We start from the raw sequence: 72,089 nt of genomic DNA, 5'->3' as shown, positions 1-72,089 counted from the left end.
GATGAGGTTACTAGGATTAGAGAGGTTAAGTGTTTTGCCCAAAGCCACACAGCAAGTGATGGGCAGAGAGGGGACGCAAATCCAGGAATGTCTAACTCCAGAGCTAGGGCTCCAACCCAGTGTGTGCAGCGTTACAGCCTCAGGGTCCTAATCTGTAAAAGACAGAGATGGGATTAAATGATCACTAAGGGTTTTTTTAAAAACTCTGTGATTTCCATGACAGTTGTGTGTTGAGCTCTAAAAAGAACAGAATTGCAGCCTCTAGCTATTATGATGATTATCTACTAGAATCTTACCCAACTTCTCATCCCTCTTTATAGAATGATGACATGCTTCACCATCTGTTAGAAAGCCCCCGTGGTGTAAATCATTAAACTCACTACAATTCTATCCAGTTTACAAATTTTAACTGGCATCACCAGTGACTTTACTATCTCTCCTAAAAACTCCTCCTTATCTCCTTTGGCAGAGAATTTGGCATTTGGGGGACCAAACGGAAAGTCAGCAGATCATTATTCACATAATATTAGCTCTGTGATCCGTAGGCCCTTTGCACTGGCAAAGAGAGTGTGGTGTCATGGTTATTTTCCTCGCTTTGTCAGCTCAAAGGCCCTAGAAGAAATGACATCCCTGTAACAATGAACACAACCCATGGCTGGATCTTGGTTTCTAAATACCATTCTCCACTCAAATGAGCACATGGCTGTATTTATGGTCTTGATAAGTGGTGTCCACTCCTGAGTGTGTGGGAAAGGCACTGTGATCCAGTGGACAGAGGGCCCTGGGCACGGAGTTAGCAGACTAATTTCATGACTCACCAGCTCAGTGAACCTGAGCACGTCAGATTATTTATGAGAGGGGGTCAGTATTTTTTATTGTGAAATAAGAGGGTTGGACTTGCTTCTTGCAATCCCTTCTCTACTCTGTAGCCAGAGCAATCTTTTTGAAACGTGAATTTGATCACATCGCTTCTTTGTTTCCACCTATCGACTGGCTCCACATCGCTCCCAGGCTAATGCACCCTCTGTAACGTGACGTAAAATGGTCCCTGCTCAACATTTTTGAGCAGCGTTTCTTCTGCTCTTGACCTGCTCCGACTGTATATACCTTATGCTGTATGATGCAAACTTATGGACTAACTTGAAGGTCCTGTCTGTGTTGTGTTTTCTCACCTCCACATCATAGCTCATGCTATTCCTTATAAATGGCACAGTTTTTCCTCCTCTTCTTTTCACCTATCTATCTCTTATCTGAGCTGGATGTAGCTTCCTCCAGAATGCTTTCCTTGAGCCCCCAAACTGAATTAAATGCTTCCTATATGTGTCTCTTTAGCCTATACACTGTGTTATAATTTCCTGTACCGTCCTGGTCTGTTCCACTAGTCTCTGAGCAGTTAGAAACTATACCCTAGTCAGTGCAAATCACTAGGGCCTAACACAAGCCCAGCACCTCATAATGGACTCAAATATTTGTTAAATGAATTAATGATCATTCTCTTCTTTTCTGAACCTCAGCTTCCTCACCCTTTACGTGAAAATAATATGTATCTTCTAGATTGCTATGAGGATTGCCTGAGGCACGGTGTGAAAAAACGCTTTGCTAGTAGGAATCCTTATACCTGTGTAAGATGGGATGGGAAGACTTGTCTTCTTTCTGGTACATACACAGTCTCCTCTAAAGCAGATTGGCACACTGTGATCCACAGGCCAACTCCAGCCCACCTCGTGTTTTTGTATTACCCACAAGAATGGTTTTTAAATTTTTAAGTGGTTAGATAAAATCAAAAGAAGAATATGTCATGACATGGGGAAGTTGTATGAAATGCAAATTTCAGGGTCCATGAATAGTTTTATTGAGACGTAGCCATGCTCATTTGCTATGTGCTGTGGCTGTGTTTGCGTTGCAATGGCAGAGCTGAGTAGCTGTGACAGAGACCTTGGCCCACAAAGCCTAAAATATTTACCCTCTAGCCTTTAATAGACCACATTTGCCAACTCCTGCCTTAAACTCCAAACTTCTTCTGTCCCCTTAATCCCAATGCCTGCTTTGGGATTGGGTTCTCCTTTGATGTCTTAGCCTTGGAGACATTTGGTATTTCCTCATGGATCTAGAGAGAAAGAGTTATTTCTTATTTATCCTGAGAAAAATGTATGAGTATCTATACAGAACACAGCAGGGCATTTCCCCAGAGATATTTCCTATTTGGGCATGTATAATGTGGCAAATTTAGGAACAAAATTGCTGAGTTCCCCAGCAAAATATTGCATTACTTGGGTTTTTTGTTAAGGGAAGGGCTCCTTCTGTTTTTTCTGATTAATATCTGAGTTTGAAATTTGTTGAGATGTGTATGATTTTTTTCTTGGCATGGGGCTTCCTTTTTATTTCATTTTTAAAGAGAAATTAATGGACAGAAACTACAAGCCAAAGCAGTTCCCACTTTAAGAATACCAGGGGGGCATTACAATTAGAGTAGATTCAATTACAAGGTTGGAAGTGAAGGGAGAGAGAAAAGAGAGAAAGAGAAAGAGGGAAAGAAGAGAGAGAGGAGAGAGAGAGAAAGACAGACAGACACAGACACAGAGGAGAGAAGAGAGAAGGGAGACAGGAGGAGAAAGCAGCTATGAAGCACAATGGTCATCTGATGAGAAGGCAGGCGAGCTAGAAATTCTCTCTAGGAAGCTGGGAGCCCAAGGAGATGAAAGGAGAATGCCTCAGGAGTCAGCATGGCTCTGTGAGGGAGAGGCCCAAGGACACTTTTGTGGTAGTTAGGTGGCTTCCTGTAGAATCTCTGTAACTGTTTCGTATCTGAGTCTCTCCTGTTCTATCTCCCCTGTCTGTGTGGTATAGCTGTGGTTTTACGTGAAAGAGAAAACTTAAGACACACTGTTACGCAGAGGAACATGGTGTACCACCTTCCAGAAAAGAATCCAGGGACTGCCTGGACCCTGAGCTGCATTCCTGAGCTCCTCTAAGGCTATAGTAGACAAGTTGCTGGGATCCAAAGATCCATGAAGAGAAGCTTCAACATTGTGAAAAATTTTTGACATCTTGGTTGCTCCATACGGCACCATACCATGCTTTGTGAGAAAACAATTGTTTTGACGACGTTAGAGGCTGGAACCACTAAACCCACCAACACCTTCCCTCTCTGCCTTCTAAAATAGCTCCAATAAAAAAAAAAACCCCAACTAACACAATATTCCAGGATGACGGAAAACCAAATACTGAAGTTTAGAAGGGATGTTATCAAGTCCATATGTGAGCTTTCAGTTTGACCAAGTTTATAACATGTGCTGTGTGTGTAAATTCACAGTTTGAACCTATAAACTGGAGACCTGGCATTCTGAGTGGGCTTTGGGAAATTGCATAGACTTACATGAGCCAATGCCTGCTACCAAGTATTTTTTTCCCCTAACTCTTTAATTTGAGGGTTTTTACTTAATTTTGAGGATTAGCTTAACCTGCCTTAGATAATCATTATTATTCTCCAACTTTTTTTGCAATGCTTTTCAAGAGACGTTTGAGTTATATCAACTAGAAACGTGCTTCAATTTGATCTGTGATTGGTATTTCTCTTTACACAGACACGGCAAGTTTTTGGTGTCTATAAACATTTTCCTTTTAGGGGAAGGGACTGGATTTATGGTGCAGAATTTCATCAATCTATATTGGGACAAAGTATCTGGGAGATGCCTTTTACACAGTGTACCTGTTCACTGGAAGAATTTCTTTATGTTTATGTGCCCAATTACAATGTAGTTTATAATAAAATAGTCTTCTTCCAGACATGAGCTTTCCAGAATCCACTTTTTTCTTCCTGTTAATGTAAGCAAAGCAGTGTATACTTGGCTTATTATTAATCAGCAATTTGTAGATGTTGCTTTTTTTCCCTCTAAACTAAGGATGAGCAACAATTTTTCTATGAAGAACCACAAGACCATAGAGGAAATATTAAATAAGGCCTCAAAAAAATATATAAATGTACAAAAAATAACAATCATTTGTATTTTCACTTCCCAGTGTTAAATATTTATCATTTTAGTATATTCTTATGCTTTAAAGAAATGCTGTTATTTTTGTAAAAAAAAAAAACGGTCTCATTACAAAGAATTAAGAAATGGAGATAAGTATAAAGATGAAGATGAAATAATTTACCCCAAATCCTACAACCTCCCCCCAAAATCATTAATATTAAACATCATTTTAGAGTCTATCTTTTTATATGTACATAGAGACAGATCAACTAGAAATATTTATTAAGATGAAATCTTATTATAGAAGACACTTTAATGAAAAAAGTATAATTTTCTTTGAATTTAATAAAAGAAAAACTGAAGGAGTTGTTGAACTTCAAATGAATGTTTCTTTAGACAAGATATATTATTTCCTAAGACTTCCCACTCAGATTAAAAAAATAAATTTAAAAAACAATAATCAGAATAATTTTTAAGCTACATGTTTCCATCTTAGACAGCATTCTCAAATTCTCCCATTGCCTCCCAAATTTTGTTTGTATTTTTATATTGTCTAGAAATATAACATTTGCGTTTTTTTTGGTAACCATAATTCTCTTTTCAAATTAGTTCAGTATTTAGCTCAATGTTTAAATGGATTTAATGCTTATCAGATTCTTAAAAATCTGGATGTTTTCATTTTATGCTCTTTATTTTGATTTGTACTTTAATATTTTTTCCCAAAGAAGTGCTTATGAATGTTGTATTCCCTGAATTCTGTCATGTTTGACGAAGTGTACCCATTGTGCTTCTAGTCAAACAGCATCTTGGCTGGGTACCATGTTCTTGGATCACACCTTCTTTTCTTCATAACATGTGAATATTACTCCATTGTCTCTGGCATTTACTACTGTTATGAAGAAGCCTGATGTTTCCCAGTGTACGTGATTTACTTTTCTGGCTAGCCACTTCAAGGATTTTTTCTTTATCCTTTAGTTTTAATGACATTAACTGGGCAGAGTGTTCTGTATCAAACTTTTCTGGAAAATAGAGAATGCTTTCAAGCTACAGATTTAGAGTTTTTTTCTCCCCTTAGTTTCAGGGAAGTTTTCCTGCATCATATCTTTGGCTTCATTTTCTCTTTATTTGTTGGCTTTGCTACTTCAAGGACACCAATTATCCTCGTGTTGGATCATGTTTGTCTGTCTTCCATATCAGTTCATCTTGAAATGTTTTTCTCTCTCTTTTTTTTAACTCTATTCATCATGATTAGCTCATCTTTCTTCTGTGTTAGTAATTTGATTTACAGCAATGACTACTGTGTTTCTTATTGTTTCTAAATTATCTATCAATTCCTTAATGCTGCTGTTTGGAGCCTCTATTTATTTCGTTAGGCCTACAGTCACTTTTTCCATCTTCATAGGCTGTTGTTATTATCAGGCCTTTGAATCCTTGTTTTATTTGGACCACGTACTTATTAAGTTATTCCATAGTGTGAAGCAATTTTCCTTCTGATCCTTGATGTTTTCTTATTACTTAGTTCTTTGCCTTTCCTTTACTTTCTTCCTTCTTTACCAGAAAATATTTATATAATTGCCATGCCATTTCTTTTTATCTTGTTCATGTTTGGGTGGTTTCGTCCAGACATTCTATTTGTTCCAATGTCCTGAGGATTACTTCTTGATTTTTTTTCACTTTATTTATAACCATTTGTTTTCTCCTCCCAGCTATAGGTTGATGGTTGAGTATCCTTGTGTTCTACACACTGTTCTATAACCCAAGAGAATGACAATAGAAGGAGAGAGTCCAGCTGGGATATTTCCCAGTCTTTGTTAGATAACCTAGGCCTGACTCATTGTTTTAGGATTTTGTTAATGGTCTTTTGTCAAGGTCTATTTGTTGGGTGTGCTCCTTTCCTGTGAGAATGTAGCCTTGGTCCTTGAACTGTACAGCTGTGGAGTTTTTTTTCTGTACAGCCAGTGCCTATTTCACTCCCTTTTCCCAACAGCTTTCCCCCACCCCAATTACTCAGTTTGAAAAGGGAAAAGATAATGACTGAGTTGGTTTCTTTCTAGGTTTGATTTAATCAACTCAGCAGTACGATTTCCGTGAGTGTGGGCGAGGATAAAAGCAAAGCTGTGTTTTCTCTCTATTTCTTTTTACAATCATCTGTATCTTTCCTTATTTGCCAGTTTTTGAAAGTTTATAACATTAACCTAACCCCCTTTCCTTGCTTTGTGGCTAATAGTAATTTCCCCCCTAGCTTTTAATTTTTGGGTTTTTTTCCCCTCTTATTTTGTTAGATACTGACAAGGGAAACACCACAACTCAGTTTTAATCTGCAACCTTCAAGCTAAGACAGGATACAGCAAAAATTATATCCAAGAAATACAACAGATGATTCCATATCATGAGCAGTTAAAATGGAGGAAGTTGGGAAGAGATATATGATGAGGATTTGAGAAACTGTAGCAGAGAAAATCCAAGAGAATGAAAGAACAATAGAAAAGAGAGGGGAGAAACAAAAGAAGAGGGAAATTCAGTTGGTTTTGATAACTGCAAAGTAGTGATAAATTGCTTTGGTGGGCAATATTGTCTTTTTGCGCTTAGAGCATTGGTGTTGTGAGTGAATTATCATTGTGCTTTGAAATTTTGCTAGGCTTTTCAACTTTTGAAAAATAGTCCTTCCTGTTCTGGGAAATAACTTAGCTGTTTTCATTCTCAAACTCTAAAGTTTATGTCTGAAATAAAGTCTCATTTTCCTGTGTAACCTTGAAATCTTAACAGATGTTTGAAGCAATGTCTTGGGTTTTAACATTTATTTTGTAATCTGAGAATTGTTGACCAATGTGCCAACTATCCTGAAAGTTCTTGTCATTCTGTGTCATAGACTGTAGCATTAGAGGGTACTAAGAAAGCAGAGAACATCTGAACATCGGGATGGAGAAAACGGTTAGAGTGATAATGGAGTCAGAGTTAGGGAGAGAAGAGAAGTGGACCCAGACACTGGGTGCAGGCAAGGGGTGGGGGCAGGGACCCAAAGTCCTTGCAAACATCTACCAAGCGATGTTGTGGCAACTGCATAAAGCAGGAAGTCAAGTGTCCACATAAAAATTAGCAAGCAGGAGAGCCCTAGAGAGCAGGAGCAAAGTGGGCAGGAAATCAGTGCCCTAACTAACTGGAGTAGAAACTGAGGTAGATTGTTTTCTATCATCTTTATTCTATCTTGACTGTGAGAAGAGCCAATTGTGAGATGGGAAACCTGCAATAATGAGAAATGATAATTCTGGCTGAGGGGAGAGAGAGAGAGAATGCATATCTTATCCTTTGACATCCCTAGACTGTTTAATTGACGTGTTTCTCTTCTCTGACATTGTAGGTCTGCTTCAACATTGCATTTATTTTGAGTCAGCATTTGTGACTATTTGATTTTTTAATTTTTCTTTTTCAAATTCAATTTTTGAAATTGAATTCAAAACTTGATTGAGGTAAACCTTACATACAATAAACTGCTCTTATTTAAAATACGCAATTTGATTAGTTTTGACAGCTGTTTATACCCGTGAAACTACCAACACAATCAAGATAGCGTGCATTGTTACCAAGGTATGCAACATTTCCACTCCCTTTGCATTCTCTCTCTCCCTCCACATCCTTTTCAATTCATTTTATTCAGCTTTACTGAGGTATAATTGACAAATAAAATTGTAAGATATTTAAAGTGCACAATGCGACGATTTCATACACATACACCTTGTGAAAGGATTCCCATCAATGAGTTAATTAACACATCCATCACCTTACATATTTGTCTCTTTTTTTGGTGAGAACACAATTTCTTCTCTTAGCAAATTTCAATTATACGATATAGTATTATCAACTAACGTCATCGTTATACATTAGATCTTCAGACCTTCTTCATCTTATCACTGAAAGTTTGTAAGCTTTACCAACCTCTCCCTATTTCCTCCACCCACCAGCCCCTGGCAACCGCCATTCTATTCTGCTTCTATGAGTTTGACTTTTTTTTTAGATTCCACATATAAGTGACACCATGCAGTATTTGCCTTTCTCTGTCCAGCTTATTTCACTTAGCATAATACCCTCCATGTTGTCACAAATGGCAGGATTTCCCTCTTTCTTAAGGCTGAATAACATTCCATTGTATGTAGAGACCACTTGTCTTCATCCATTTTTTCCATCAATGGAAACTTAGGTTATTTCCATACCCTGGCTATTGTGAATAATGCTGCAATGAACATGGGAATACAGATATTTCTTCTAGAAAATGATTTTGTTTTCTTTGAATATATACCCAGAATTGCGACTGTTGGATCATATGGTAGTTCTATTTTAAGTTTCTTGAGAAAATTCCGTCCTGTTTCCCATAGTGGCTGTACAAGTTTACATTTCCACCAACAGTGTACAGGGTTCTGTTCTCTCCACATTCTTGCCAGCATTTGTTATCTCATCTTTTTGATAACAGCCAACCCAACAGGTGTGAGGTGATATCTTCTTGTGGTTTTGACTTGAATTTCCCAAATAATTAGTGTTGTTGAGCACCTTTTCACCCACTTGTTGACCATTTGCTATGTCTTCTTTAGAAAAATGTCTATGCAGGTCCTTTGCCCACTTTTCAATTAGGTTATTTGTTTATTTGCTATTGAGTTGTATGAGTTCCTTGTATATTTTGGATATTAACCCCTTATCGGATATGTTGTTGCAAATATTTTCTCCCGTTCTATAGGTTGCCTTTTCATTTTGTTGGTGATTTCCTTTGCTCTGATTTCCTAGCTTTCAGAGCTAGGTGATTTGGGGGCCCATCCCTCAGGGGGCAGCCTTAAAAATTGGGGTGCTGTGTGATCTAAATCCTTCATTCCTCAGGGAGAAGCTGGGAGTTGGGGGTTCCCTCCCAATTGTATGGTGCTCTGTCACGGTGGGTTTTAGGGCGAGAGTATGTCTCAGCCTTTCCTATCCATTTTGATATAGGTATTTTCTCAGTCACCTGATGTGTAGGAGTCACTTAACTAGTTTCTGGATTTCTCTCAGAGGAATTGCTCTGTATTTAGCTGTATATTCAGTGTGTCTGTGGGAGAAGGAAAATTCAGGAGCCTCCTATGTTGTCATCTTGGTCCAGAGTCTCAATTCATTTTTTAAACTACCCCTATTCTTTTGGTGATACACATGCCAGGGATTTTTATTAAAGTGGAAAAAATGTTTGCTAATTTATACGTATTAATCACAGTTATATTAAAGTCTGTGCCTGATAACTCTAATATCCAGGTTACTGGTAGATCATTTCTATTGTCTTTTTCCCTCTGGTTTTTCAGTCATTTAGTCTGATCTTATGATTTATCTTGTAAGTTTTGATTGAATGTTAGACATTATATATAAAAAAATTATAGTGACAATTTGAGAACCTAGATAATGTTTTCTTCCTTCAGAGAGTGTTTAGAATAGAGGCATATCATCTTAATGTAGTCTGAGACTATTCTGATTTGAAGGTTTTGGTTTTGGTAAAGGCAAGTCTATTTCCAGTCAACTTTATTCCTAAGGTGCAGCCCTTCAGAGATCTTAAGCATAGGTTTATGGGTTTATCCGAGATCCTCTCTAGGTGAGCTCTGACTTTCATTTTTGTCTCCCTGTCCCTTTGAAATGCTGAAAGCTCTGCTTAACTTCTCAGCTTCTCTACTGACACTTGAAAATTGGCAAATGCCTCAGCAGAAGAGCATCACTAATTGTCTGGTTCACCTCAATGTTCCTCTTTTCTCTCCAGAATCTTGGCCCTTCAAGTCCTGGCTGTCTTGGTAGTAGCTCTCTGATTCCTTCAAACACACACACATGCACATATATATATATTTAATTATTTAATTATATATATATTTAATTATTTAATTATATATATATAATTGAACTGTTCCTTATCTTGTATTCTCTTAGTTTGTGGCTTCATTATTTCATTATTAACCTAATTATCCAAACTAGCAACCTGGGTGTCATCTTTATTTTCTCCTTCATTGCCTGCATACAATCAATCACCAAATTCTAATTTATCTTCTAAATATTTCTCTAATCTCTCCCCTCCCTTCGATCTCTACTACTAGCTTATTATTTCAATTTGGAGCTCAGAATTTACTTTCTTTGAGAAACAGTCTTCTAAACCATGGATAAATTCTCAGGCAAACCTACAGAAGACATATTCTGTTCAAAATGCCATGATAGCCTGAGCCACATGCTCCCCAACTCCAAGTTCTGAGGCTCTGGATCTCTGAGTTCTATATATTCTCTAAATCTAGAAACCTGAGCTCTAGCCCAAACCTGAACACCATGAGCCCAGTTGGGTGGATGCAGAAGGGCAAAGAGAGGGGTAGGAGCTTAACATAGGCCCCAGAGATAAGAGGGAAAAGCTGGCTGAGGGAAGGCAAAAAAAAAAAAAAAAAGGATAAGCACTCCATACTTAGATCTTCAGAGAGGGAGCTGGACTAGGGTTGCCAAATAAAATACATGCAATATTTGGGATATATTGATGCTAAAATTCAGAAATTCAGAAATAACTGAGTATCCTGTATTTTATTTGCTAAATGAATCAACCTTATGCTAGGCCAAAAGGGTTAAAGAACTTGAGTGTGGGATGTGTGGAGAGTATCTCTATAGACACAGATATAGATTTAGATACAGATATAGACATAGATAGTTGATAAGGGAAGAGTTTGTTACTTGGGAGTTGTATTTATAGACCAGTTTGATACATAGATATGACCCAAATTGGGTCTTCAGTTGCTATATTGTAATTTCAAATTTATGTGGGCATCTTGCCTCCCTTTTTTGTGAAGTAATTCTTTCATCTATTAAATTATCCCCCAAGTACTCTTTTTCAGGTTTATGCTAGGAAAGAACATTAGTGTGAGTTCAAAAAGCATTCAAGTGAAGTGATCTCTGCGAGCATAATCCGATGTGTGAAATTCATTTTATTGGCTCAAGAACCCTTCATGAAGACTAATGAATGAATAACTTGGACTAGATTTTCCCCAGCAAAATAAACTGTCACCTGAGTTGTTCTTTAATTGTGTCCAGTCTGTTTTGGTGACAGAGAGCTGAGCAAAGAGCTTAGTGATTTCTTATCACCACAGCTTTATGGACAGCGGAAGTAAAGGAACTCAGAGGGGAAGTGTTGATCAGAACTTAGAGTGAGAACCAACTGCTGTCTTGAAAGATGCTTCTGCCAATGTCAGGGGCTGCATAAGCTCTCATCATCACAAGGGCCCAGAGCTTAATTTATGAGTTAGTGCAAATCAGATATGATTTTTAAGTGCCCTTTCAAGAAAACTTGCAAGAATTCCTTTGTGAAACAGAGAGTCCTTTTGTAATGCAAACTATTCCAAATTTGGAGAATACAAGAGAGACCACTGATGGTCTGCCAAAATCGAGTTAGTAACTGAACCAGAAATAGTGTAGCTGACCCTTTAGTGATAAAACTGACTTGTTAAAAAAAATCAGTGCCCTAATAAAACATCTACTAGAAGGCAGCTTCTAGTATCAGCAGCTAATCTCTGGCCTGGGCTAACTTGATCAACATCATGTTTGAGTGAGGACCAGTGAAGCGCCCTGAGGACCCAGGCAATTGATCATCAGCAAACTAACGGCTTCTGTAAGAGAAAAGAATTTAAAGCAGTGATTTTTCAAACTGTTGCTGCACATTGGAATCACTTGTAGAATCTTTAAAAACCCAATGCCCAGGGATTTTTAAAGGTTGTGTCAATTAAATCAGAACATTGGAGGCTGGGACTCCAGGCATCAGTAGTTTTGAACATTCCCCAAGTGATTCTAATGTGCAGGCAACCTTGAGAACCAGTGGTTTCAAGCAAAGTAGGGACTCTCATCCCAGTTGCACATTAGCAATTACCTGGGGAATATTTGAAAAATCACTGATGATTAGGCTTCACTGACCAACTGAAGCAGAGTATCCAGGTGATAGAGCCCAGAAGGTTTTCAACTGCTGGCTTAGGGAGCATAAGCTGTGGTTCTCAAAACGTGGTTCCAGAACCAACAACATCAGCATCACCTGGGAACTTGTTATCAATGCAAATTCTCAGGATCCAGCCCACAACTACTGAATCAGTATCTCCAGGGGTGGGGGCCCAGTGCTATGCATTTTAACAAGCCCTCCAGGGGAATCTGACATGTGCTGAAGTTTGAGAACCAGTAGTGTAGTGGATACGAGCTAGTCCTAAGTGGTTTTTAAATGAGAACTCAGGGTGGAGAAGGGGAGGTGCTAATTCAGGTCACTGGGAGAAGCAGATCAGTTCTCACTGGCTTTCAGAGAAGGTGGAGGGAAATACTCTTCTCAGCAGCAGCTGAATCTCACGGAATTAGTAGATGGAACCACTTTTCATGCAAGCGTATTCCCGAGGATTCCCTTGAAGCATGTAAGAGAGCAGCTGGACTGAAACTGCATTTTTTTTTTTTTTTTTTTTTTTTTTTTGTGAGGAGATCAGCCCTGAGCTAACATCCGCCAATCCTCCTCCTTTTTTGCTGAGGAAGACAGCCCTGGGCTAACATCTGTGCCCATCTTCCTCCACTTTATATGGGACGCCGCCACAGCATGGCTTACCAAGCAGTGCATCGGTGCGCGCCCGGGATCCGAACCAGCGAACTCCGGGCCGCCGCAGCGGAGCGCGCGCACTTAACCGCTTGCGCCACCGGGCCGGCCCCTGAAACTGCATTTTTTTAGGGTCCTGAGGGAAATGTGAAATCTAGCAGTTATTCTGGAATTGATGGTTCTAAGGAAAGAGTGATTTGGCTGTGATGCTCTCTTTGTACTCTTAAGAAATACTCGAGAAGAGAAAAATTGACCACAAGCGCTCAACTGTCTCCCAGAGGGCTCCTGAGGATGAAAACTCTTTCTGGAGGCCCTCCATTAATCTGTTGAAAGAAGGGCTCATTATGGCACCCCCTTCCTTTACTAACTGGATTTTTCCCAAGCCTATTTTTCATGAATTTTAGATGCATTTCCCTATAAGTAGCAGTATCTCTTTCTGTATCACACTGTACTAACTGTCTCTTATAGAACCTAACCTCCATTTATAGCAAGAACCTGGAACTCATCACATATCTCTGCCCTTGCCTTCAGCCTCTAAATTTTTTTTAATGAAAATTACTCTTTCCTCCTTAAGGAGAAGGACCATGTTCTATGCATCTTTTGTATCCTTCATGGTTCTTAGAAAACAATGCATGGTTCTCAATAACTGGTTGCTTTTCTTGGTGTTTGTCTATGTGTCTTGGCTGCCAGGAAGCTCAGACTTAAATATGAGTTTAATTACAGTAACAATCTCTTTGCTGATATAATTCGGTCTGCATATCTTTTAATAGTTTCAGTTATCTTTATCTGTACTTCAGTTTTTAAAGAGCATAGGATATCAATTTATTAAAAAAATGGTTTTTTTCTAGTTCAATTGAAATCCCTCTTTTGTACCAAAGTATACCTATATATTTCTAAAACTTGCATGATTTAAAGCAGGGGTTCTTATTTTGGAATATATGTACGTAAGTTTCAAAGAAGTCTGTATACTTTATATATACACACACGCTTTTTATAAAATATATAGTATACAAATATAAACAATACTTTATATATAAAATACTGTCTATGTATATATATTCACACATATATATACACAGTTGTATATGTATTTATGTACCTATTTATATACATATACATTGTGTGTGTGTGCATTTTTGGAGGGAGAGTTCCTCTAGCTTTCATTAACTTATCCAAAGGATTTATGACTCTCCTCTTGCCCACTCCCCTCTCCTAAAGTTAAAAATTACTAATTAAAGGGACCTGGAAGTAAATATCCAGTAATATGAACCCACACAACTCTGCCCTCAATTCTTCCTCCCCAGTCAGTAAACATCATCATTCCTTTTGGCCTCTCCCAGGAATTGTTCTAACCAAGCAACTAGATGAATGGCTATTATGGATCCAGCTCAAAGCAAGGCACGACTGGCTGGTTTTAGATTCTGAAGGAGGGCCACATTTAGATTATGACCAGAGAGGGGTCAGGGCTGGCAGGCAAACCCTGCTTCTGAATGAGGCCGAGGCAGAGGGAGGGGGCTGGCCTCACCCCTTCCCTTCCTGGTTTCCTCAGGCAGAGAGATGTCTGCCGACTATGCCAGGTTGTGCATCGGAGCCGATGGACAGCAGGGGTGCTGGGCTGGAGGTGGCAGAGGGCACCCATAAACCTCAAGGAGCTGGGTGTCAAGCCACAGAAGCAGCGTGTTCTGTGTTCATGCAAAGCGGCCGTTACCTGGAGGCTCAGATGGTGTTTTCCAAAGGTGCTCAGTTGAATCTCCTGTGCTGGCTCTTCCACACTGTGGGGAGGGAGTAGAGTGTGCGTGCCATCACTTCCCTGGCCTCTTCCAGCAGAGGGGCCCAGCTCTGATCTGTTTAACAGTAAGACTTGTAGGGCTGCAGGTGCAGATGACTCACTGCTCCTCTTGGCTGTTCTACTACTTCTGCCCCCTCAGTCTCCTCCCCAGAGGAGGAGGGGTGACTTGTCTGATTGGGGAACTTGGGAACAACCCTGAGAATGAAGGGCTCAGCCCTCTCTGAGCCCCTCTAGCTCTGGAACCAGCATGCCTCGGAGACCATGTTCCCCATCAGCTCGGCTCCTCTGTGCTGGGGTTTACCAGGGCAGACTCCCTCATGGGAGACTTGAGGCCTTTCCAGTGCTGCCGTGGATAGGCTTAACCTGGGAGTGTGATGCTGGCATATTCATTTGCATCTAAGCCACAGTCTCCAACAGCTTTATTGGTAATAAAAGTGATGTTTTGGTCTCCATCTGCCTGACTCCCAAGTTTATCTCTTTCTATTGGTTCTGACCATGAGCAGGTAAGAGAGGGATGCTTGTATTAATTCTCTAAAATCCAGTAATTGCTTTTGAAGAAAGGCTTTAGGAAAGCTTGAAATCTTCTGATCTCAGGCACTGTGGGTGGTTAGCAATGCAGGGGGTCAATGGGGCTGGTGATGCTGGGGAAAGGAGGGAACAGAGGTGAGGCAGGCGAAGACCTGGTCACTCCATCCCGGCAATCACAGAAGTCATGGAACCTTGTCAACCTGGTCTTCCAGCTTGGGCTGCCCTTCCATTCTTCTCTCCCCGGCCAGCTAACTCTGAGAGAAGCTAACCAAAGATTGCCTGTACCAACAAGCGTCTAACCCATATATCAAACAAGTGGAGTCTGATCTGGTGTGATCATGAATATTTTTTCCATGACTGCTTCAGCAAACTCCATCTTGGCTCCTTTCTCCTGACTCCCACCTTTGGATACAGTCTCACATAGAAGTCATCATTTTTTTGGTTGTTATTGGATAGTAATTAAAAAGCCCTCGAATTATATCTAGCCACAAAAATACATCTCAATTGTAATTAAAATGTCCAGACAGTAGTGTAATAGTCACAACGAGAGCGGAAGCTCTGCCATCCTCTGCACAGGTCAGCTTTAGCCCGGGAACGTGTATGAAGTGGGGAGGAGAGGTTGCCTGCCTTCTTCTGTTTCCAACAGAGCTTGTCTACAATTCCCCTTTAACTCATTGGGCTGCCTTGAATGGCAGAAGAGGAAGAGGAAGAGGAGGGACCAGGACAGTTCTTGCTTGGTGAACTTCATGTGATCTGGCACTGTCTCCTTTGGTGGTGGCTTCTCAAGATATTCTCCGGCAAGGTCCCTCTAACTACAGCATCTAACCTTTTCTGCTGGGGTCACTATGCCCCTTCCAGAAAGCACTCCTTCCTGGGTAGGATCATTTTTAAAATGATCCAAGTTGACATTCCTACCATAAGTTCTACATCTGGGAGTCACATACCTGTAGCCTGGCTTTTAATCCAAAGAGGCTTCAGCTAATATCCTCTTATGACTGGTAGCAAAGGGTTGGTGGCCTGGGTGTGAATGCTGAGAGTGAAGCTGGCAGAGACTTTGCTGCCAGGGACTTGGAGGAGGAAGTGGGCAGAACCAAGGGCCCTGCCCTCGTTCAACCTGCAGTGGCCTCTCCTTCCTGCTTCTGCTACCTTGCCATTGGCTGACCACTCTTTTCTTTTGCTTCTCTTAGGCTTTTCCCCTGTCCTTTGCATGGTCACATCATCTGGCCCTTTTCATGGAGTCTTGGCTTCTTGGTGGCACCAGTCTTTCTGTAATTTTTGGTTTTCTGGCCCAGCTACATCTCCCTCTTTCACTTGCTATATTGAGAGTGTTTTGGGCAATTTTGTGAAATGAATAGAGCAAGGTTCCCTGGGCAATCTCTGCCTCTAAGGAAGTTGATTGGGCTTTCAGAAAGTTCATCTGAGCTGATCTGCAGACAAAAGAAGGGGTCCCCTTGGAGGAATGAGCAAGGGCAGGAGGACAGATGCCACCAAGCAGAGGGGAGGATGGAGGAACTGCCCCAGGAAAACACGGGGTCGGTCAAGAGTCCATGGGGTCCAGCAAACCGCCCAATTGTCATAAGATGAGAGGGAATTACACAGGGGGAGGACTCGCCACTATTAAATTCTAAGGCATTTAAGGATTCCGAGCAAGATAATAAGTGCTGTGGATATCAACTCAATAATCCCTTCTGGTTCCAGGATTCTGGGAAAACCCATTTCACCAATCCCCTACAAAAAGTTTCCAAATCACTCAGAAGTATGTCTTTCACCTGAAAAACATTCAGTCTTTCCTTATCAGCAGGCTGGTGCTGCCAGCAAAGGTAGTACTATGCTTTCCTCTAAAGATGTGCAGGGTTATGGGCCGTGGAACAGATGTTGGAGGTTTATGACTACCCCTGCTCAGGCATGAATTCTTTGAAAATAACGTCTCTTAGGTGCCTAATATGCGCTGACTGCATTTGCTAGAGGCCTCTCTCTCTCATTTAACACAGACTCTCCACTTCTTCCTGTTGGCTTGGTGCTTCCAGGAATGCTTGGATTTTTGTAAAATCTTGGCCTTTCGTTAGGGCTGAGACTGGGCTGCCTGCCCTAATGGTGTGTGGGGAGTTAAATCTCCCTGAACTGGGCCTTTTTTTTTTATTTTTACAGAAGGGCTATTTATGCCACTTTTTTTTTAATTAATTAATTAATTTTTCCCCCAAAGCCCCAGTAGATAGTTGTATGTCATAGCTGCACATCCTTCTAGTTGCTGTATGTGGGCCGCGGCCTCAGCATGGCCGGAGAAGCGGTGCGTCGGTGTGCGCCCGGGATCCGAACCCGGGCTGCCAGCAGCAGAGCGCATGCACTTAACTGCTAAGTCACAGGGCCAGCCCTGAACTTGGTCTTGATGTGTTTGCTCTGATGAACTCTTCTCATTTCTGGTAAAAAGGCGATGCATGTTCTTTCTTTCCTGGGTTAGATTCCCGGAGCTAGATCAGGTTGGCTGGGGTTAGCTTTGCCTCTTTTTCCCCGTGTAAAAGGAAAACAAGAACAGGTGGTTGCATAAAGGCCCTGGTGAATAAATCTAAAGCACCTGTGAACCCTCCAAGTCAATATTTTCTTTAAAGTAGAGGAAAAGAGAATGTACACAAATTGTAGGTCATTTAACTCAGCTGGCATAGCAGAGATGCCCTGGATATCAGTGGCTGGCTTCTTTAGCCGCTCAATGTGTTCTTAGGTCACAAAGTTGGGCAGTGCCCTCTGCCAACTCATTATTAATAAGATATCCCAGTATTTTGAACAAAATTGGTGTTTCTATTTCCACCTCAAGGAAAACAAAGATAATATCGCTTACACTTTTTAAATGCTAACTGTGTGCCTGGAGCTGAACTACATGTTTTATGTGGATTATCTTGATTAATTCTCGCAACAGCCCTATGAAGTAACTACTATTATTTTCACGCATAGGTGATAAAACTGAGGCTTAGAGATGAGAATTAATTTGCCCACAGTCATATCGTTTGTAATTGATTTAACCCATGGCAGTCCTGACTCCAAAGTCCATGCCGTGTTGTCCTCATCAGTTGAGTAAAACGCGTCTTCTAAATGTGTTTTCTTATTCCTTCGCATGTGTTTCCGTTATTTATCGACAATGATTTGTTATTTCTCACAATTCTATGGGTAGCTCTGCTCTCAGCGGTGGTGGCCACATTCGACGGGAGCTCAGCTGGGGCACCTCAGTTCTCCTCCACTTGGCCTCTCTCTGCACGTGGTGTCTCATTCTCCAGGGTGTCTCCACATGGCCTCTCCCCAGTGGGATAGCCTAGCCTTCCTCCTAACATGACAGCTTTCACATGAAAGCTCCAAGAGGGAGCTTTCCAAGAAAGCAAAACTCATTGTGTAAGTGCTGATCAAGTGTTTGTATCACATTTGCTAAAGCCTCATTGGCCAAATCAAGTCACAGGATCAAGCTCAGATTCAACGTGGGATGGGACTTTACAAGGGGGTGGATCCCAGGAGGTGTCATTCATTGGGCAGGCCACCATGTAACACTCTACCACACCAGTAATAATGGTAATAGTAACAATATCTGTCATTTATTGAACACTTATCATGTGCCAGTCAACGTGATTCTCTTTCCTCATCATAGTAACACAACCTATCAGCTTGGTGTCTTTATCTTCAGTTTACAGGAGAGGAAACTGAGGCCCAGAGACTCTAAGTAACCTGATAAGATGACAAGAGGGAATTCAAACACTGGTCATTCTATTTATAAGGTCCCAATGCAAGAGATAGAAGTGTGGTATGTAGAAAACTGAAAAAAAGTAAAAAAGAGTGTATTTTTAATGTAACAATAGGCCTTGGAATTTGGAAGGAAAAAGGAAAGGTACTAGTCAGTGGCCATTCATACTGGATGCTGTAGTGTGTGTGGGGCCTTCCTGTCCTAAGACACTTTCTTACATTTGTAGTCATCCTTTCTAATTCTGGCATTTTGAATGGAAAACACAGTCAGTAAACAAGATTGGGCATAATTAGGCTACTCAAAATGTGAAAGAATATAACGCAACTTTTCTTTTAATCACCCTCTTGTTTTAATCCTTGGCAAAAAGAGCCAGTCTTTCCTTTGGCTGTGTTTGCCACAAGTTCTCCCTTGAATAATTTGGGAAGCAGAGAGCTCGAGAAAGAACAGGAGTGGAGGGAGCTATACCCTATAATAATACCGATTTCAAAACATAGCTTAGATTTTTGGAAAATCCCTTCATGAGCATGAAAAGTGCAACAACTTATGTTCAGATGCTTTTGCCAGCTGAAAACCACCATGACACTTGAGCGTGGTTGCAAATGTTCCCTCCTTCCCCACCAGCACCCAGGGCTGTGTTCCAGGCGATGAACAGAGTGTTTGGCCTGTCTCAGGGCTCAGAGGGTATGAAGTGTGGGCATTGTTGAGTGAGCCTGGTTGGGAGGGCAGTTCTTAAAAGCATGGGAATCATGTGGAAAGATTAATGGAAATTTATATTAAAATATGATACCTCCAAAAATAATTTCTTGCAAGCAGTAAGAATTAATGCATTGTGAAACAAACAGAGCTTTCACTATTAACCTCAGGGAAGAAAAAAAAAAGGGGTGGCTGGCTCAGTGGAAAATATTGGCTGTGATTTTTTTTTTTCCTTTTCCATGCTAGATGGCACTAATTGATTGAAGGGCTTGGTTGTTTGGGGGGAGAGGGGGTGCCCAGAAGGGAAGGGATGAAATTAGACCGTGTGATTTTTGGTATATCATTGGGGGGGGGGTCCCAATTTTCACCTCTGTGTCTGTCTCATTATTTTACTATTGTTTTGGTCTTAGAAGTAATTTTTAATTTTAAGCAGATTTCTTGGTTTTTCTGAATGTAGACACTTAGAGGAAAAGTTGACTAATGGGTCTGCAAAATCACTGGGGTGGGTGTTGACAGATCTGACTGACATTTGCGTGGCATTTCCTTGTGTCCTCTTTCCCCACCCTGCACCCTAGTGACAGTAGTTTAACGGCACAAAGACCTTGGAAAATAGCATTTCTTAACCAATTTCTTTCAAAGTGAAGCCCATAGAGAAAGGAGTCATTTTATCTGAGCAAATAACAAATTCTTACAGAAGCTTGTGATCGCTGTCAACTCTCCCCCTCCACCCCTCAAAAATAGACATTGTGGTGGGAAATGAGGACAGTAAATGATTCATAAGTGAGTTTATAATTCATTTTAGAAATAAAGCTGAGTCTGTAAAGTACAGTCCAGGAAAAATAAGGGAGAATGAATAGCCTGAAGGGCACATCAGACTACTTGTGCCAAAATAAAAATATTTGGTATAACTTAAAATAAGTCTATATTTATTTTTTTGAAAGGTAATATGCAATTAACTTTTCCTCTGTCTGTTAAATAGTCACTTAAAAATAGTTTTGTAACATTCATATAGTGACTTCCAATTTATGGAGGGATTGTATGCTTTGAGCTCATCAACAGTTCTGTGAAGAAGTCTTCTCATGTAACGTCATTGATAGATGACAAAACAGAGGCTGAGAGATTTTGTCACTTTCCTAAGGTCACACAGGTCATAAGTGATAGAACCAGGACTTGAACTTGGATATTATGGCTCTAAAGCTCTTTCTCTTTCCATTAAATTGTACCACATATCACTCTACAAGCCTTCGTGACAGTGATAGCCATGGGCCTGCTCATCTAAGATCTGGGTCGTGGAGAGTTTTGGATTTAGAATTAGGAGAGCTAGCTAGATTAGAGTCTCACCGGACATTAGCTGAATGACTTGAAGTGCATCACTAAAACTCTCTAAGCCTCAAGTTTATCATCTGCAAATTGGGGAAAGATATCATTTATCTACAGGGTTGTTGTGAGACCAAAGATCATGAAGGTAAAAGTTCTTTGAAGATGATAAAGGGCTCTACAAATGTACACTATATTATTTATTAAGCACAGACTATATATCCAGTAATAGGCCAGGAGGTATGAGAAATTCAGAAGGCTTTTTTATAGTCTGTATTGACAACCTCTCTGTACTTCTTTTCCATCCATTCTACAAGCTCCATGACCTGGTCACACTGAACTTTTTAGTTTTCCGGACATAACTTGCCTCTTCCTACCTCTGTGCCTTTGCATATTTTAGTCTTCCTGTCTGAAATGCTCCTCCCCTAGGAACTCTTATGCATCCTGCAGAGGCCCTGTCTAACTCTCCTGGGTAGAGTTAATTTTTCCTCTTCTGGGCTCCCATACACTGTGTCCACATCTCTATGATAGCACTTCCCACAGTGTATTGTAATTCATTTGTTTATATATCTGCTTCTGCTCCTTCCTAAGCCATGAGCTCCTCAAGGGCAGGTGCTGCCATGTGTATTAAGTGCGCCTGGCACATTGGAGACACCCAAAGTCTTGTTTGCTGAATGAATGATTAGAGGTGTAAGAATTACTGTCCTGACTCACAGATACGTTACAACCTAATTCAGATGCAAGACAAACAGACATGAAACACTAACAAAGTACGCAGGACAGTGGATTATATGATATGGTACATACAGCTCCTTAGCAGTGTATAAATTCAGAGGAGGAGGAGATTATTGAAAGCTAAAGTAACCAGAAAAAGTTTCAGTAAGTGTGTAGAATTAGTTACTGATATAAAATGAGTGGGAAAAACACTAAATCCACCAGAATTCCTTTAGAGAGGGAATTCCATTGGTTTGGAAGCCCCACTGTGATAGACACTAAGTGCTGCTAAGTACTCAAAGGATCTGCCTTGGGACAGAACTGTTGTGCAAGAGGAAGGGGATTTATCTGATATCCCAGGGAGATAAAAGATGAGGAAGGGGAGAAGGGAGGTGGATTGAAGCCATTGGCTGAAGATCACATGCCCAACACACCTCAATGAAGTTGACTAAATCCTGAAGAACATGAACTGAATAGATGCTTTTTGGGATTTTCTTAATGGAAGCGATTGATGGACTTGAACCAGAGACATTCCACATGAATACTGGAGCACTGAAGGGCACATCAGACTACTTGTGCCAAAATAAAAATATTTGGTGAGGCAAAGAGAAAAGCAAAGCACAGGTATTCTTAGAGAGCATGAGAAGGGTTTCTAAGGGTCCAGAGACATGGATTTGGGGTTTGAGCCAGGTTTAACCAAGTCTCTAAGGAATGGAGCTGGGGACAGAGGGAGGGAGTATCTGATATCTGGATGACAGTATCAAAATGAATTGTTCCTCCAAAGCAAAGAATTGGCTGTGAGTCTTAAGGAACCATTCACGTTAAAGCAAAATGATACTTCAATCCTTTTTATAAACATTCCTGTAGCCACTGACCCTTAGACCCATAGTCCATAAATGTCAGTCCTCCAACCATGCTGATGACAGAGAAAAGTTTCCACTTGTCTCTGGCTAAGTGAGCAAAAATGGCAATGGTGTGAGTTGTTTGTAACACTAAATTCATTTAATTTAAAAAATTATCTTTTTTTGAAATCATGTTCTTGTGTATCTTTGTGGTATAAACGTCCTTTCTTTTATGAATTGATGGTTTCTTTTTGATGTCCTTATATGGCAAAATTAAAATGTGTCAAGTTTATGCCCATCTCCTAAATTTCTTGGAAATTCGCTGGTCCATAAAATCCCAAAGTCTAGGAACCACCTCTCTTAATGTGACCTACAGTAAAATTTCAATTTTTTAGTTTGTCCTGAATGAAATGGAAGGAATGAGACTGATTTTCAGCTCCTAAATCTACTATTGCTGGTCTTGGTTGGCCTTGTTTAAGGCAATGCCTTTTTGAGACACAGCACCTGTAGCCTCTTCAAATTAAAATCTGTGAATGGAAGAATTGCCCCAGGGCCGCTCTGAAGACTGTCCGCATATGACCAGGGATTTGGTTCTGTAATCAATATGCCATTCAGCAAAGTAAATCCTGCACCTAGTAAAAACAATACCTTGCATTGTATTATTACAAAGCAGTGTTTATGTAACAATTACGTATTTTCACATACATAATTATGAAATGCACAATTGTAATTATGCTGCACAGTAATTGACCACGAATGGCACACATTTCATATAAATGGCTGCAATTCCTGTGACTTTTTGTATCAAGGCCAGCTTCATGAGCATGCGACCTGTATAGTCCAACAGGGCTCCACGCTCTGGAGAGTCTGCTCTTGGTTTAAGGCTCTGTGGTTGCTGTCTTGAAATTCCTAATAATTTCTGAACAGGGGACCTCACATTTTCTCTTTACACTGAGTCTGCAAATTATGTAGCTCTCTGGTACTTGCCTCTCTCTGCCTTATTCTAGAGGCTGGGCTCAGCTGGTTTTAAGTCTTATTGAGGCTACCTAGTGGAAGGATGGGCAGAAGAATCTAGGCAGTCTGATGTTTTTGCAGAAAGATTAAGGCCCCAAATAGTTCCCCATGACCTGAAATCCCATCTGATAGAGACCATTTAAGTTCACGCAGACTAATCACCCTGGGAGGGTTGAGGAGAGGGGTGGGTGACTCCTCTTCAAGCCCTTCTTTGGTTTAACCCTTGTGCTAGAGGTGCCTGCAATGGGAGGTGGACTCTGCAGGAAGAGGAGCAGAGAGAATAATTCACAGTGATCAAGTGGCCAAGGAAGGGCCTTCCTAGAACAAAAGGAATTAATGGGGTAAATTGTTGCTGTGAGGTATGCAGTGTAACCTACTAGCTCTCCCTTACTCTTCCATAACATCTTCAGTAAAGGTGATACTGCTTGTATGGTTTTGGTAGTGGATTTCTTTGGGGAACTCAAAAAAAGTGCCAAGTTCTGAACCCAAGTTGGTTCAACATGAAAATAAAGATTATTCACATGGGCTCAGGAACCAGCGGACAGAAGCCAGCACTAGCTTCTGGGTAGTATGGCCTCAATGGGAATTTCCGTTTTGTCATGATCTTCCCCGTGAGGTCATAAGAATGGGTGTATGTGGCCCTGAATTTTGGTGCGGACGGTGGGCATTCTCCATAATAGTGAGCAGAGTGAAGCCTGTGTAAGCTGTGAAACTGTCAGCTTTGGGGATTAGTCATCTTTGTCCAGGCTCTTTATAAAGGTTTTGTAGGGGCTGGCCCGGTGGCGCAAGCGGTTAAGTGCGTGCGCTCCGCTGCGGCAGCCCGGGGTCCGCTGCGGCAGCCCGGGGTCCGCTGGTTCGGATCCTGGGTGCGCACTGACGCACTGCTTGGCAAGCCATGCTGTGGTGGCGTCCCGTATAAAGTGGAGGAAGATGGGCATGGATGTTAGCCCAGGGCCAGTCTTCCTCAGCAAAAAAAAGAGGAGGATTGGCAGATGTTAGCACAGGGCTGATCTCCTCTCACACACACACACGAAAATTTTATACTTGTTAGGTTGGTTTTGCTTAACTCATATAGTAGACTTCGTACTATGAAATAGTACTTTCATCGTTAGTTATGTTGCCTTTTTAATTTTTTTTCGAGTTTCTATTTTATTTTATTTTATTCTCTCTTTCTCTTTCTTTCTTCTTTTTATTCCTCCACACTACACATAAGTACACTTAAAGCTTTACCATTTCTTTGAGGTTAAGATATAGGGTATGTAGAGAGCTATAGGCCAGGACACTGGGCAGGCATGTGGGAAAGAAATATTTTGGCAGCAATATAGCTTGCGAAGCCAATATTTTTTACCATAAGGTTACAGTAAATATTTACAAATTCAGTTTCATGTGGGTGTTCAGATTTTTAATGAAAAGCAATCTCTTGCACTGATATTTACTTTGAATATGTTCTCCTCTTTTCAGTAACCATGACTAATTCCCCTTTTCACAGAGAATAGAGAGTAAGTTGGCTCTCAGTCTAGCAAAACGCACACACACACACAATTTACTATGCACATCTGGTAGCAGGCATACAGTAAAAATGCAGGAGTAAGAAAGCAAATTCAACTCCTAAAATCAGTATCAATTAATAAATGAACTCAACTAATGCGGCTGAATCACTATTCCACTGATTCTTACTCTGGCTTTTGCTAAGAAGGCAAAGAATCTGTAAACTCTGAGTGTGATGCAGCAAAGAACTAAATCCAATAAAGACATTTATTGAGTATTGTTGTTGATGCTGTGAGAGATGTGAGGATAATATAAAAAGATCCTTGTCTTCAAGGAACTTATTTGTGCAAAGAAAATACATCAACAATGTCAACTTAAGTAACCATAAAAGATGCGAAGGACACTTGAGGATAACAATACAGGAGAGGCAGAGATGACTGACTTATAAACGGAGTGTATGGAGTTGTGTCGGAGAGGCAAGAGATTATTTGGGGTTGGCAGGAAAGGAAATCTCTCTAGAGGAGGTAGATTTGAACTGAGTATTGAAAAAGGGCATTCCAGGCAGCAGAAGGCATGAGCAGAATCACAGAGGTGGTGGAAGATCCTTGTCCACGAGAATGGGAGAAAAAAGCCAGTCTGGCTAAAATGAAGTTTCAGAGGCTGAATAATTGGAGATAGTGCTGGAAGTAGTCAATGTGTTGGACTATGGAGAGCCCTGACTGTTGGGGATAGGAGGCTCACCACGCACCATGATGGCCTTGCTCTGAAATGGTAACCAGCTCTGAGTCCACTTTTCCTACTGAGTCATCTTGGCCTTCTTTCCTTTTCTGCTTTTACCTTGAAGCTGAGCGTCCATTCCCATTGGATAGGCCCATCCTTCCTGGCTCCATTGTTCCAAGTCTGACACAAATCTAGGCATTGCAGGTGAGTGTGCAAGGCCATGTGGGGACTCCTTAAAACTCATTACTTTTCCAACTTGGACAGGGCCAGTTTAGAAAATGGAGTGGCGAGGTCCTCTAGCCTAAGGATATGTGAAAACTCCTCAGTGCCCACAGTGGAAACAGAGAGGGCTTCTCAAATTCACTGCCCCCAGAACTCACTCACCTGGCCTCCAACCCAAAAGCCCAAGAAGTAGGTGTAAAACTGGGAATTTTCTCAAAGGACAACTATTACATAAAGATTCATTTCAACCCCTAAGCAATGAATACAGACCTGTTAATGCACTATTATATGAAAATGAAAAGCACGGACTTTGTGGGGGTGCCTGCAGAGCTAAGTAATTCTGGAGAGTAATTATGAAGCAGGAGAATGATTATACAAACTGCAGACTAAACATTTAAGCCCTGTGTGTGGGGCCAGCTGACAAGCGGAGGTAATTAATAGGCAGTTACAATGTGGAAGATTCCGGAAAATAGAGTTTTGTCATTTGAAATTCATAGTCTCTGACGGAAGAATATTAGTAAGATGAATGTAGTTGGATCAAGTAATCTTGAGAAGAAGGGCATTCTCAAATCACTTTTGGAAAGAATCTCTGGTGGTGTTTGCTTCCCTCTGTCCCTTTATGAAAGAATGTTCTTCTATGAGTGTTAACGGTTGGTGAGCGTGTGAGTAAAGGAGATGTCACAAGCAACTGCTACAGCTGTACAAGCAAGCCGCTAGGAGGATTAGACACTTGTTAGTTTTTATGAAGTTAGGTGTCTGGTCTCTGTTTCTTTGCCTTCTGAAGGCACTTCCTGGCAAAGAGTTACAACGCTGCCTCACAGAAAACCCCAGGTCGGCAGCATCTGCTCCATAGCTTGGCAGACTGCAGCTGGCCCTAAGCATGGCTTGCAAATTTTCTGGGTCAGATGTGGCTGTGGTGGTGATGGGTCTCAGCCAAATAGGACCCTCTAATCTCTGCTCCCCTTCTCCTGCCCCAGATGCACTATTAGAAGATGTGACAGGGATTCCTGTCTTCCTTTGTGTCACAGGGGGAAGGATGGGAGCATAACAGGATTTTTGAAGAGCCAGGAGCCCAGTCTCCATAGCTGAGTTTTAGAAAACCATGAAGCTGACTTTTGATGGCTTCCAACTTCTTTTTTTCCTATATCCTTTTGGGACCCTTTGCTCCAGACTACCCTTATCCTCGCTGCTGACAGATCCCTTTGTCCTACTCCCTACATGTCTGATTTAATCTTCTTTTGTAATACCATCCAAGTCTTCTTTCCTTTTACTGTGCATACCCCACCTTCCAAAATGATCCCTAGCCCCACCTATTCAGAATGTCTATTTCCTCATGGCTAATCTCCAAAGAAACAGATTGATTAATTCACACTAAAATGTGAATGATTGGTGCCTTTGGGGCATTTCAAAATTAAGGTGGTTATTCAGTATAGAAGATCTTTTAAAGCTGAGTGATTAACAACATTTCACATCTGTCCTTTCACATATATTATCCTGTTCATCCTTGTGAAGCAGATGATCTTACTACCTCAATTGTACAGAAGAGGAAGCTAAGGCTCAAAAAACTTAAGTGACCTACTTAAACAAATAGTCTAGGTAGGGCTCAAACCTGGATCTCTGGCACCAAGAGGCCTCACTTATTCCCTCATACTCTGGTGCCTGAACAACAGATGAAAATATGTTTGGAGAGTTGATTCTTCTCAACTTTTAGGACAACTAATAGCTTAATCTCTAAAAATCAGTAATCTGCTACGGGGATGCAATGGACTGAATTGTATCTCCACCAAGTTCATATGTTGAAGCTCTAACACCCAATGTGATGGTATTTAGAGATGGGGCCTTTGGGAGACAATTAGCTTTAAATGAGGTCATGAGGGTGGGGTGCTCATGATGGGTTAGTGCCGTTATAAGAAGAGATACCAGAGAGCTTGCTTTCTGTCTCTCTCCCGGCCACGTGAGGACACAGTGAGGAGGCAGGCCAGGAAGAGAGTCTCACTAGAACCCAACCATGCTGACCCCCTGATCTCAGACTTCCAGCCTCCAGAACTGTGAGAAAATTAATTTCTGTTGTTTAAGCCACCCAGTCTATGGTATTTAGTTACAGTAGCCCAAGCTGACTAAGACAGAACAGTATAGAGAGAACTGGGACCATTTTGCCAATGTGCAGCCATATCTGCCGTTTACTTACCAAATACCTAAATGGTGAATTCCAAGGAAGAACTAAGAAGAAAACAAAAAGCAAAAAGACTAAAAAAACCCAGGGAATTCTGGTCCTTTTTAAACTAGGTTTTCCTAAAATTATATTTTGCTACAAAACTGAGTACAGGCCACTTGTTACAAGATAATCCATAATGTCTCTTAGCCCAGTGATATCAGCTTGGGGTTTTCCTTTTCTTCTTTTCCCCTAATTAAGCACAATGTATTAACTATAAAAAATAAATGCAAAAACCATGCCGAGTCATTTAAAGTAATTCTTTTCTTGACCTAGTTGGTTCATCTGGTCTTCTAGATGAAAGAAGTACCCTTGAATGAGCTTTATTCTTTGGAAGTTACTTTCTGTGATGCCAAAACCACACATCTGGTGAACGGCAGATGGTAAAGTTTCCATGGAATAAGCCAAGTGGGGATGATTCACATCATCCAAGAGTAACTGAAACTTGCTTAGGCAAAGGGAGAATTTGTTGTCTCTCATAACCAAATCATGAGAGGACAGGGTTGTGGCTGGACTTTAGGGGTGATTGAGATGAGGACTCAATCATCATAAGCCTCTATCCCTCCAATCCTGGCCATCACACACACTTGTACACACACATCTACATACACACACTCTACACACACACACACCATACCATACAGGCATACAAACAACTGATGAACATAACGCTTTAATATATAGGCAGCATGTTTACATAGAATTTGTTCCTTGCTTTAGGAACTATGAAACTCATGAAATAAAGGGCCCTGTATTTGAAACAGGACAGAGAGTCCAGGATGACTTACCCTCATTCTCAGATCTAGCGTCTGGACATTCAGGTCATAGTATGCTAAGAATGCCAAGATGCCCAGGATGGCACAAGTGGAAATTCTTTTAGATGCTCTGTTGTGTGTTCCTGTCTGTGGTTAGAACTTGGCTCCATAAATCTTTACTTGCCCGTGGATCGAGTGTCCTGTGACTTATGACAGCTGCATTGTTGGATGAAATAATGGGGTGCTATTTGTAATTCATGGCTCTGTGTCTATATTTTCATTATAGAAAGCTATTGAACTAAAATCACATTTTATATCGTTTAAAAACATTTGGGTAGCCTAAGATCCATTTTCTTGTTTTCCACCAGGAGATAATACAGTCAATTTTTACACTTTGTTCCTCTTCGTTATTATGGATAATTCATAGGTCTTTATTCCTGACACTATTTGGCTGTCCTAAAAATAGCCAATGCCACCAATTAGGACATAAAATTCGTTGCTGCTGACTTCCTGTCTTATTATATGTTCATGCAGCAGGAGGGTAGGGCATTTGAAATGCATTTAATTTAGCACATTTAGATAATGTATGGTAAAGGTGACAGATTTTTTTTTCTTTTTTGCCAGCTTGTACATTAGTGTCTCTTAAGTGGCAGATTAAAAATTTCATAAAGCACTAACACTGATTAAAAATGTTTAGGCTTGTTCAGGACTCTAAGTGCCCTAAGGCTCCAGATCACATTCTTGTCCTTCTTTAAACCAACAACATTTTAAAAGCTTGCTTTAATGGCTCTATCTTATTGTAGCAAACAATAATAAATTTCTATAGGGCTATGTTCTTCTATAAGGTAAATAATGAAAATGTGTGAATATGGAAAAACAATCCAGATCCATGCAAACATTTGCAAGCATATTTTTTCAGAAAAAGATTTTAGTCCTATTTAGTCTCTACGTGCTTTTAATACATTAGAGACATGCATTATGCCTTGTTTTCTTTTTCTCAAAAATTCTTTTTGAGAATTTATGGCATTTCTTTCATCCAGTTAAGACTCCTGAGATGTCTTAACTTCCTGTGGACTTTATATCTTGTGGACTAATGGAAAAAATTCTTCTTTGGTGAGCGTTGATTTCAGTGTCTACTTTTTATCCTTTTATTCATTCTTTCATCTTTTCCTTCATTCAACAACAGCTACTGTGCCTGGCTGGGAGTCAGGTCTGAGGACGGTGCCATCAGCAGGATGGACTTAATGGTAATATCATGAAAGACGCATTGAATAGAGGACTGTGCAAAGTGTGATGGGGCCAAAAGGAACAACTGATTGTCGGGACTTCTAGTGCAGGCATCACAGAGGAGGCGTCAGTGGGTTGGGAACAGAGGAGGAGCTCCTGCAAAGACACAGAGGCTGTAAAGTTTGGTATTTGGGGAGTTTAGCAATAATCAAAGTGGCGGAAGCCAATGGTGTCAATGAGGCTGGATGCCTCATTTGGAGCCTGAAGGGGAAGGGCCTTGACTGCCACTTCGAAGTTTTGAACTTTGTCTCTTAGCTATCGGGACCTAGTGAGGATTTCAGTCAGGGCTGTAACGTAGAGTGGGCAAGATTGGAGTCAGCGGCTCTTGCAATAGTGTGAGACAAAATGAGGGCTGAAGTCAAAGACCTCATGTGATTATAGACAAATACATGTGATTATAGACAAATGTATTACGTAATATAAAAAGATTAATATATGAGTAATCATAGCCTCTCTTCCTCTCCCTTTCTACATCCCCCAGGAAAATTCTAGCAGAGCTATAGATTATGAATCAGATCTCCTTTGGTGTTTGAGAGAAGGCTTATATAATGTTGGGTGGCCCAGAGGTTACTGCCTACTTGGTGGCAGTTTGAAGACCTACTGGTTAGTCACATCTACAAAGAGAAGATAGGCAGGATCTTAAAACCGCATTCCTGTCCTATTCCCTGTTACCACTTAGAGTCCCCAGGAAAGGGACATGCTATTACCAGCCAGAGCTTTAGCTTTCACACCTTATGTGGGTGACTATTCTGGTCCACCCACCTGGACAAGCCTGGGTGAGCCGTAAGGACCCTTTGCCTCCTCTAATCCCAAGACCAGAAGAAGGTGAGATGACATCCTTAGCTACTCTCTCCTGGACTCGACTTGGTTCTACTTGGCTTTCTACTAGAGGGAAGAAAGAAAATGCTGCTTTACAATCATAAGGAGACCCCAGACCCATTTACCCCACCAGCTGCTAGGAAGGGAGGAGAGAGAAGTTATCTAAGTTTTAAGAAAGTTGAATTTTAAAGGAAGAAGTTCTGAATGAATACCCACCTAGAAGTGAGGATGTTTATCTTCTAAACTTAACCCTCAGCAGCATAAATCCAATTTCACCTCCTTGCATATGGATTAGGGTGTTGTGGGGGTAAGCATTAGATTTTGATTCATGAAATTTGGATTTTATGCCCAGGTTCTGATGCTAACACATTTTATGAGTTCATGGAGGTCTTTGCATGTCTGCCTGGGAGTTTGGGCTTTACATGGTAAGAGGGATTCTCTGAAGGTTGTTAACTTGGGACTTTACAGGTTTAGATATTCATTTAGAGAAGTTTAAAATATTTTTTTAAATATTAAAAAATATTTTAAAAACCCACCACCAACAAAACAAAACAAGAACATTGGCAAGGGTCATACTGAAGACAGGGAAATAGTTAGGAAGCTGTTGCTGTAATAGAAGCAAGGAATGATGAGCATCTGAACAAAGTTAGTGGCAGTGGGAATGGAGAAAAGAGGTTGGATATGAAAGATATCAAGGAGTTAAAGGGAGAGGGCTGTAGGGAGGGAGGAGTCACCTCCCAGGTTTTGTCTTGAGCATCTGGCTGGCTGGTGGAGTCATTCACTAGGATAGGAGAAAGAGGATGGAAGCATATTGTTGGTGATGGTGAGCTCAGTTTGGAATATGGCAAATTTGGGGTTTGTGCAGGACAAGCAAGTGGAGATGAGTAGTGCTCAGTTGGATACTCAGGTATGAAGCTCAAGTGTTGAGTCTAGACAGGAAATATGGATCTGGGAGTCATCAGTAGCTGGTAGTTGAAGCTATGCAACCAGAGGGACTGAGAGAAGGACAAGGATAACCCCCAGGTGCACAGTAGTGACAGGGCAGGTACAGGAAGAGGATCTAGAGTGGAGTGGTTAGGGAGGGAGAAGAGTTTGAGAGAACAAGCAGTGCCTGGTAGAGTCAAATTCTGCAGAGGGAAGGGAGCTGGGATAGGAAATGTCTGTGACTTTACGAACAACCATTGGTGACTTTGTTGAGTTCAGCTTCGTTAGAGTCGTGGTGGTGGAAGCCAGAGGACAGCGGCTTCAGAGAGCCTGAGGTGAGGAAATGGAGACATTGGTGTAAACTCGTCATTCAACATTGTGAGAGTAGATCACAGGTTGGAAGCGGGGCTGTTTGGTTTTCAGTGGGAGAGACTTGAGCATGTTCTCCACCCCACATTCTCCAGTAATCCATTGATGACGTTGATAGACTGTTTTAGCCATGGATAGTCAGAGACAAAGTCTCAGTTCTGCTACTCCTGTTAGACTGAAGACTTTTGCTATTTAGATCTCTTTCTAAACTCACTGGTAGCTCCTGGGCCTCCCGGGGTCCCTGTCCTGGGTTTGCTCCCTGTCCACTGTTCCAGGTGAAGGGTTTGCAGTGCCCCTGCTGCTGCCGCCACCACTGCCACAAGGCAGTCAGGCCTCACCTGGTGCGACGTTCGGTATCCCCTCTAGGGCCACACTTTCTCCTTCATCTTCTTGGGCCACGCACAGGTCACAGGACTCTGAGTCCTATGAAGAACTAAGGGTGGTCCCATAAACAGTGGGACTTCCCACAATGTAACTGTTGGGCGTCAAATGTGCTACAAGTGTGCTGAGGCATTGCACCTGTAGCACCTGTGGCAGGCAGGTGGGGCCTGCCTCAGATGTAACAGGCCTTTCATTTCCCAGGTGTCCTTCAAATGTCTCCATTTCCTTCGTGTGCCGTGATGTGGGAGGCACTGCCCCACAGGGCTCCCCCTCCAGCACACTGGCTGTGTCTTTGCCAGTCAGCTTCCTGAAGGGTATTTACAACACGACTCACATCACTCCTGGGTCTCAGTGAACTCTCCGGCCTCTTCTTTGATTTGCCCTCCGCATACTGGGAAGGCCTATTTAACTTTGCCTGGCATTTATGTGGGAAGGAACACCTCTGAGGCAAAGAGCTACTGAGGAATATCTCCCTAACAACAACTGAGCGCCCCTCTGCAGTCTTCTCTGCTTCCCTTTGTTGTTATCTGGATGACAGGAATAATCTGGCCCCTGCCCACATCAAATGCTGTCTGGGGCTGGAAACAAGCCTCAAAACATGTTTTAAATCATTTATTTCTCTCCATCTCCCACCATGCACACACTCGACTTGTGTTACACCAGCAGCAATCAATTGTGAGTGACAGTGACCCTCCTGAAGGTGGCCGACTTAGCCCCCACGGGCCAAGGCATCGCACCTGCATCTGATTAGACACTGTGTTACCCCATCTGAGCACGTGGCACATGAAAGCGGCTTTCTCTCATGCACTTGTAGTGGGATGCTTTCTGGAAGTGTTAATGCAGGGCTAGACTTGCTCCTGCTGATCTCCTGCCTGGAATGTTCTCCCCTTTCTCTCAACCAGCCAGAGCAACACTGAATCAGTGTAAACTCCTCGTCTTACTGTGGAGACTGAGGTCCAGGGAGGTGGGTCATCCTGACCTTGTCTCCATAAAGAACCTAACTTTTAACTGGGATCTTTTTTGTTAACTCTCTGTATTAGCCTGCTTGGGCTGCCATAGCAAAATACCACAGACTGGAAGACTGAAACAACAGAAATTTATTTGGTCGCAGTTCTGGAGGCTAGAAATCCAAGATCAGAATGCCAGTGGGGCTGGTTTCTCCTGAGGCCTCTCTCCTTGGCTTGCAGATGGCACCTTCTTGCTGTGTCCTCACATGGCCTTTCCTCTGTGTACATGTATGGAGAGCGAGAGAGGGAGAAAGCGGGGGAGTGGGGGGAGAGAGAGAGAGAGAGAGAGAGAAAGAGTGAGCACGGTCTCTCATCTTCTTCTTATAAGGCCACCAATCCTAGTGGATTAGGGTCTACCCTTATGACCTCATTGAACCGTAATTACCTTTTTAAAGGCCCTGTCTCCAAATACAGTCACACTGGGATTAAGTCTTCAACCCATTACTTTGGGGGAACACAATTCATTTCATAGCATTCTCTGTCCTTAACATACTCCGTTGTTCTGCATTCTCTCCAGTGCTTGGGTATTGTACTAGTTTCCTATGGCTGCTTTAACAAATTACTACAAATTTGGTGGCTTAAAACAGAAATTTATTCTCTCACCGTTCTAGAGGCCAGAAGTCCAAACTCAGTATCACTGGGCTGAAATCAGCCGTCAACAGGACTGAACTCCCTCCGGAAGCTCTAAGCTCTGAGGGAGAATCTGTCCCTCGCCTCTTCTAGCTTGGCACCTACCAGCATTCCTTGACTTGTGGCCACATCGCATGAATCTCTGCTTCTGTCGTCACATTGTTTCCTCCTCTTCTGTGTGTCAAATTTTCCTTTGCCTCTCTTTTATGAGAACAATTACGATTGCATTTAGGGACCACCTGGATAATCCAGGATAACTCCCTTCTCAACATCCTTAACTTAATCGTATCTGTAAAGATCCTATTTCCAAATATGGTAACATTTTCAGGTTCCAGGGATTAGGACCTGGGATCTTTGGGGGGCATTATTCAGCCTACCACAGGTATATTGCTCATACACTATCATTTGGTGTTTTTATAGTGGAGTCAGCTTACGAGAGGATCCCTTGTTGGAAGGACAAGAGACCCAAAGATTTTTTCTTGGGCATGTCCAGGCAGGATAACACCCTCCAAACCATCCTCTAGACAGCTGGCTCCATCCTCTCCTGTGGCCTTCTCCTAGGACCTGAAGGGCAGGGCTGAGGGCTGGGAAGCTGCGGAGTCTTCCTGGGCAGGAAATGCTTGGACGATTAGGGGGAGGAAGAAAGGAGACTGTCTTCTATGCATTCCTGTTTCAAGGCTTGTTGAAGGGGTGGGCACCTCACTCCTGGAAGCCATTTCACTTGTAATACTTTGTTCACTTCTGGTTAGAGCAATCTCCTGGGAGTGGGGTCTCTGGTAGAAAGACCCTGCTTCTCCTCCTCTTACAAGAGGGTCTGACTCTCTGCTGGGTTCTCCTTTCGTGACACTTATAACCTTTTCTCTCAATTACCTAAAGCACCTGATCAATTTTCAATGTGCTTATGAAGTCCAGAGAGCCAACTATGTTGAAATTTAGCGATTTTAATCAACAGTGAAGCCACCACTTTGTTTTTTTAAAAAAGAAGAGGTTACTGCAGAGTGAATCTTCACAAACAGTACTTTATTTGGCCACAGGAGCCCTGGTCTGCTACAAGGATGGCAGAACTTTATTGGGTGCTAATCTAACATCTAAGATTGCATTTGTCTGTTTTTCCTTCTTGCCATTTATGGTGAAAAATCTGAGGCAAGGGCACCACAAATGTTTTGCGTCTTGTTTCTAGTCCTATCCCAACTTCATTTTCATGCAACGAGAGTAGGGATTAGAAGATAATTAGCAATTTTGTTCTCTCACTTTTAACGATGTCTCTCCTCACTTTACGAGTTATGTTTGAACATTACTGCTTACTCTGAAAAATTCAATATGTAATTTTAATGTTGTTTCAGGCTTTTCAAAGTTTCATGTGTTCCTGGGGCATTGCTAATGGTTTACCTTAGAATGCATAAAAACTGTTATAAAGGAAACTTCAGGATAAAATCATAATCTCTTCAAGGAAACCATGTCACTAAGGTGCCATTGTTAAGGGGTGGGAGGGGAAAGGCAGAGGGAAGATTAGACAGTGATTTAGAAACATCAACATTTGGCGTCAAGGCATTAATCCCTTATGCCCTGTAGGGTGAGCAGAACCATGTCAGTCATTGAAAGCTTTGTATTAATCTTCTCCTGTACTATCTAATTTGTGTTGATTCAAAATTAGGTTTAATTCTAACAGTTGCATTTACTCCTCCAGCACCAGGGAGACCAGCCAACTGTAACTTATATTATCTCCTCTGGTGAAGGCCACATTTGGTGACAGGTAAATGTTTTGGAAAAGCCTGTCTCCTCACCCCTTCTTTTTTGGGTTCCAGGCAAAATTATGCATTAAGTGAACTCACTCTTCATGCTTTTCATGGTCTCACTTACTTGCTGTGTCTTCCTTGCCCCAGTCCAGTTGCTAGAGTCTTGTGCTCCTGGAATAGACATCTGATAAGTAAATTCACATCCCATTGTTGATGTTTTAAGTTGCTGATACCCTGGGAGTGTTCTAAGGGGACTCCACGCCTAGCATAATGCCTTATCGAAAGGAACCCATCTCTAACAGTGAATTTTCTGGCCCTGGGGCAGCTGCATACAGGAGAAATTGTTTTGAGCAGTTCATCTTTCCAGGGTCTCTTAGGTTCTGCCTGTTCCACTTATAAACAAGGCTGATCATGGGTATGGGGACAACATACTTTGGGGGTTTTAACGCATATTTCTTATGACTTGTATTAAAGATGGAATTTTCCATTGAAGCAGTACCTCAAGGGTCTCTTTGTTCAAGACTCAAATGTAATACAAGGATCTTTCCACTTCTCACTGTGGGCATTTGTGGTGTAAATGTTGGGGACTCTGTGCTGTGCTGAGACAACCCTTTTCCTGAAGTTCCTAGTAGGGAAAGAGGTAAGCCTGGGAGTGAATGTGGTCTTCCCTGAGGGTTGGACTTCTCAGAAGCCACCCCTGGGAAGAGGCAGGGTCCTCAGGAAACCAGAGTCTGGAAGTCCAGGACTTCATCTCTCTCTGGGCTTCAATTTTCTGAGTTTGGGATTCAAGGAGTTTGAGAGAACGTCAGGGGCTGTATGCTTCTACTCCACTGAGTTGGTTTTTCTACTCAGCTAAGACTCTTCAGTGACATTTGGACTTTCCTTTCTGTTTCCTGAGGTGCTTTCTCCCTTAATCCTGGGGATGCTCAATCAGAAATTACAGCCCAGCCTGGGAAAAGATGTGGTGAGGGATTGTGAGGAAGCTCCCTGGGGGTACTGCTGGTGGGATAGCTGCTTGTGTGTTCAGTCCAGGGACTGTCATATGAACTTGTTTCATCTGGTGCCATTTCAGGAGATACTTAGCCCCTTTCACGTCTTCCATCGTCATAAATGGCTTTCCCTGAACACCCAACAGCCTCACTGCTGAAGTGTCCCCAATCCGGCATTCAGGTTACAGCGTAGGCACTATTGACTGGGCATGAGCTTTCACAAGATGGTGGCTTATTGCGTATAAAATTCTAACCCTGGGAACCACCTGTTCAGCAGCCTCGGATTCTTGAGTCACTTCTTATTCCACTGAGTGAGACCGCTCAGGCATGGGCCCAATTCTTTTAGTCCTGGAACTAAGCATTTTCTACTTCAATCCCTGTTTCTGGACTATTTTGAGTAGAAATCCTACCAGGATGTAGTGTATCCTTTTGTTTGTTCATAATCTTCTTCCTCTTGAGTATGGCCCCTCTCCCTAAAAAAATGTCACCAGTCACTCAAGGCCCCATTTGGGTCCTCTTTTTCCATGAAGCCATCCCAGGTCTCCCCCTCCCCAGAACTCAAAGCTCTTTTTTCCCAACAATCTTTTGGCAATGAATCACACACATGCCTTCTGACTTACTCCAACAATCATTTTATGGTGAGCATAATACCCACTTCACTTGTTCAGCCTCACTCATTTTGATGTATGGCAGACATCTCTATCTGCACAATGAATCCCTGGAATATTAACTCTATTTTGCACAGTGGCTTTGATTTGGGCAGATGTTTTTATCTATCAGCCATGTCAATCTGCTTTCCATGAAGAAAATTTGGCTGACCTTCAAAGGACGAAGATTATTGACCTCCCTTGGAAGCCAAGGGAAGTGAACTCACTATCGGATTTTTAAAGTAAAAATGGAAGATAATTAAACGCAACACAGTACTTGTAAAACAGATTTCATTGTGTTATATACATCACTTCATAAAATGAGCATAGTTCCCATTCTCCCACGTGACGTTCTTTATAGCATTTTACCACAGAATAATGACTCTCTGACAACTCAAGAAAGAAATGTTTAGGCCTACTTCTTAAGAACTTGCTTTAAGAACAAAGTGAAAATTAAACATTCTCGAATGGAAGTCCAGCTGGATGAAATGGTGTGCCATCAGAATAAACACGTGACGTCCCAGGTATAATTTGTGTACAAAATATAACTTTTTTGTGTTTTAAAATACTTGTCAAGTTAATTCATGGACTTCCTCCATTCCATGACTCAAATGTTTTGTGGGGAGACTTGAGAAAAAATGGTAACTTTCAGTAACATAGAAAGGAATAGACTGTGATTCTGGAGACCTGGGTTTTCTTGCCTATTCAACCAGTTTAATCTTTTGTGTTTGTTGACAGTGACATTGACTCACTGAAATGTGATAATTAATGACTTTGTGAAGAGCTAAGTTTTGAAAACCTGAAGTTTTGAAATTTTTAAGCAGATAATTTTACGCAGAAATAATATATCTTGTCCTTTGTTAGGTCTCACTGCCCAGGGGAAAGATCACCCACAAGAACCTTGCCTACAACACGAAAGGTCTCTACTTATACAAATTGCACAGTCTCTTTTCTGGTTGTTGGGTCACAGGTGGCTTGCCATTCTGAGTTTGCAAATAAAGTGCATCACGATAAATTAGGTTAAAAGTGGGAGAAAGTTCAAAGGCTGAGAACATCAAATCAGCTCTCAGCAGGTGCAAGTCAAAAGTGCCTTTTTGCAGGAGAAAGCCACCACCAGTTGTGCCCCTGCTCCCTGGAGAAGGAACCAGGCATTAGAAGGGCGGCCACAGGAGAACTGACTCAACAAAATCGTTCATAAGCTGGATGTGGCTTTGTTTCATCTCTAATAGGGGCATGTTTGTATAATCTCAATTATACCTAACCTAATGGGAGAGACTATGTGTGAAAGGGCCTGGAGAAAGTATAATGGCTAGATAACTGGAAGGATGCATTATTGCTTAGATTCTATCAAACAAACCCAAGACTGGCAGAGCTGTTCTCCTTATTTGTCACAGAGGGAGCAGCTGAAATGCACAGACATTCCTCATCATTTCACCTAATAGTTTAATCTTTTGCTGGAGGTCATGCTGCAGATGAAGAGTAAAATGAGAGAACGAATATGGTCAATAATAATTAAGATGAGGAAAAGTGTTGAAAGAGCCTGGCTAAAAATTAGGGGATACATCAGACTCTTTCTCATTCACAAGGTTTAGAAGGGGCTGGGAAGTCTATTTGAACTGTGAACTGTGAGTGGGGTGTGGTCACACAGAGAAAGAACACTGGAAAAGTGTGGGATAGAAATGCAACTGGGAATTAAGGCAAGCACTCAACGCTCTCAGGAAACTTGTTTCCTCTTCTGCTTGGTTAGTTGTTCTAATCTGTGTTTCATCTGCAGTTCAAAGGTTATTTCAGATGATCAGGTGATGGAATTGCAACAACTCCAAACCTGGTTAAGAAAACAGGGAAGTGTTTGCGAGAGGAAGTCATTTCAGGGATACATTTCAAGGAGAATTGAAAGTTATTGTGTGCAAGTGTTTGTCTTTGAGAGGGAAGGGGTGGTTGACAATGGGACAGGAATCGGTGTGTACATTTCCTGTTCCTGTTTCCTTAACCAATATCCTCAGGGCATCTCTGGCTCCTTGGGGGGAAAATGCTCTCTGCTGCCCTCTTTTTGGCCTCAATCCTGTCTACATGGCACCTGCTGCATGGAAACATCTGTCCTATAGGGGTGGGATTGGGGTCACAAGAGTTTGCTGTAGAGTGAGTTCAAGTAAGGGAGGAGATTCACAGAAATGAGTTGAGAGGTTGGCATCAATGTTGACTTAACACAAATTCTTATCGCACATGTTCATTTTTCCTAAAATTGAGGGGCCATGTTTCTGTAATCTCAAATCTTTGGGAAATAATCAAAATTAAAGAGTGGCTGGAAATGACCTCTTACCTTATTTTCAATGCTCATGTACACTTCAGAGAAGCAATTTTTCTGGCCCTGGACTTAAAAAAAAATTACTATTCTCTTAACATTTTTATTACTCTAAACAAGCAAGTTCATTTTAACATTTACTCTTTATTGTGTTGTATGAAGTACCTATGTAATGCAAGTATGTACTGTACTAAAATACCCACATTTCCAAATCACATTACGTGGTATAACCCACAGTCTCTGCAGAAGCATCATGGGTAACCTGTGCCTTTACACTTTACAATCCATTGTTGGCTGCTGTGAAAAGTATGATAACAGATGAAGGAAAAAAATAAAGCTAAGTAGGAATACACTTTTCCAAACATACATATACACAGCTTACAATGGAACCCCAAAGGAAACAAGTCAAATGGCAACTTTTGATGTAATATCTATAAAATGTAGACTCTGCAATAAAAAGCCAAAGGCACATAAAAATATATTTTAACTTTAAAAATAACTTAGTTACAGTAATACTTTGCTTGTGTCTTACCAACATGTAGCTGACAGTCAAAATTTCGTGATATAGATACACAGTAATATAGAGGGATATATAAGAGTTACAAGAAAATCCCCAAAACCCATAAAGTTGTTCAAATGTGAAAACAGAGAGAAGTTTTAACACTGAAGAATTTGCTATGGTGAGCCCAAACAATATAATATAGAAAAGAGTCTAGAAAAAGGCTTAAATGTTAAATAAATTTTGACTTCCTCTTGCTCAGAAAATGTGGAGTAAAGCTTCTGAATGTAACTCGCGCAGCCCTTCACAGCTAGTGCCAATCCTGGCCCAGCCAGATTTCCTATGTGTCTGGAAACAAAATGTGAGCTGAACAGCAGCAATGCCCGCCGAAAATGGGTTCTGACTAACTCACTTCCTCTTTTTGCCAGGACAGGTTTTTTTTTTTTTTTTTAAACTGTTTTTGCAAACAGGGCATAACAGATTAAAAAATATTTTGTAGGAATATGATTTTAGAAAACCCATCACATAACTGCAAATGTAGCCAGTGAAGCTCTTCTCTTCAACCGTGGTTAGTTTTTTTGATACCTTCTACCTCAGAGGAAAGGAACTGGCGGCTTCCTGTTACTTATTTTTATCCATGACATTCAGCACCTCATCCAAAAATGAGGGCCCAAGATCGAGCTGCAGGGAGAGGAGGGAACCCGTAAGATCAGAGAGCGACTCCTCTGATTTAGTCTTTTCCTTGACGAGCTCGCATGGGGCAGGATGGTCAAACATGTCCTCGGCCGGCCAGTCGGAATACGGTTCGGAGAGGCTGGAGGAGTGGCTGTCCCTGCCCTGGCTGGACCGCGAGGCGGACCCGCTGGAGCCCCATGAGACGTCTCCCTGGTGCACGGTCCCATTCTCCAACAGACTGCTTTTCTCTGGAGCCTTTTCCTCCACGACGGGCTCACAGCTAAGCCTGGGCAGCTTTGCCGGCGCAAAGGACTCCTGTTTGGAATTAAATGTCACTGGTGACAACAAGGGCAACATGAGTGCTTGGGACCCTCCGATGGTGGGGAGGGAGATGGCATTTTTGAGCACTGGGGAGGGCGTTTCTGTGAACATAGAGTCGGAGGTGCTGTTGGCCCGTAAGAACTCGCTATGTCCAGGGAACTGGCCCATGCGTGCTTTCTCCTGGTTTCCAGGTAAGAGCTCATAGTTCCCTTGAAGAAAGGAAATATCTCCAAAGACATCGTGCTGGCCCTCTTTGCCAATGTGGATGGTGTGGCGAAAGTCTCCGAGGGGAGGACTGATCATATCGGGGGACAAAATGTCCCGCAGTTTAAATTTCTTTCCTTTCTTGTTATTGGCAGCTTTCAGGTAAATCGGGGTCTTGGCTGGCATTTTGGAATTTGAGAATGTCTATTTTGCAAAAGGGAAAAAGGGCCACTTTCTTCACAGATGTTCTATGTTTCCGAAAATCCTTTTTGATAGGAATTGTCACATCATTTTTCTCAAGTAGCTTCAGAAGTGGCTCTGAAATGAGATGGGATCTAAGAGACCTTCCTGAAGTTACAGCCAAGTGGGGCTTTCTGGAAAGCCGGTTACATCATCCAGTCCCTTCCACAACATGGAGAAACCTAAAAAAGAAACCAAAGCAGGTTATAATTAGGTGAGCCTCTGGGTTCACTTGGGCCTGTCTTTTTCACAAGAGCCTGCAAACAAAGGCAGGACCAGATCCCACCCAAAGCTGAGCTTTATTTTGCCGCTTCCTACCACTAAGTAGGATAAAAACTTTAATCTTGGGGCTGGCCCCATGGCTTAGCGGTTAAGTGTGCACACTCTGCTACTGGTGGCCGGGGTTTGGATCCTGGGCGCGCACCGACACACCGCTTCTCCGGCCATGCTGAGGCCGCGTCCCACATACAGCAACTGGAGGGATGTGCAACTATGACATACAACTATCTACTAGGGCTTTGGGGGAAAAAAAAAAGGAGGAGGATTGGCAATAGATGTTGGCTCGGAGCCGGTCTTCCTCAGCAAAAAAAGAGGAGGATTAGCATGATGTTAGCTCAGGGCTGATCTTCCTCACAAAAAAAACAAAACAAAACTTTAATCTTAAGGGTCCACTAATCTTAATCCTACTTCAGGGGAAAAAAGAAAAAAAGGAGGGAATGAGAGACAGATTCAAAAACCCCAAACCTATGACATCAGCAATTTTTAAACATGGCCATGAACATAATTTTATGGATATGTCTAAAATTTTAGGCCTTTTCCTCTAAGAACTGCTGTCAGCACATGACCTGAGTGATTTCAGCTCCTCAGATACGACTGGATTTGTTTTGAAATATATTTTCTGTTTTGCTTTGGCATTCACACTAGCAAGATTAATAATATTTTGTTGTTGAGTTCTGTATATAAATAAAATTAATGGAATAAAATGAATAGCCCTATAAAGATGGGCTGGAAATATCATTTACTCAGCAACAGTGACTATTACCTGCTGGTGTCCAACAAAATCTTAGTGAAATGCATTCTTACAGATGAGAAAACAGATTCAGGAGTCAAAGAAACAAAAGCACCCTTTCTCAATAACATACAGTGGGTAAACGAAAGAGCTGGAGCAGGAATCCAGTTGTGGTAAGAGAGGATTTCAGGATTTGGAGGCATTCTGAGATGGAAGGAAAAGAATAAAACTGCTTCTTTTCAAAGAAAAAAGTGTGATCATATGTAATCGGTTGGGTCTTCACCTGGGAGTACTTTTGAAACATTTACTGATAAGCCTGCACCCACTCGGTGTGCAGAATTCCACAGTAGCCCCCATGATCTGCCTCCTGTGTTAATGCCTTTGTGGGTGGAACCTGTGATTTGCTTCTAACCAACAGAATATGACAGAGGTGATGGAATGTCACTCCTTGATTAGGTTACATTATAAAAGACTCCATCTTAGCATACTGGAGGGAGACTCCCTTTACTGGTTTTGAAAAAGTAAGCCTATGCTGAGAGGGCCTATGGAGAAGAATTCTACCAACCATCTGAGGGAATCTGGAAGTGGATCTTTCCCCAGTTGAGCCTCTGATGAGACTACAGTGCCGACCGCTGGTTTGCAGCCTGATGAGACCATGAGCTAAACCATGCCCAGACTCCTGACCCGCAGAAACTGTGAGACAATAAACGGGTATTGTTGTAAGCCACTAAGTTTGTGGTAATTTGCTACCAGCATAGAAAACTAACACACCCTCCTTGCACATGCTATATGACACGATTAGAACTGATGAGCGACAAGAAAGTTTTGGGGCTCTCAGGCTCTCATTTTACAGATAGAAAATAATATATCTATCTCTTGAAAAGAATCCTCCAGCTCTTCAGTCACATCAGCTGACATGGAAAAGCTAAAACCTTTCCCGCTGAGGGAATTCCTGAAATGGCTCTGCTGTGACCTCTCCCTGGCCGCAGAGCAAATAAATAAATAAATACACTGAGGGTGGGGTTAGATGGTGGCCTGAAGAGAGCCACATTTGCTTTGTAGCAGCCAGAGGCCGTCTGCATCTGCTCCATATTTCTTTCCTTTCAGCAAGAATTTTAAATTCATTTCCCGGTGGCAGGTGGCAAGAACTGTGCTCCAGCACCCACTGGCAAGGTAGCAACTGGCTCTGTTTGGGAAGTGGCTTGCACCCAGGCCTGAGAAGGCGCCAGGCCTGAGAAGGCAGAGAATGATGGCTGGAGAGACTCACCTCTACTCAGGCAGCTTTGAGTGTGGGGAGGAGGCTGAGGCAACACGAGGGGGTTTGCACCCAGAGTGGGCTAACCTAGAAGCTGCCAGATAGGACCACACACTCACTGTCTCTTGCTTTCTCTTTAGTCCAGACTAAGGCCCTGGCTCACACACCTCCCTGAAGTACTGCAGCTGTGGCCACAGGGAGGAGCCCTGCGGGTCTGCCCGCCCACTTCAGGTTAGGCAGGCATGGATGATGGGTTATAGATGCTTGATACTGAGTGAGAAGACAGGAAACCTTAGCCTAGGAAGACATGCTTGTGGGTCTGGACATTTTCTCTCATAGGTTTAACTCTAATTTGGGTCTTGTAACAGTAACAAAGGTTTAAACCCTGGGTCTTCCTGGTAAAACATCAGAACTTCCTTCCCCTGGGAGTGCACAACAGCCCAGGGCTCCTGCCACCCAGGGGTGGCTGGCACTGCCTTCCTGCCCCTCTGGGCACAGCACAACGACAGCCTGCAGGAGCAGCTGGGGGAGCCCGCAGAAGGTGGGGCCAGTTCTGAGGGTCAGCTGCCCACTGGAGTGGTGTGCTTGGCACACATGGCCAGGAGGGCAGCTGCCCTGGAAAGATAGTGTGTCCACTGCAACTCAGGGGCATGCGAGGGCTGCCTGTGGTCAGCTGGTGGAGCCGGGGTCATGCAAGGCCAGAAACGAGGCAGGGCATTTCAAATTATTCAGAAAAATAAAAATACCACAAAGATGCAGCCAGAGAGCAGTTCTCTGCCCCTTGGACTGGATCACTCACATTCACCCTTTACTTGAACACTGACTGGGGACCCTGGGGAGGAAAAGGGAGGAGGAGAAAAGGGAGGAGACGCTTGCTGCTCTCAGGGGAGGACACCCAGCCCTCCGTCCCTGCCTGGCCACGACCACGGGCACTACAGCCAGAGGCTCGCTCTGCCTGGTAGAAGTTGGGTTTTAAGTCAGTGATGTGGACATGAGGGTGGGAGGAAAGCGACAAAAAAATAGAGAAAAAAGTAAGGAAAGGGTTGATGAGTGGAGGCTAGATAAGCCACAGGCAGCGAGATTCCAGAGAGTGGGAGAAGAAAGAAGATACCTTAAAAGGCATTTTTCTTTCTTTCAACAAGTATTTACATAGTACTTACTGCATGACAGGGATGTCGGCTTCTAGGACATTGGAAACAATAATTTGTATTGAATTTCTGCTATGGGCCAGTGCTAAGAGCTCCCAATACATCGGCAGTTTAAAAAAAAAGGAATTGGGGGCAAAAATGTCAGTTTTACAACTTTAGAAGAGTTGATGTTTGCGATGTGATGCTGGGGAGATATCTGAGAGCTCTGACCTCATCCCTCTATCTTATCTGTTATCTTTCCTCCTCCAGCTCAGGGGCGACCGGGCTTGATCCCAGGAGAGACAATCCAGTATCCATGATTTCTTACACTGACCGCTTCCTCCCCTCCTTTCTGAATATTCTGGGCTCCCTGGCTTATCAATGGACATCCACGCCCCTTTCCCTTGCCAGGCTGACTGCTCTTCAAACGTCTTCTCTGCCATTGCTAACGAAGAAAACTAATGGGCAGTTTCTTCACTGGTAACAAAGTGGCTGGTTGTGGAGAGCATATGGGTGCGTCTCCTGGGAACCAGCACTTTATATGACAGTAAATATTTACTGAGAGCGTCTCTAGGTGCCGGGCACCGTTCCAACCTTTGACATGTACTAGTTCACTCACAAGAACCCACGAGGCTGCTACTGTTAACATCCCCATTTTACAAATGAAGCACTGAGGCATAGACATCGAGTTGCTTTGCCAAGCCCACACAGCTACTAAGCCGAGTGGCCGGGCTCATGCTCCAGAGTTTGAGGTCTTGACACTTAATGAGCACATTCCCCGGGAATCCAGTCAGCTCCCAAATGATGAAGGGGGTGCATTCCAAAGTCTGTTTAAGATATACATGTGTGATAACGCACTGGGCTGATAAGGATGGGGAACAGGCCTTGTGTACACTGACTGGTGGAAGCATGAGCAGATCCAACCTCAATGGAAGGCAGTTTGCCGATATCTATAAGAACTGCAAATCACGTGCCTTTGGCTCCAGAATTCCACTTGCAGAGATTTATCCAACTTACATATAATACATGTAATAAATGGAATTAATACAGGTACAAGGCTGTCAACCTAGCACAGTTTATAACAGACTTTTGTCCTAACTGTCCACTGATAAAGGACTGGTTATATAAATCAAGGTACACCCATACAAATGAATATTACACAGGTCTAAGAAAGGATGAAGCAGCTCTTTCTATGCTGATACAGAAAGAGCTGCAAAGACATATACATTCAAAGGAAAAAAAGATAGGTGCAAAAGTGTGTAGATACACTGGTATTGGCTTGGATGTCTATAAAACATCTTTGGAAGCATACACAGAAATGACGGTGACAGCCCACAGGGAGATGAAGGGTGGAAGAGAAGTTTTTCACTGTATATCCTTTTATGATTTTGGATTTCTGAACCATGTGAATGAATTAGCTATTTAAAAATAAATAAATAAATGATAAGGGCTCAGAGCGCACTTTCTTACACAACCAATTTTATACATGGGTCCTGAAAAGCCTACTGAACCTATGAGTGACTGATCATAATGCAAACACGAGTATGGGAAAACGTGTTCAAAAGCCAAAATCTGGGATGGCAGTATGTGGATATATGAAGACCTCACGAGAGGGCTGAGCTTGTCTCACCTGAGCCCAGCAAAGGGACAGGTGACTTGCTCCTGCAGTGATCAGGCATTCACCGAAGAGGCAGCACCAGTGTGTATTTTGCGGAATGGGAAAGATCTCAGGAGAAGGGTTTTTAGTCAGAAGGAAATGAGAAAAGGAAAGAGACACAAGGATGTTGGAGAAATGGCCGGTAGCAGGGCACCCATGTGGAGGGAAGCACAGGTAGGTGGAGTCGCCGGACCTCGGGGTACAGCTCCCTGTTTTGGAGGTGGCTAGTGAGGCAGGTAGACAACATTCTAAGACAGAACGGCCCTAAATGCCACAACACAAAATCCTGTCCTTCCCCACCATTTTCAGAAGAGGAGACTTGGGCTTCAGGAGGCTGCCTCACATGGCAGTAGACAGGGCGAAGGATGAATCAGAGCCAGGGAGCCTGTGTCAGGGGGACACCCAAGAGGCTCTGCTCTCTGCCCAGAAGGAAGCGGGATGTTCTTGTGGTAGGAGAAGAGGAAAGGAAGAGCTAAATCACAAGGGCTTATAGACCAGACGTGATTATTAGACTAGAAGTGGTGAGCGAGCCCTCCTGGGTATTCCCAGCAAAATGAAGAGCATTTCTAGCCTTTGTCTATCCGTAGGACTCTACCACCATCATGAACTCTTGGGAACTGAACCCTTCGAGGGTGCTCCTACCCACACCGGGCCTCCCCTGGCTCTCCAGCTCTCTTGTGTCGCTATCATTCCTCCACTCCCACTATCTTCCTCAAATAAAAAGAGAGCAAGTAATCTTCCTATATGTAGCTCTTTCTCAAAAACCCTTCCCTTGACCCTGAAATCTGAACTGTCCATGATTGATAATCCCTTTCTCTGAGTTCTTGGATCACTGTTTGCTCCTCTTTCCTCCACTTAGATGACACTCAAGATAATATTCATCTGGGAAATTAGATGCCTCTGAAAACAAGTTTCTGGTTCCTGGGCACTGAAGAGGATAGATTCTCCAACAAAGGGTTCGACTCCCCAGTCAGTTGCTCGTCACCCTCTATCCAGATTAGAGAGACTGTCGGGCAGGTGTGTGGGCATGGAGCCCAGCTGTGAATGCACAGGCCCCCACTTACAGGAACTGGTGAGAAATCCAAGGGTTCCAAGACACAGAGGACTTGAGAGGAAGTTAAAGCCATGATTTTGACAAGAAAGGAAGAGTGTCAGGTGGTCATTCCTGCACTAGGCTAGACAATTTAGTTTCTTGTGACTGATTTAGCATAAGTGACAGTGTTAATAAGAGAAATCACAGCATCCATAATTCAACGAAGAAAAACCTGAAGCGGCCCTTTGCTTCATTTCCTTATCATCCTTTTGGTAAACAGAATGCTGCTGCAAAGACCAAAACAGACCAGTGGCCAGATGGTGGGGAAAAACAAGGGGTTATGAACAAGTGACACACTCAAAAATCAGTTCGTGAATTACGTGGAGTTGACTGTCTTGGCGACTCATGGGGCTTTGAAAAAGAACAAAGAGGTGGAGACTTCTAAAAATTCCATTTATTTTGAGAAAGGAATGTTTTGTTTGTCTACTGTTTTTAGATTAATTCTTAGTGGAGAGAGAGGGTAAAAAATTTCTTGCAGCGTTAATTTAAAACACACATGTATAAAGACAGGGGCAGGTGGGGCAGGGGGGTGTGACTGTTCTGAGGGACAGCGGCCTTTTCCTTTCTTCTTACTTGTGGGAAGTGAGCCTGCACTGGAATTCCCCTTCCGTGCTTAGTTGTCACGTCCCTCAAGGACATCCTAGCATCTGATCGCTTTTCAGTTTGCCTCAGCATTACCTCAGCGTGCCCTCCTTCCTAGCACCCAGACACAGCTCTACCATACCATCTGGGCTGCAAGCAAAAATATTAAATTATTCCTCCTTGAGTCTGAACCAACAGGCCCAGGGAGGGATAATGACTCAACCAAGAATCCTTGACCACCTCGCCACCCCCAACCATATTTCGGGCATTTCTCTCTGCCCCAAAAAACTGTATTTGACCCTGGGCTCCACACTTTAGAAGGGACAGGTGACCTGGAACACGTTCCATGTTCTGAGGAGTCCAAGCAGAAGATGAAGGAGCTCGGTCGTGATATGTGAGAAGCTGAAGGAGTGGAGCAGCTTGAAGAAAACTCAAACACTGAGGGAAAACAAAGCTTTAGGGATTCAAAGGATTCATTTAACTAGAATGGAAAAGGGATTAACTTGTTCTTCAAGGTCCTAGGGTTACTAAGCAGAAGCTATAGGGAAACAGATTTTAGCTTCTTCAAGGGAGAACCCAGGTACCCTGAAAGATGGAATGGGTTGCCATGGGGAGGGGGTGGTGAGCAAGGCATGGGATGAGGACCTCACAGGGAGTGGCAGCCTTGACTCTGAGCCTCTGTGATGGTGCACGGCAGGTGGTGTTTAGTCCCGGTTCCCTCTGAGCCTCCTAGAAGGGAATACTACCACTATCGCTGCTAATTTCCTTATGGCCCCATGTCACATTCGCCTATAAAAACACTCAGTCCTTCCCTAGAAGACTATCCATTTGAAGATGGCTGTGTTTTTACTAATATAGGAATGACCAGTCAACCTTTAGTAACAGAAACACTAAAATATTACTATAATGAGGGCACTCAGGCCAATCCTTTTGCAAACCTCTATAGGAGGGTTTCTCTGAATCAGACAAAATTTTAAAATTCAAGGGAAAAAAATCATAGTATTAGAAATTCAATATTGAACTTAAATGAAAATCTAAGACAAAAGTAAATGTAACCAAAGGGGCCGGCACCCTGGCGTAGTGGTTAAGTCTGGTGTGCTCTGCTTCGGCGGCCAGGATTCATGAGTTCAGATATCGGGCGTGGACCTACACCATTCATCAAGCCATGCTGTGGTAGCGATTCACATATAAGATAGAGGAAGACTGGCACAGATGTTAGCTCAGGGCTAATCTTCCTCAAGCAAAAAGAGGAAGATTGGCAATAGATGTTAGCTTAGGGCGAATCTTCCTCAGCAAAAAAGTCAATGTAACCAAAGAACACCCAGTAAACAGCATCCTGAAGGGATGCTTTTCATATTTTTAGTCTGTTTTACTCCACCCATGAGAAGATAAAAAGATGCCTTTTCTATTTTTAGAATCTTATCCTTTCCCCATAGCATCTGAACTGAGGACACAGCCCAGCCGCCCAGCTGTCACGCAATTGAATTTATAGCCAGACTGAGCAGACCATATTTTATAGACCCACTCTGAAAGTCTATGATACATCTCATCTTCAATTATTTATAAATGGACTCTTGTTTATGGTTCAGCTACAGCTCATATTTATTTTTCTTTTACAACTCTGATTATAGAGAGACCCACAAACACCATATGGGAGACTCACTGCTAGTTTGCATATAGTCCTCACATTTATAGGATCTAATTGTACTGTTTGAAAGATGTCTTAGAAGCAAAATTGGAAGACAGCATATCCAACTCAAAGTACCAAGTCTGCACTTTTAAAGACAGCCGTTACACCCTTTCTTCCCATTAAAATGAATTATTGGGGAGGATTCATTATGGACATTGATGTCTGGTGGTTTTAATGAGGCAGGAGAAGGGCAGGTTCTCTCAAAATGCCTGGCTCATCTATCATGACTATTTTTATATAAGATTCAGCTTTAGGTCAGAAGGACCAAGGCAGACCCTCTAGTTTGGTGGATATGAGTTAAATAAGACCATTACCGTGAATTGCTCCCATGCTTCCCATAACTAATGGATCTGACTTGGTCTGCAAAGCTGCAAAGACAATATCAACACGGCAAGAGAACATGACTGAAGTCTTCAGCAATATTCAGCCACGATATTCCTTCTAAACTCTGCCCCAAAGCAAGTAACTTGTGAAGTTGCTTAGTTGCTCACAAAAGAACTACTAATATTTGCCAGCAATTATTCTATGGAACTTCAGCTCTAGCAATAGTAACATCAAATGATCCAAAATAACAAGTTTGACAGATGTCCAGAAATTCAGACTATGGTCACTTGACCCATACCACCATAGAGAGCTGAGTTCTTTGTCCTTTGTCTTTATAGCTCATTCTCAAATTTAGGCCCCTTGAATACTCTATTTCCCTAATGGGGTGATGGACAGATATGGGATTTCCATGCTATTCTCCCATCCTGCTAGGGCTCTTGACAATCATTCATGCTCAGTGGATGGACTGAAACATGGCTTCTCCACATCACACCAGCACTGGGTATATTTGGAACCTGGCAGTGGCCATTGCATTCTCAATACACTTCCACGGCAGGCTCCCCTATACTATTTGTATATAAATATCTATACACAAATATTTGCTGAATGAATAAATATCCCCCCTGACTAGGCTGAGAGCTCTTCTGTGAGCATGAGATGGGTCTTACTCGTTTTTTTTGCCTCCCACAACACGTGGTACACAGTGAACTTCAAGTTAAGACGTGTTTAAATCCATAACCCCTGCTAGACCTTCCATCATGAGAGATGAGTGGGTTTGCTCCTGAAGGCCAACCCCCATTCCGAGTCTACAGGGGCTCCTCTAGACAGGCAAATTTGAAATGCCTCATTCCCTAAGGAATTTACACACGTGAACAGTAATGGCTAACATTTGAGTGCCTGTGGTAGGCCAGGCAGGTAAGTATTGGAACACACCTCTTAGGAAACAGTCTTAGATTAAGCCCGTGTCTTAGGTCAGTCAGCCAAAATGCAGAGGAGCTAGGATTCAGCCATGGCTAGACCCCACAGTCTGTGCTCTTAACCGCTGCTGATTGGATAACTGAGGACTGCCATGGAAGTGGGTTGAGAATGGAATGGCCATTCCAGACTGTCTCTTGAAGTCCAACAACATCAAGAGGAAATGATACACTATGATCTCAACATTAGTGAGAGGCAGAAGAGATAACCTGACCTTATCAGGAACCAAGACTGAGTAAAATGGTCCCAGACACCAGCCCCTCCAACTCTAACTCAAACGGACTTATCAATATTTTTGCTTTTGTCAAAAAGAATCTCAAAAGATATTTGACTTGATGTAAATGAAAAGCCAAAGGATTAGAATTTTGAAGTAATAAAAGCCCCCTGAGTCTCAAGGAGAAACACAAACATCCTGTTCTTAGAAAAGAGCATTAAGTGCCGTTACTTCTTTTCCCAGAGGAAGCACGTGTGTGGGGCTGCGCACAACCACAAGGCTTTCACCAGGGACAATAGCTCCCTGCCCTCGCTATTGACACTTCACTTCACTTCCCTCTTAACTTGCTGAAACCAAGAACTCTGTGTTCCTTACATAGAATGTCCTCCCACCTTCTTACCATCAACCACTATTCACAACATCCTCCAAGAACTGCCTCAGTCACTTCCTTCCTGGAGGAATTCTCTAACCCACTTCATGCAATCCAGGCTCACTACTGCCTTGCTTGGAGGTTTCTTAGGGCTCCCGTAGAGCTTATAGTTTGGTTTTTTTTCCTGTTCTCTGGTTTTGTGATTTTATGTCTGATATCTCCAGGTAGGTGGTAAGCTCAATACGGATAAGGTAAGCAAAGGTGCTACAAATAAGAGCTACTGCTGATAAAATCTCCTTCTCTTTATGCTGGATCACTTACAGAGCCTCCTCTTGGGCTGTGAACACAAAAGGCCCTCAAATTTTATTGAATAAGCCCTTTTAGTTTTCCCTCTGCTCATCCCTTAGATCAAGGTCTGAAAAGTACAATAGGTGGGCTGCATCCGGCCCCCTCCTTGTTTTTGTAAATAAAGTTTTATTGGAACACATCTATGCCCATTCATTTATGCATTGTCTGCAGCTCAGTAGTTCTCAACTGAGGGTGAATGTGCCTCCCAGGTGACACTTGGCAATGTCTGGAGATATTTTTGATTCTCATGACTGGGGGTGGTGGTGCTAATGGCATCTAGTGGGTAGAGGTCAGGGATGCTGCTAAACATTCTATAGTGCACAGGACACCCCCCACAACAAAGAATTATCTGGCCCCAATTCTCTGAGGTGTGGAAACTCTGGCAGAGCTACCTTCATACTACAAGATCAGAGTTCAGTAGTTGTGACAGACTGTATGTGGCTATCAAAGCCTAAAATACTGACCCTTTACGGGAACAGTTTGAACCCCTCCCTTAGATGTTGGCATTGTCACAGGATTGGATGGTTGCTGTCCATCCCTCAACCTTCAACAATCCTCCTGCAAATAGCTTCAACCACCACCTCTAATGATAACTTCCAAATTAGAGTCTTCAGCCCACACTTACCTAAGTCTAGACCAGTGCTACTCAAAGTGGGTCTGTGGACTAGGGCCAGTCCATGACGAGCTAAGTAAAGAAATTGAAAGTAAGCTTCTAGAAACTTTTTGACATAACAATCAAGCATGTGATCTGCGGATTTTTCTAGCTGGTCAGACTATTGACAAGTGTGGGAGCCATGTGTCATCAGGTTTGCAGGGAGCTGGATGTGGCCCAAGCAGCTACTCATTGTGCACAGCAGTATCAGTACACAATGGATTGGAAATTGAAACAAACAAAACATGAAAACACTGATCTTTCACAGAAAGCAGCACTGGACTTTCCTTTCCTGTCTTTTATTTTTTTTTATTCACTTTTTTTTTTTGTGAGGAGGACTAGCCCTGAGCTAACATCCAATGCCAACACTCCCCTTTTTTCTTGAGGAAGACTGGCCCTGAGCTAACATCCGTGCCCATCCTCCTCTACTTTATAGGGGACGCCGCCACAGCATGGCTTACCAAGCGGTGCATCGGTGCGCACCAGGATCCGAACCTGCGAACCCCGGGCCACCGCAGGGGAGCACGTGCACTTAACCGCTTGCACCACCAGGCCGGCCCCAACCTCTCCTGTCTTTTAGACTTCTCCACTTTGCTTCCCCTGGTACTTCACATTCAACTTGTCCCAGATGGAATTTGCTATCTTTCCTCCTCCTGCCTACCCTGACCATATGCCTCCTGTACTTTCTCCTCTTGGTAAAGGGCAGGAAGTCACCCAAATCCAAACCCCAGTTGTCATCCCCAACTCCTCCCCTTGCCTCACCCTCCACATCAAGTCCTATCATTATGTCTCCTCTAGTCCATCCCACTGCCTCAGCCTTACTTCTAGCCCTCAGGATCTCTCTCCTGCACAATTTGCCTCCCCACCTGTCTCCCCACCTCCAACCTCATCTCCTTCCACTTTATCTTCCAATTTATATCAGAGTGAGCCATCTAAAAGGCTCTTGTAACCCTGTCACTCTCGGCCTTCAATGGCACGCCCACCCTTACAGCCTGGAGATAAGATAGCTTGTGAGGCCCACTTGAGCAACCTTGGTCCCGCCCACCCCTGCAGCTGCATCTCCTGCCAGCTTCCCAGAGCCTCTCACACGGAGCTCCTGGAGTACCTCGTTTACCTCAAACCTACCAACTATCACACTTGACTGTAATCACCCACTAGGCAGCCTTCTTCTCGGGAGAGACAACTATATTTAATCCATAGTCGGTACTGAATAAATGTTGAATGGATGAACATATGAGAAAGTTTGACTTCCTTTCTCTTCAACCCCGCCTGCCCTGCTGAAAATGCGAGCTGGAGTCTTTCTATGACTCCCACAGAAAAAAAATAAACAAATAAAATCATTTAACAAGGAGTTAGTCTCTTTTCTTGTGGCAAATGCCTTCTTTCATTTTTCCATCTGTAAGACATTTTAACCTTTCCCTATCCAGGCAGGGTAAGAATTTAACAGCCTATCAATGCAAGCCACAGTAACTCTACAGGCTCTTACAGGTCTTTGGGATTAAGGCAAAGAATATTTGCCCACATGTTGTTTGAAAGGGAAATGACTTCTATCCATGACTGCAATGTGCAAATAACAGTCTTAGAGAGACAGGCAAGACTCAAGAAAAATTTGACAATACATTCCCCTGAATGCAGACTCCCTAGTTATATTTTATTTAAGTCAATTTTGAACAAAGAGGCCCTGGAGAAACAATGAGCTCGCTCTCCTGACCTTTCTTTTCAAAAGGAAATGGGTTAAGGGGGAACCTGGATTATTTGACTCAAGAAGTACAAAGGAACTTGAAGAAATTATAATGGACATTCAGTAAAAAAGGGTTGTTTTGAATATCAATGTGTGACTAGGTACTTAAAAAAAAAAAAACACTTCTCAAATGAATGAACGTGTGGGCAAACAAAACAGCAGACAGAGCTCTCACTGCTGGTCTAGGCCTGAGGGTGGAAAGAACTGGGCCAAAACTTTGAGCCAGCCCTGTAGGATCCTTGTAGAACTCCAGACACATGCGTGCCAGTTACTTCCTGTGTAAATGGAGATAATTACCCCAAACCTGCCTATCTCACAGGTGATATTAAGGGCTGAGTGTGAAAATCTTCATAACAACAGAGCGCTATGCAAGCACAAAGCATTTTCTTTATCCCAAAGGAAAACCTAGATCATCTACTGAAATACATTCTAATTGCCAAAATAACCACTTCCATTTTCTCCTTAAACGTTGTCCATAGCAGTCATCAATAAAATGGCTGCAGATGGGGCTACAATGGTTTGTGTCCGCCCTGTGAACAATCTCCACAATTAGAAGGGATTCCTACCTCCAGCTTGATCAGAGGATAATTCCTTCTGTCAATGGCACACAGGGCTAACTTCTCCTATACACATACAGGCATCCTTTATCTCCAGGTTCAATTCTTCCAGCCTTGAGAACAAATGCGACTTCTCTGAGTTGGGAAAATTACAATCAACCATTATCGGTCAGATAAAAAAAAATTTAAGGGCATGTGGTTATTTTAAGTGTTTGGTAAGCTTTCAGGTGAGAGGGAATCTGTATGGTCCCAAGGAAAGAACTAGGCATGCGATTAAGGTTCACGGGGAGGCCAAGTAGGAACGGACGTGAGGAAGAAGTCTAAAACTTGAGTTAATCAGCTCCAATAGGAGAGGCCCATCACAGAAGTTTTCCCTTGAGTCTGAGCTTGCTGAGGGATTACAGAGGGAAGGGAGGGAAGGAGGGAGGGAGAGAGCAAGCATGCCTGCACTGGGACAGAAGTTAGGGTAGCCATCCTCTATGCCATGTTTCTAATTTGAAGTAGCAGCCCCTGGTATGTGCATGTAAGTAAGCTACATGTACATACAAAGAGATGACATAATCATAGACTTGTGCTTACGATATATTTACATTTAATACGACAAAGTATTTTAGGACAGTGGTTCTTCACACTGTGTTCCCTGGAACCCTGGGGTCTCAAAGCAGGCCCCTGAGACCCTGGTGAAGGGAAGAGAGACAGAGAAAGTAGGGCCAATATCCCAAGCTGTCCCTTCCTCCTCCTCAACCAAAGAAATTCTACTACTATCTGTTAATATATTGGGCTTATGTTAAGATTTTCTTTCTTTTCCTTGGCTAAAAAAAAAGAAAGAAAAAAGTTTGGAAGAGAATTGGGCCAAGGAAGATTCGTGCTCTGTCACTCAAACTCTTAGGGTGAAATCACATCAGAATGAGAGAGTGGGGCTGTGATGAGGACCCTTCCATCTGTGAAAATGGTAGAGTTCTGTGATTCTACATGTTTGCAGAAACATCTAGCTTTCAGGGAATTTTAAGAAAAAAAATATAATACTTTTTAATGAAGTTAAGACTATCCTTAGAATCAAAATACTTTTTGCCAGCTTATAAAATTTTCATCATCTTTTCTCATCCTTCCTGGTATTAAATTAAGGGCACAAAGCAATGCCAGTGACTCTCTCTGGGAGCCTCAGTTTTCTCATCTGTAGAGGGGGGACAGTAATGGGGAGTGGCTTCTTAGGAGGAGACAACACACATCAAGTCCTGTTGGGCAATGAGTTTACAATCAATGGAAGGGGAGATTATTATTATTAATTACTCCAAAAAACTAGAGCTACATAAGGAACAAGACAGGCTGGAAACTCACCGTGGGGATTTCTTCCAACCTATTTCTTTTAGACCTTGAGATCTGGCCACCTAAACTGATTGTTTTAAATATAGGGTGAAAACCCCCAACTGTTCCAGTTCCAAGCCTAATGCCTAATGCCTAATGAGGAAAAAAACTGGAAGTGGAAAGAAGTCAATGTTTTACTCCACACGCCACCCCTGAAACAAGTCAGCAATGGCACTCCACCAGGCTGGCACGCGGAGCAGCAGGTGAGCCCACAGCTTAAGGGCTTTTTCATGGGGAAGACAGAACAAAATCCACCCATAAGCATAAACTTACAATAAACTTATATAAGGCCAAAAATCAACATTATTTTGAAGTCGTTTCCCTCTGAAGTCATCTGAGAGCAAGAAAAGCTTCCAGTCTGGTGCTCTGACATGCACGCAGTGGGACATGTAGCAGATTCACTCAATGAGAAGCAGGAACTGGAGAGAGCCTTCCGCATGCCTCCATCCAGCCCCTGGCTAGTCACTCACATTCAACAACATTTATTCAACAACAAACATCTACTGAGGGCCTACTAAACGCCAGGCACAATGCCAGGAATTGAGGCTACAGCAATGATGTGCTCACGGAGCTTATAGTCCAATGTGGAGAGACAGATGATCAATAAAGACATCAATAAACAGTCATGGCTGGGGAGGTCCAGGCGAGCACTAGGAAACACACCGACCCTTACTCTCTTCAGCACCTGCGCTGCCTGGCCTGTGCTCTAAGTGGATACACAGCACCCAGTCGCCACAGTCACACCTGGGCACAAGGGAGCTTCGGTGAGGTGGCAACTGCCCAGCCAAGAGGACTCCGAGGAAGCTCTGGTGGCGGCTTGATTTTCAGAGTACCTTGGGTGGTCACTATGCCAGAACCAAAGGGCTGGAGGTGCCTCCCTTTGAATTTGAATATTCTGTAGCCTGGGAAAGAATAATTTTACTATAGCAAGACTTAAATAAGTTAGGTAAGTGAAAATGATTTCTGGCTTGATGACACTAAGAGAAGACGTTGCTCTAGGCAGAATCAGATAACATGGTGAGGATTAGACTGTGCACTTTTTCATTAAGTCCTATTGTAAAAAAGATGCATGCCATGATAAACTAGATTCAGTCCCCACCCTGACGGAGCCAGTAGTCTAATTAAACAGCCACAAGGGTCAATAAATGATAATTTAAATGCGTAAATGTTACAATAGGAGAAGGTACAAAACACTATGGAAATGCCTCAGATTCAAGGAAAAAGAATACTAGAACCACAGCAGTTTAGAGCCAGGAGAGAGCTTGGAGAAGGTCCATCCACTTCCTTTGCACCTCCATCCTTCCTCTGTCCCCACTTCTTCACCAATGAGGGGGCAGGGATTTGCCTTGTGACATAGCTGGCCATCAAGGACTCGGAGCCTCATCTCCTGCTGTGTTAAAATCAACGTTATAAGTCTGAACTGACCTTTACTAAAAAAAAAAGGTTAAAAAAATAAATAGGAAAGAAATCAAATGCATTTCAAAATGGCAAAGCCACATTTTACCAAAAATGCCTTTGCTTGTTTAAAAATGTGTGTAGCCTAAATGATTATAATGGATTTGAACAGAACAGGTCTTTTTCAACTAAACACACAGTGATCTATCATTGGCATGATGTGTCTACAAATATGACCTTCAAGTTGTCACCAGAACATGACGGATTCCCAAATGTGTAAGCTGTCTAAATAGAGGCCTAACTTTGAAGTTCTCTGCCTTCCATGCTGGCTCATGCTGCCCTGCTGGAAATCTGCAATGGTTTGTTTTTCAACCCAGGGTTTTACATTATTATTAGTAAGATAGCTATGCTAATAGGTGCCACTAATCCTGGCTCAATGGATTCTAGATGCTAGAACTAGAGATTATCTGAAATCATCTAGCACCAAATGCCTCATTTTAGAGATTAAAAAAAAAAGACCCGGCCGGCCCGGTGGCGCAAGCGGTTAAGTGCGCGCTCTCCGCTGTGGCGGCCCGGGGTTCGCTGGTTCGGATCCCGGGCGCGCACTGACGCACTGCTTGGCAAGCCATGCTGTGGCGGCGTCCCATATAAAGTGGAGGAAGATGGGCACAGATGTTAGCCCAGGGCCGTCTTCCTCAGCAAAAAAAGAGGAGAACTGGCAGATGTTAGCACAGGGCTGATCTCCTCACCAAAAAAAAAAAAAAAAAAAAAAAAAAAGACCCTAAGAGGTCACCGTTACACAGTTTGGATCAGAGCTAAGACCAGAACCTATGTTTTCTGATCTCTAGTTCTTCTTTGATTGTCTCCACTTATTCTGCATTAGTCTTATCAAATAGCAGAATGATGGGGTGTTTGCTGGCATCTTCTGGTGTTCTTGTGGCTCTAAAATGCTCTTAGGTTCCTTCAGCTCTGTAGGGCAGACTGCAGAGTATGGCTTCTGCCTCTGGCTGGATGGTTCCCACAGCGTATTTCCCGCTGGATTAGTCCTGCCAGCTGCTCTGTGGGCAAAACGACTTGTGAACTCTGGACACTCTCCTGCTGTGGAGATTCACTGTACACAGTGGCGTATTAAATGATCTGGAAAGTCCTGCAGAAAGGGACCTTAATCAAATGGGTTTCCTGAAGAACCCTTTTCTGATGCTCTCCATGTCTCAAGGTACACTTTAGATGGTGCAGTGTTAGCTGAATGCAGGTGTGTGATCTCTGCGACACGGTTTAACAAAGAACCAAAGGCTAGGAGGCTAATAATGACCTTCTCAAATATGCAAATAAAACCCAAATCACTGAAAATTTGGGTTTTGTAAAATTTTAAGTTTGGGATTTGAGGATTCTACTATTAATTGATGACTTGAACAAGCAATAAAGATAATGCAAATATTAATTTGGAATTCATCAGCTTTCAAACTCATCAGTTGGCTTGGCTCTTTAGAAACAATAAACTTTTTAATATCAACATCATGGTTTGTATTATAAAACTATATGGTTTAATTTTAAAAACCGCCTTTCCACTACAGGTACTGTCAAACTCAGTCCATTATCACGAGACTCTGGTGAAACAGGGCACTGAAGAAATATATCATGGCCATGGAAGGGATTTCTTTTAAAGGAAAGAAACACACCTGACTATTGCTGTCGCACTATTTGGCTACCTATAATATTATTTATTCTGGTTTGTGGGGTATCGTTTTGTTTTGTAGCCTTTTAAAGGGTGGGGCCAGGAGGAGGGAAGATTGCAAATGGAGGTGGACAGCTCTAAGGCTATTACCCTTGGTTTTGAGGCAACCTGGGTTGTTTCAAGCCGTCCTTTCTGCCCCACTTATGTCTGAGCAGAGTCTCCTGAGCAGCTCCCTGTAGCTAATCACACACCCACAGAGTCAAAGGCAGTGGATGCCAGGCAGCCCCTCACAAGCTACAACCCAGGGCACCCCTCTAGGTCTCAAAGGTCTCCTTACTCTCTCACACCAGAAGCTTATCTGGCAGGGCCCAGGCCATGTGCAGAACTGTAAGGGGGCCTGACTTCCACCAAGGACAGAGCCCTCCTATCCTGCTTACTCGTGGCTCCTGCCTCTTGCTTTAGCTCCTCTTGGAGCAACATCATGTCAAAACATGTATTCAATGTCCACTGAGTGCCGGGGACTGAAGGGCCAGGCATTGTGGATGTGGTCATGGCCTCAAGGAGGTGACCGTCCAGACTGGTTACTGGACCTCGCAACTGGACCCTCTAGAACTTCAAAGCAAGGATGAGGTCCACACTGAGCTCCACTGCATGCCTAGCCCCCCCAAATTCCTTGTTCCTGGCTGTCATAGGGCTTTCTGTCTCCTTCCAGAGTCCTACATTTTCATCTAGCAAATCTCTTTGTTTATGGTATAAACTAAACTGCTCATGTTCTTTCTAGCAGTTTGATGCTGGATCTGCTGCAGGAGAAGAAAGTTGCCATACTGTGGGATTAAACTGTCTTCAATAACAAAATAATTCACATGGTATTCCTTAAGGCTGGTAATTACTGTCATCTTCCTTAGGGCGGTGGCACTGTGAGATATAGGGTACTGCAAAACGAATTCCCTGCCAGAGGCCAAAAACCCTAACAAGAGGCAGATTTAATAGCTTCTCTGCCCCTCCTTCCAGTATTTAGTACAAGGTCAAATAGACCTGGATTCTAACCTGATTCTGCTACTTTCTTAGCTGTGTGACTTTGGCCAACTTTAAACCTTTCTGAGCCTGTGTTCTCATCTGGAAAATAAGAACAATACTATCTACCTCAAAGAGTAGTTATGAATATTAAATGAGAGAACCAGTATTAAGCACCTAGCAAAAAACAAAAGCAACAATGAAAGCATCAAACTTTTACTGTGCCTACTCTGGACCAGGCACTTTCTGAGTGCATTGCATATTTTTTAACTCACTTAATCCTCAGAGTAATATTAATATCCCCATTTTATAATTGATAAACTGAGGTACACAGGCTAAGTAATTTGCCAAAAATCACACAAGTATTAGCGCCAGAGCTAAGAAATGAGCTCAGGCAGCCTGACTAAGAAAGGTTTCTTAGCCTCAGGGTTTTTTTCCTATCTCCTTAACCTAAAGAGGTGCTGACTTTCATGCAGGATTTGCCACCCACACATGTACCTATTGGGTTGTTAAACTGCATATTCCTTACTGTGTAATTTTGGGCAAGTTATATTAACAGGTCTGTCCTCAGTTTCCACACCTGTAAAATGGGGATATTAACAGTTCCTCCTTCATAGAGTAATTGTTACAAATAAATGAGTTAATCAATTTAAAGGGCTAAGAAGAGTGCTCAGCATTTAGGCTTCATGTAGGAAGTACCTTTACCATCCCAAGTCATGAACAGTGCGATATATTAGGAGAATTCTTGGGCTTCAGCACTTGGTAAAGGAGATTTTGTGGCTGGCTGAATCTAGTGGTTTCAAATGACTATACTTGTTCTCTGGCAAACCTACTGCATTTAAAAATAGATTTAAGTCCTTATTCAATCAATGAATAAACAGGTCCACAGAATTCTGCTTAGAAAGAAATTAGGCAGCCTACATGAAATCAGCCTGAAAGCAGGAACTTTAATAATTAAAAAAAAATTCAGAGCAGTCTTCCTGGAGGTTTTTCAGGTTATGAATTGTACTCCACCCAGTGGATATATGTTATGGCTACTGGGCAAAGAGTTTGAAAAATTTATGGCCTGGTAAAAATCTTTGGGTAATATAGGTTAAAACAACTTTATCCCTAATGCTATTGAACACCACAAATTTTAGAAGTGAAAAATGTCAGCTTTTGTGAACATGTTGGACATAAAACAAAACACATTAAAGGAAAAACTGGAGAGCAGATAGGCTAAACTAGCTCATGTGAGCACTTCTGCAGTAATTTTTATGGCTTTCTATTTACTCATCTTGCACCACATTTAAATTTACAATAAAAAGCAAAAAATGCGCAATGCTCATTACTCTAGCTGTCTTTACATATTCCACTGAGATACAAAACAGAATCTCACTGCTCAGATTTTGTGGGAAGGGGGAACTCATCTTATTTCATGTCTGTAGCTGCTGCCACAGCCACAGCACCACGTTCTAGTCATGGAATTCACAATGTAAATCTCTTGCAGATGATACCGCTGGAAACAGAAACTGTCATGGATCCAGAAACGCTTCCAAATTTCTTCTCTAAAGTTCTTATCTATGAGCCCAGAGGCTGGTACTGTTTTATTCAATGAGTGAGGCCTATTGGGAAATCTACATTCTTTGGGAGGCTTAATGAACTCTCAACTGTTCCTTGACCATACAGTCTTTACCATTTATTTCACATGTGACAATGCTAAACATTTCACAACTGCCCCAACTTATCTCTGAGTGTTTAAATCTATTCTGAAAAGGATTTGTGTCACACACACACACACACACACACACACACACACACACACACACACCTGTGTAGCTTATTCTTAAATGCCAATAAGAGCTCATACCAATTTCAAGTGGTATCAAAGAGAAGACCTCTGGAACTGACCGGAAAAGAAAAGAAGCTGTATTTCCTAGTTGTTCGATGAAAGATCTTTTCTAAGTTAGAACATTATAGGAGTCTTTTAAATCGCCTTAGGGATACCCCTGGGGCATCATCAGAGCTTCAAAGCGAGCCTTTTGTCTCTCAGTGATGTTAAGGAGAAGTCCCCAAGATTGGCTTTGCTATTCAAATATGGACATCTGCTGCTCTCCTAATTTTTGTTCTTTTTTAAAGGCAGCGCCCCCCAAGAAACTCTAGGATATTGTGAGGTCTAAGAGCTGGGAGCGGGGAGGAAATCTTGGTCTCCCTAACACATTCATCAGTTCCTTCCCCCTACCCAGCACCTCCATCCCCAGAACCCCCTGCACCCTCAGCACACAGAGCAGCGATTCCCCCAAATACACAAGGGCTGGAAAGGTTCATGTTGCAATACCCTCCTGACATTCCTATTCCCGCCCTCATTTTAATTCACTCACTTTTTTTTTTTTTTTAACAAAATGTAATTACTTGACTGTCAGCCTGGGCTGCACTCTGGGGCTTTTACTCCTTTCAACACAGCTGTGCTCCCGGCTTTGATGCTGCTGTCCACGCAGCTTGTCCCAGCCACAGCCTGGCTCTCGGTAACGGTAACATTCAAGTGCATATTTATTTTTAAACTGACCTCTCCTAGACTGTACAGTATAAAGGAGGTCCTGCCAAAAATTATGCTACTTTCTATTTATAAGATGAAACACATGCTTCCCAAACTCGAGGGGGGATGGACTGTAATAACTTATAACGAAAAAGTGACTGGCCAGAGCCATCCGTCCTTACATGTCTGATACTTGTCTGTGTCAAGACACTTTGTCTCAAGAAAAAAAAAATCTTGAAAACGCTTCAGCTGTTCAGAAACCAACGGCACGCGCGCGCGCGCGCGCACACACACACACACACACACACACACTACAACCGCCAGATCTGCAGGTTGGAGCCCCAGCCACAATGCACCCCGTCTAGTGAGGAGAGGGCACCCAGCTGGTACTGTCACTTCAGATCTGCACAGTGCACCCATGTGCGGCCCTGCTGCCAATCCACGACGGGAGGGGAGCGGTAGCCATGTGCGGCTTGTTCTCAGAAGGAAAAATGCAATAGGCGCCCAGAATGGCTGTCAAGGAGGGTGCAGTGTAGCCGTGCAGCCGCACCCTGAAAAGTGGTGGGCACAAATGGTGGAGCTCTGCGTCCTTGTCGTGCCGCTCGAACCCCTCCCGGTTTGCTTTATGTCCCCTTTGGTCCTTTGGACAACAGCTGGGAAGGCGATGCCCTCGGTATTCCCACTCCCTGTACGTTTCCAAGCCTAGTACCCCGCGCATGCCGGAAGCGGCCACGGCCACCGGTGGGACAGAGTCACAGGCAGAGAAGAAGGAGCCGTGGGCAGGCAGCAACTCACCAGCAGCCCCGAGGATCCCAGCCGCTCGCAGCCCCCGGGCCGGGCGCCCCGCACCGACGCTTCCCGAGGGCGCACGCAGTCCCTACCCGCTACGAGCAGATCCAGCTGGTCCGCCGGCGCGGCGCCTCCTCACAGCGTTATCCGCTCCGAGACGGCGTGAAGGCGCCCGAGGCCGCGGGTCTCCAGGCTCGCCCACCCGCTCGGGTTCCGCCGCTACGCGCCCCGCAGGACGGGGCGGCGGCCGGGAAGGAAGGTGGTAGCGAGACTGAGCGCGCGGCGGCCGGACGCACAGACTGAACCTGTGAAGGGCGGGGTGGCGCGGGGCGGGGCTGGCGGCGCGCGGGGCGGGCCGGGGCGGGGCGGAGGGCTGGGGCGGCCGAGCAGACCCTCTCTGCCGCGGTACCTGCGCCCTGGCCGGGGGCGGGCGTATGGGGGTCACCAGCCACAGGGCCTGCGGGCCCTCGGAAGACAATGGGCGCCCACTGTTACCTGCCCAGCGCCACCCCCAGGGATGCGGCTTCCCCTGGAGATGTGTTCAGCTCCCTCGGCACAAAGAAAGGTCGCGGGACGCTCTGTTCAAAGAGGAACCTCGGTGCGCTGGCGCCTGGGTGCCCGAGGACAAAGGGACTCCACCCGCACCCCGGACACCTGCACTAAACCTCGTTCGCCCACCTCTCCCTGTCCCCACAAGTCGACCTAGCCCTGCGCAGCGGGCGGGCGACTCGCGGGGAAGCGGGGCCACCTAACCGCGCCTCCTCTGCCCAGCCTCGGGTTCCCGGGCCACTCGTTGCCCTGGCTTGGGGGGGAGGGTCGTGTTCTGTCAGTTTCCAGCTCGCTCCCCTTGGAGCTGCCGCCAAATCCCGGAGAGTGGATTTGGCGCATTGGCGACGCCGGAGGCTCCCGTCTGATCAAGTGGGCATGCGAAGAACAGCCGACGCTGCAGGTTTTGCCAGTCCAAGGGGAGGTGTTTCCTCTCCCGCAGGGTGCCTAAAAAAGACTTGCCTAAAGCTGGGGCAAGCTGGTGGCTGTCGCCCCCCACGCGCGATGAGGCACAAGTGGCGCAGCTGCCGGCCCGGGAGCGTAAAATTCCGCCCTTGGCGGCACCTGCGCCCGCCGGTCAATCCGGAGACCGAGCACACCCCGCCCCTCCGCCCAGAGGCTGAGCGAGGACCCGGTTAATTAATTTCCTTAATCCGTCTGCGTCTCTTCCTCCTCGAGTCGTCGGCCTGGGGAACGAGTAGGCGACAGGAAAGGGCGGCGTTTTCCGGCTGTGAGGTCCCAGCCGGCACAGTCAGCCTGGGGAGGGGGCTGGAACCCAGGGGAGTCGGGCGCTGGGGGCCTGGCCCCAGCCCTGGGACTTTCAGGTTGGAAGGAAATCCTGGCACAAAGCAGAGGACCTCCAGAGGACCTTGACTTTCCAGCGTGGTATCAGCTTCAGGTCATCACCGCAACGCCCTTGGATCTGTCTGAAACCTTAGAGGGGGTGCATGAGAAGCCGACGTTGTAAACCACGGCCGAGGTTAAGGTGAAGTGAAAAGGAAACGGTCACAACTGCTCTGGAAAGCAAAGTACTTGGGTGGAGTGTTAAAAGCCTCAAAGAAAATAATAGTTGGCAGGTCAAATGGCCAGGAGGTTGGAATTCAAACTCAAAACTCTGCTGAAGTGATGTTAGAAATCTGACAAGCACAACAATCTATGAAGATAAGAGAGCTGGCATTGTTTCCTTTCTTCAAATGACAACTGCTCTGAAGTTTCCTTTGGCACATACCTGGATTTTACTCCAGATTCCTGCGAGTTTTACTTGGGGTTCATATTTCAAAATATATGTTCCATTTGGCACTAATGTATATATTTTATGTATGAATTTATTGAAAAATATTAAATGTTACTGGCCTACTTAGATAAAGGTATTTTTATAAATATTTATGCATAGCTTTCATTGCATATGGTATTTTTATAAGTACAAATAGTATGTAAATATATTTATTAAATACCACATAAAAATTCGTTTTACACACACACAAGACATTCTTTACACATATGTCTTGTGTGTAAAATTTTTTTCATTTGCTGGGTTGTTAGCTACTGTTAAAAAACACTTTATTTCCACACAACTAAGTAAGTAACAGCTTGTGGAAAAAATAGAGTGGCAAGTTGCTTGAGGTAGCAATTTTATTGCAAAACCCCATTTTCACTTTTCTACACTGTTCCTCCCCTTCTAGAGACTTTCTCTCCCTCTCTGCCCTTTCTTTATGAGACTTCACTTCTGGTCTCTGAATGATTTATCCAGAACCTGCACCTTGTAGGGGCCAGTGGTGCTGATTTGATTTATCTTGGCTTCTTTGGTGCCCCATGTTATTTGTTTGTACTGATCATCTCCTTGGTACTGAGCATCTCCGGTGAGAGAGAATGCCCTTATTTAGTGAATTATCTTTCCAAACAAGTGCATTTCCTATACTAACTATGATCGCTTTTAAGGTTTGGTGGATTTTGATTTCAATATGGAAGAGAGAGAAAAGCTTTGTTTTAGAAAGATTTTAGGGGTTCTGAGATTCTGCTCTGAATTATGGAAAGTTTTAGCCTTGAAAAGTTGGTGGTAGCCTTAGAAGCCTAAGTGAGACTAAGAAAGTGGGCATAGAGCAGATATTTTAATCAGGTTCAATTAATGCGCTAATATCTGTAGAGCAAGCACCTGTCAGGCCCATTGGTGGGCTATGTTTCTATTAGTCCCATCTCTGGGAACAGAGCCAAGAAGTGTCAGCAGCCCTCTTGCTGTCCAGAAACCCGCAATCTACTTCAGGGGCAGAGAGCAACACGCCAGTGTATGCAAGCAAGTGCTGGCTGGAAATAGTCTAGCCTCTTGGCGCCAAGTGTGGTCCTGGGACCAGCAGCACCAAGCCTCACCCCAGGGCTACTGAATTGGAATCTTCATTTTAATGAAATGGAGGTGGTTTGTGTGCACATTTGATGTCTGAGCAGCACTGGTCAGGAGTAGTGGTTCTCAATCTTTTTATGTTACAGGCTCGTTTTAAAATCTCGTGGGACGTATGAACACACTTGTTGGGAAAACACTGGGATAATTACACACAATCCTTTTGCATTCAATTTCAGCATTCCCCTGAACACCAGTCTATTGATGGGGAGGAAGTCTAGGTAAAAGCCTCCACTCTCAGAGCCAGAAGAGCTACTCAGTGTCAGCCAGAGTAGTTAGGGGAGGCTTCCTAGGGGAGGCAGAGCTTAAATTAAGCCTTGAAATAGGGGAGAAATTAAATACGGGGAGGAGTCAAGCAGGGCATTTCAGGCAGGAGAAATGTGTAGGTAAGTGGGCCCAGGAGATAAATCAACAAATATCCATTTTTATGTGCAGTAAGGTGAAACTTAATGAGATTGTAGTTTGAAAGCAGGCTCTCCAATTCGTTATCATTGAACCTCCAAAAAATGAAACTGAGCTGTGGACTCGGTGGTCCTTCCACTTCAGGGGCACCGGGAACCCAAGGACATATTGTTTTCTGTACGATCTCTTTTCGGATTACTGGCTCTCCTCTCACTCTGCCCTGGCCACACGGCCTTCAGGCTTTCCCAGGAACTCCAACGGTGCCTGGGGCACTCCATCTGCCTAGGCCATCTCTTCCCCAGATAACCCAAAGGATCCATTAAGGTCTTTATTCAAATAAGACTTCAGGGGAGAGGCTTCCCTCTAAACTAGCGGCCCCACCCACATTCCCTTTCCCTGCTTAAAGCAGGAAGAATTTCTTCATTACCTGACGTTACATTATATTTATTTATAGATTCATCTATGGCCTGTTTCCTCTAATGTGTGCACTTTGCTGTTGTATCATCTGTACCTAAAACAAGGCTGGGCACATAGTAGGTACTCAATAAATATTTATTCAATCAATGACCCCTTGGCTACAACCAATATTGAGTGTAAAAGCCGTGTTCACAAGCTCCATAGCTCCAAAAAGAATAATATATTAAACATTCCTGAAACATACCACATGTATGCTGAGACTGAATTTTCAACCACTTTTCTTTAGCTGAACAAGAAATACTAAACACATGGAACATTTTAAGTTCTAACATTCAAACATTTTAAAGTAAGGCTTACAAAAAATGTCTTTATAGTCTATGTATAATGCATAACTATTTCTCTTCTGGCAAAGCGGAAACACACTCGTGCGTACTCAGCTGGGGTTTTCCTCCAAAATGCCACATTCAGACTGAATTCGTGTGTGTATGTTCTCGATTATCTCCCTAAGTTAGATTTAAGGAAAAATGTAAGAGTAGCTGGAAGGTTAGAACATTTTGAATGAGAATGTTCTTGTAGCTGGCGGATTCCCCTCTTTGCTACCCAATTGGAATTTCACTAGTCCTGGAAATAAAGTTAACCTGTGCTAATGAATTTGGTTGAACAATTGCCAAAAGCTAAGGAATTTTCTAACCAGTGATTCCCTTATAAATAAAGAACTTCAGGTCACATCTTGGTTAGAAGACTTCAGTTTCACCTAATCAAATGCAGCGGGAGATGGTACACATGAGACCACATGAGCATGCGGACAGCAGGCCTAGCATGTAGTTCTGAGCAGGTTCAATAGTTGCTCCAATAACCACCAAATCCTAGGACTCTTCTGGCATTTGAATTAGCTTTTGATCTCAGACAGCACCGGTTTTATTTGTGAATGAGGCCTTCAAGAATAGGTGCAGACTAGATCCTGGTTGTTGGTTGGAAACCAGTGACTAATAAATAGCATTACCTTATATTTACATAGCCTTCCATGCTTTAAACAACCGTTTTACATTCATCTCATTTCTTCTTCATCTTAGGTTGTTTGTCCATGTTGGGTAGGTAAACCCCTTATGATTGATTTATACTTTGCCTCTGTCCAGAGGGATTTGAGGCAACTTAAAAGGCTTCTGTATATAACGAGTCATTCCTATTATAGTCATGCACGACATAATGAGATTTCGGTCACATATATGACCACATATATGATGGTGGTCCCATAAGATTAGTACCATATAGCCTAGGCGTGTAGTAGGCTATCCCATCTACACTCTATGATGTTCACACAATGATGAAATCATCTAACAGTGCATCTCTCAGAACCTATCCCATCGTTAAGCCATACGTGACTGTATACTCTTTGTGATGTGCTCTTTCTCCAGATACCCGTATGTTTCCCTTCTTAGCTTTTTTCAGGCCTCTGCGTAAGTGTTAGCTGCCCAGAGGCCTTCCCAGACATCCTATTTAAAATATCACCGAGGGCTCTTTTTATCTCTTTACCCCCTTTATTCTTCATAGCACTTCTCACCCAACACACTGCATATTTATTTGTTTGTTATCTCCTTCACCCCATACCACTATGGGTCTTCTCCCTGAGAGCAGAAACTCAAGCTATTTTATTCACTGCTGCATCCCAACAACTTGATCAGTGCTTGGCACATAGTAGGGACTTAACAAATAGTTGTTGAATGAATGAATGAATCCTCAGTGCTTAGTACAGATATCTGGCTCATGATAAATATTTGTTGAATAAATCAATGTTTTAATGAATGGACTAGAGAAAGGTCTGTGATTCATTCAAGTTCACCCAGATAATGATAACCCACCTTATATAGATTTCAGTCTCTACTAATTTTTTCTCTGAAGCTTCTTCATTTGTATATCTGGTAGAAAATCCAGACTGTTGTATTGTCAAAGTTTCTTTTGGTCATCCAATTTGGTACCTGTCAAAATGAACATTATAGAGCTATAACAGTGATTATAAGACGAGCAGGAAGTACAATTATTTCAGTTAGTGTTCTGGATTAGCGAGAAATAAGACGAGGAAAGAGAGGGGAGAGAGATGTCTGCAATGATACCTCCATTTCTCCTGCTCTCCTACACGTATTCATATACATGTGTGAATAGACATGTACCCATGTAGCTCTCCGTAACACATGCTCAAAACATGCTTCAACCTTCCAAGTACATGATGTCTGCACTGTCTCTGCCTTTCTTGTGTCACCTTTCTTGTGTTACCCGGTGTCAGAAGTCTCTGTGCACAAAGGACAGACCATCTTCTGAAGGGTTTATTACAGATCACTTAATTTGGACTCCCACAATGAAAACCAGGAAGCATGCAGTGGGGGACACCCAGGACTGTCCTTCTGTTTACTTCAGAGAGAACATTCCATAGACATGTTTGAAAACCACATCTGACAATAGTCTCCTACTGTTAGGGCCCCAATGTCACTTAGGCTCAGGGCCAGGATCCTTTGCTGCAGCTCATCTTGCTGATGGACTGGACTCTCTAGCACACCTGTCCCACCTGGCATAGTGGATGCTCTGAAGCCCACTTGTTAGCCTTTGTTGTCAGAGTTCTAGAAACAATGGTTTTGGTATTTTCCTCAAGAAGGATAATGGATAGGTAGGCGTGTGGCCTTGAGAGTGATTTAAGCTGCCTGACTACTGACTGAACAGGTTGGAGCAGGAGGGGAGGGGAGCCACTTCACACATTCAACACATATTTATTGGATGCCCACTCTGTGCCAAGGAATTGGGCCAATAATGTTGGCACCTCTCCAGGGCTGACCTATATTTCTTTCATCTTTCCAAACCTGCTTGACTGAACATGTTAACTGTGTTCCAAAAGCCTTCATCTTACCCCCCAGGGGACGTCTAGGTGCCTCTGACAGTGGCCAGATCTGAGCAGAAGGACATGTGGCACAAATTAGGCACCCACACAAAACTCAACTCTTGGTAACCTTATACTTTGCACCTTAGCCCAGAAATGCTGTGATTTATGCACTGAACGCTGAAAGCTGAGCTTCTTCCAAGTTAGTTGTCTCCTTTGTGCCTTATATTAAAATCTCTGTTCCTAGAGTAGTCTAGGACTTCATTTTTGGTTTGTAAAGTCCTATCTTTAAGGGGCTGGCCCCAAGGTGTAGTAGTTAAGTTCAGCATGTTCCACTTCAGTGGCCCAGGTTCGCAGGTTTGGATCCCAGACAGGGATCTATACCATTTGTCAGCCATGGTGTGACGGAGACCCACATATAAAGTAGAGGAACATTGGCACAGATGTTAGCTCAGGGCTAGTCTTTCTCAGTAAAAAAAAAAAAAAAAAAAAAAAAGTACTATCTTTAAGTTGTTTCTAATTGTGGGTCTGTCTAGAAAGCCAAGATAAGAATTTTGCACATTCATTCCATTATGTTGTAACTCTTAGAACCTGCTGCATAAATCTGCTTGCTAGTGAATATGACCTAACATTCTTATTGTCATTCAACCTATATTTGTTGAATACCAGAGTGTAAGGCACTGTGACAGATACTCTAAAGGATGCAAAAAAGAATACACTTCCTACAATTAAGCAGTTTAAAATTGTAGAGATGATAGAATAAGCACACAAGTAACTAGACTACAAGGAAATATACAATAAATGTTATCAACTCCGTGATATCTTCCAAATGCCAAATAGGGACACATATTCTGACATGTCACCTGACAATAGGATAACATGTATCTAAATTGAGACCATATGGATTATCTGGGATGGATGGTCCAGTAATACTGGTACTTGACTATACGTTAGTGGTTTTGAAGTTTTCTCCTTTTTAAATGGAATTGTAAGAAGGACTCTAATGTATATTTCAGGTGAAAGTGCAGCTGTTCTAGCTGAGTTGTAGTGGGGTGCCCTTCCCTTCTTAGTCTCCACCCTTTCACCAAGGAGTTTCTTGAAACTCCTTCCTGACTCTCATGGGCTCCAGGAAACACAGTTGAAATGATGGCGAGATGGTCAGTAAGCGGAGAGATTGTTTTGGGTTAGGGTGGTCAGGATGGCCTGATGGAGGAGGTGGCTTTTAAAGTAGGCCTTAGTATAGGGTGACCGTTGGACTTCCCATTGTAAAGGGCTGAGTCATGTGGTCTCAGTGCGCTTATACGTGGTACAGATCTTCTCAACCCAGTGAACGGCCTCCATAGAGGGTGTCAGTGAGGATCTAGCACTTGATTAGTGAATTTCACAGTGGTGAAGGATCTGAGGTTCATCTCTGGCCTCCTCTGACCTTCTCTTCCCTGCTCCTCATCCTCGTCCTCTCTATCCCACCACAAGTGACTTTCTGCTGTCCCTTTCTTAGCCCAGAGCCCCAGCTCCTCTGGAT

General features: G+C 43.1%; 1 protein-coding gene across 3 annotated transcripts; it reads right to left on the bottom strand.

Moving 5' to 3' along the window:
* Positions 1–36,681: 36,681 nt before the first annotated feature.
* CDC42EP3 (CDC42 effector protein 3) lies at positions 36,682–64,241 on the bottom strand. 3 transcript variants are annotated; one of them, XM_058551411.1, is made up of 3 exons: positions 63,951–64,241; positions 55,201–55,304; positions 36,682–41,779 (listed from the first exon to the last, which is right to left on the bottom strand). In XM_058551411.1, the coding sequence occupies exon 3, from the start codon at positions 41,541–41,543 to the stop codon at positions 40,779–40,781; it is 765 nt and encodes a 254-aa protein (XP_058407394.1). In that variant the 5' UTR covers positions 41,544–41,779; positions 55,201–55,304; positions 63,951–64,241; the 3' UTR covers positions 36,682–40,778. The 3 variants fall into 3 exon arrangements, with proteins under 3 accessions (XP_058407394.1, XP_058407393.1, XP_058407395.1); XM_058551410.1 differs by lacking the exon at positions 55,201–55,304; XM_058551412.1 differs by lacking the exon at positions 55,201–55,304 and having other exon boundaries at positions 64,037–64,241.
* Positions 64,242–72,089: the final 7,848 nt, after the last annotated feature.

The sequence above is a fragment of the Diceros bicornis genome, chromosome 12 (assembly GCF_020826845.1).
Source record: "Diceros bicornis minor isolate mBicDic1 chromosome 12, mDicBic1.mat.cur, whole genome shotgun sequence".
Taxonomy (NCBI): Eukaryota; Metazoa; Chordata; class Mammalia; order Perissodactyla; family Rhinocerotidae; genus Diceros; species Diceros bicornis.
This window is presented reverse-complemented; position numbering and strand designations above follow the sequence as displayed.

Coding starts and splice junctions, on each gene's coding strand:
- CDC42EP3 (XM_058551411.1), bottom strand. CDS start 41,543: ATGCCAGCCAAGACCCCGATTTACCTGAAAGCTGCCAATAACAAGAAA.